Source organism: Gopherus evgoodei, unplaced genomic scaffold (genome assembly GCF_007399415.2).
Source record: "Gopherus evgoodei ecotype Sinaloan lineage unplaced genomic scaffold, rGopEvg1_v1.p scaffold_39_arrow_ctg1, whole genome shotgun sequence".
Taxonomy (NCBI): Eukaryota; Metazoa; Chordata; order Testudines; family Testudinidae; genus Gopherus; species Gopherus evgoodei.
In genome coordinates this window covers 1,063,478-1,134,012 of record NW_022060060.1, presented here as the reverse complement: position 1 = coordinate 1,134,012, position 70,535 = coordinate 1,063,478, and the positions used below count along the sequence as shown (strand labels likewise).

The window sequence follows — 70,535 nt, the reverse complement described above, 5'->3', positions numbered from 1 at the left end:
ACACATCCAACCCCCCCCGCCCCCCCCAATAACCACCTCCCGGGACCCCTGCCCCTAACTGCCCCTTGGGACCAAACTTCCTATCTAAGCCTCCCTTCTCCTTGTCCCCAACTGCTCCCTCCTGAGACCCCCCAACTTCCCTCCAGGACCCCACCACCTACCTGTCCCCTGACAAACCCCTGGGATTTCCATGCCTATCCAAACGCTGCCTGTCCCCGACTACCCCTCCAAAATCTCTGACTCATCTAACCCCTCTTCTCTCTGCCCCTGACTGCTCCCCCGAACCTCTGCCCCATTCAACCCCCTGCTTCCTGTCTCTTGACTGCCCCCCCTGCAACCCCCTACCCCTTCAACTCCCCAGCCCCCTTACCATGCACTCAGACCAGCATGTCTGGCTCCGCGCAGCTCCAGACATGCTGCTGCATACATGCTTCCGTGCTCCCCCATGAAGCCCACAGCCCCCCCCCCACCCACACAGCACCTGCCTTCCAGATTTGAACACCTCAAAATTCAGGAGTGCTCAAGCTCAGTTTGGGCAGCTGTTATTTCATTTCTCCCAAATCAAATAAACTGATCCACTGTAACTTGCTGTAAAAAAACTAGGATAAAATTGAGCAAGAAATGCTTCCCAGGGGTTATTAGGACTAGAATTGCTATTTTCAACAGTCATTGCCTTTTTGTTTGTTTGTTTGATTGATTGATTGATTGTTTGTTTGTTTAAAAGGAAGACAGTGATACTGCATTGGCAAATTCCCCATAGAAAGAAAGAGTGGAACAAAAGAATAATGAAGGCACCTCAACCTTTCCTCATTTATGGAGGACAGTCTTGTAATATGCATCCAGAGATCCTCCAATCACACCAGCTGAAAATTGTTCCACTTTACTGCAGTTCTGTAACCATATGGGACCCAATTCTGTCTGTGTTCTGTGCACATCCAAAATTCCTGCTGAATGACCCAGCCTGGGAGCGAGTTACCAGTGACCCAGGGCTGCAGCAGAAGGAGGGTGCAGGTGAGGGGGGGGGAGAGCCCAGGGCTGGGGCTGCAGCGGGGTGGGGACAGGGCACTGATGAGGGAAAAAGGGGGAAGCCCAGCGCTGGGGCAGCATGGGGTGGGGGGTAAAGCCCAGGGCTGGGGCAGCAGAGGGGTGAGGGGGGGAGCCCAGGGCTGGGACAGGGTACAGCCAAAATTTTTTTGCTTGGGGCAGCAAAAAGCCTAGAGCCAGCCCTGAGGACAGGACAGTCTGAGTCCCGCACCTGGAACCCTACGGCGAGTCACTCAGATCACTGGCAGCAGGAGTGTGAGTCTCTTATAAAGCGGGGACATGCAAATGAGGGAGACAGTTTCCTGTTTAAATCTGTGCCTCTCTCTGCCCAGGCTGCACCCAGAGACACAATCCGCAGCCCCTGGGTCTGTGCAGTGACCAGCCAGTCCCTGAGAACTTTCCCCTCCAGCACCAGGGAAAATGGGAATTTTGCTCCTTGTAATTTTCGCTGTAGCCGCTTTGGAAGGTATTTTCCTCCTCTGAATAACGGGCAGTGTCAAGAATCTTGTGTTATCGCTCTTTTTTATACCGATATTAATGACCTGTCTTTATTCCCAGGTGTCCGGTCCCAGGTCCAGCTGGTGGAGTCCGGAGGGGATGTGAAAAAGCCCGGAGACTCTCTCCGCCTCTCCTGCAAAGCCTCCGGGTTCACCTTCAGCAGCTACGCCATGCACTGGGTCCGCCAGGCTCCTGGCAAGGGACTAGAATGGGTCGCTGCTATAAGCACGGGTGGGAGTAGTACATATTACCCTGATTCAGTGAAAGGCCGATTCACCATCTCCAGGGATGATCCCAAGAGTGAGCTGTATCTGCAGATGACCGGCCTGAAGCCCGAGGACACCGCCCGCTATTACTGTGCGAGAGACACAGTGACACGAAACCGGTTTGTGATCCTACAAAAACCCAGGCTGCGGAACCGCCCTTCTCCCGGCAGCCGCGCGGGGGCAGCAGTGACACACACCCCGCTCCGGGCTCGGACACAGGAGACCCGGCACCCGGGTGAATGTAACACAAACCTCCCGGCAGTTTTAACCCTTCCGTTCCCGGGCAACGTGTCTCCCCTTCCTGCCCAGAGCCCCGCTGGGTGCAGAGATCCCCTGCTTCACCTCTGAACCCCAATCCAGAGCTGGGGCAGCAGTTCAGTGTGGGGGAGAGCCCAGGGCTGGGGTGGGGGCAGCCAAATGTCTTTTTCCTTGGGCGGCAAAAAAATCCTGGAGCCGACCCTGATTGCCTTTCTCCCCACAGTGCCACCGGGAGGTTCAGCCCCTGATTCAGAGAGGGGAGACTGAGGGTATGTCTACACTACAGGATTATTCCAATTTTACATAAACCAGTTTTGTAAAACAGATTGTATAAAGTCGAGTGCACACAGCCACAGTAAGCACAGTAATTCAGCAGTGTGCATCCATAGTCCGAGGCTAGCATCAATTTCCAGAGCGTTGCACTGTGGGTAGCTATCCCATAGCTATCCCATAGTTCCCGCAGTCTCCCCCGCCCCTTGGAATTCTGGGTTGAGATCCCAGTGCCTGATGGGGCAAAAAACATTGTCGTGGGTGGTTCTGGGTACAGCCTCATCCCTCCCTCCGTGAAAGCAGCAGACAACCATTTCACACCTTTTTTCCTGGGTGAACTGTGCAAATGCCATAGCACAGAAGCATGGACCCTGCTCAGATCAAGACCGCAATCATGGACGTTGTAAACATCTCACGCATTCTCGTGCAGTCTATGCTGAACCAGGACCTGCAAAGCCAGGTGAGGACGCGACGGCTACAGCAGAGTGGCGACGTGAGTGATGAGGACATGGACACAGAATTCTGCTTAAACACGGGCCCCTGTGCTTTGGAGATCCTGCTGGTAATGGGGCAGGTTCTAGCCACTGAATGCCGATTTTGGGCCCGGGAAACAAGCACAGACTGGTGGGACAGCATAGTTTTGCAGGTTTGGGACGATTCGCAGTGGCTGTGAAACTTTCGCATGGGTAAGGGCACTTTCATGGAACTTTGTGACTTGCTTTCCCCTGCCCTGAAACGCCATAATACCAAGATGAGAGCAGCCCTCACAGTGGAGAAGCGAGTGGCAATAGCCCTCTGGAAGCTTGCAACACCAGACAGCTACCGGTCAGTCGGGAATCAATTTGGAGTGGGAAAATCTACTGTGGGAGCTGCTGTGATGCAAGTAGCCGAAGCAATCATTAAGCTGCTGCTACAAAAGGTTGTGACTCTGAGAAACGTGCAGGTCATAGTGGATGGCTTTGCTGCAATGGGATTCCCTAACTGTGGCGGGGGGGGCGATAGAAGGAACCCATATCCCTATCTTGGCACCGGAGCACCAGGGCACCCAGTACATAAACCGCAAGGGGTACTTTTCAATGGTGCTGCAAGCACCGGTGGATCACAAGGGACGTTTCACCAACATCCACGTGGGATGGCCAGGAAGGGTTCATGACGCTCGCGTCTTCAGGAACACTACTCTGTTTAAATGGCTGCAGCAAGGGAATTACTTCCCAGACCAGAAAATAACAGTTGGGGATGTTGAAATGCCTGTAGTTATCCTGGGTGACCCAGCCTACCCCTTGATGCCATGGCTCATGAAGCCATACACAGGCAGCCTGGACAGTGGTCAGGAGCTGTTCAGCTACAGGCTGAGCAAGTGCAGAATGGTGGTAGAATGTGCATTTGGCCGTTTAAAGGCGCGCTGGCGCACATTACTCACTCGCTCAGACCTCAGCCAAACCAATGTCCCCTTTGTTATTGCTGCTTGCTGTGTGCTCCACAATCTCTGTGAGAGTAAGGGGGAGACCTTTATGGCGGGGTGGGAGGCTGAGGCAAAACACCTGGCCACTGATTACACACAGCCAGACACCAAGGTGATTAGAAGAGCTCACCACGAAGCGGTATGCATCAGAGAAGCTTTGAAAATGAGTTTCATCACAGGCCAGGGTACAGTGTGACTGTTGTGTTTGTTTCCTCTTGATGAACCCCCCCTTGATTGACTCCTTCCCTGTAAGCAACCCACTCTCCCCCTTCAATTACAGCTTGCTTAAGGAAATAAAGTCACTATCATTTAAAAATCATGTATTCTTTATTAAAAAGTCATTATAAAAAGAGGGAGAGAACTGACAAGGTATCCTGGGTGTGGTTTGGGATGAGAATAGGAGGGAAGGAAAAGGCCACTAAAAATATTTCAAAGTAATGACAGCCTTTTGGTTGGGCTGTCCACGAGGGTGAAGTGGGTGGCTGCACAAAGCCTTCCCCCACACGTTCTTACACGTCTGGGTGAGGAAGATATGGAACATGGTGAGTGGTGAGGGTGGTTACACAGGGGCTGCAGCGGCACTCTGTGACCCCGCTGCTCTTCCTGAAGATCCACCAGACGTCGGAGGATGTCAGTTTGATCATGTAGCAGCCCCAGCGTTGCATCCCGACGCCACTGATCTTCCTGCCTACACCTCAGATCTTCCTGGTGCCACCTCTCATCTCCAGCATCTCTCCTATCCTCACGTTTGTCCCTCCTATCCTCACGTTGGTCCCTCCTGTCCTCACGTTCACTGACATCTTTCCTGTAATTTGATACCACTTCCTTCCACTCATTCAGATGAGCGCTTTCACTGCGGGTCACTTCCATGATTTCAGAGAACATTTTGTCTCGCCTCTTTTTTTTCCTCCACCTAATCTGAGCTAGCCTTCATGATGGAGTATGGAGGCTTGAAAAATTTTCAGCTGCATGACGGAGGGAAAAAAGGGAGAGAAGTATTTAAAAAGATACATTTTACAGAACAATGGCTATACTCTTTCACAGTGAACAACACTATTCACCTTACATAGCACATGTGATTTCACTGCAAGGTCGCATTTTGCATCTTATATTGAGTGCCTGCGGCTCTGGTGTTAGAGATCTCACAGACGCAGGTCCAGGCAGGAGAATTCAGCTTGCATGCAGCCATGGTAAGCCATTGTCTTTCAGCTTCTGCAGCCTTCATATACACAGTGCCCTCCTTTCCCAAATACCAAGCAAAGCCCGTTGAGTGCTGCTTCTTTCCTGTTAACATGCAGCAGCAGAAACCACCCCCACAATCCAATTCTCTCGGATGATCGCTTTACCCCTCCCCCCACCGCATAACTGGTATCATGGAAGATCACTGCTAGTCACACGCGAAAAAGCTCAGCACCATTACCCCTTCTCCCCTACCCCCGCTTGGCTACCTGCAAGGAAGGATTTCTTTTAAGCAACAGGCAAACAGCCCAGTAGGAATGGCCATCTCTGTCCCCTTAATTACTTTTCTTAATTTCAACCAGGTTACCATGAATGATATCACTTTCCTGAGGATAACAGCGAGATAAAGAACGGATGTTGCTTGAATGCCAGCAATCACCGGGACTATACGCAGCTAGGCTTTGTCATGCAATGATACCAGACTACTTGCTACATGCATGGTGTGGTCAAGTGTCCTACCATGGTGGACGGAATAAGGCTGCCTTGCCCAGAAACCTTCTGCAAAGGCTTTTGGACTACCTCCAGGAGCGCTTCATGGAGATGTCCCTGGAGGATTTCCGCTCCATCCCCAGACATGTTAACAAACTTTTGCAGTAACTTTACTGGCCGCGAATGCATCCCAAGCCCTCATGGCAAATCAATCATTAAAAAACGCTTGCTTTTAAACCATGTTTGATATTTACAAAGGTACACTCACCAGAGGTCACTTCCATGGCTTCACTGTCTGGGCTAGTGGCTTGGGAGGGCTGGGAGGGTAATTCCGTCTGGGTGAGAAAAAGCTCCTGGCTGTTGGGGCTAACGGAGTGCTATGTGCTCGCTGCAAGGTCGTCCTCCTCTTCTTCATCCTCCTCATCATCTTCCCGCCTCTGCTGAATCCTCAGCCATAGTTGAGATTATAACCCTCACCTCGGAATCCATGGACAAGGGGGGGGTAGTGGTGGCGCAGCCCCCTAAAATTGCATGCAGCTCAGCGTAGAAGCGGCATGTTTTTGGCCCTGACCCGGATCTTCTGTTTGCTACTTTGGTTTTCTGGTAGGCTTGTCTGAGCGCCTTAACTTTCACTCTGCACTGCACAGAGTCCCTGCTGTGGCCTTTCTCCATCATGGCCTTGGAAATGTTTTCAAATATTTTTTCATTTCGTCTTTTGGAACGGAGTTCTGTTAGCACTGAATCCTCTCCTCATACAGCGATCAGATCCAGTACCTCCCGTGTGGTCCATGCTGGAGCTCTTGTTCTATTCTCAGGAGACTGCATTGTTACCTGTGCTGATGAGCTCTGCGTGGTCACCTGTGCAGATCAGCTCTCCACGCTGGCCAAACAGGAAATGAAATTCAAAAGTTCACGGGGCTTTTCCTGTCTACCTGGCCAGTGCCTCCGAGTCCAGATTACTGTCCAGAGCTGTCACAATGGTGCACTGCGGGATACTGCCTGGAGGCCAATACCGTCGATTTGTTGCCACACTAACCCTAGTCCAATATGGTAATACCAACGTCAGCGCTACTCCTCTCATTGGGGAGGAGTACAGAAACCGTTTTAAAGAGCCCTTTATATCGATACAAAGGGCCTCGTTGTGTGGACGGGTGCAGCGTTAAATTGGTTTAACGCTGTTAAAATTGGTATAAACACGTAGTGTAGACCAGGCCTGAGGCACAGAGAGATAGAGGCTGGATATGGAAATGGGCCATTCAGAGTCCGGGCGGGGCTGTGGGCAGTGATCACCCAGCGCCTGAAAAACCTCATTCCGCTGAGCCTGGAGATGTGGCACTGCCGGGACTTTCCCAAGCGGCTCGTGGATTGTTTTCACCCAACTGACATGTGGAAATCACCGCCCGGACTCCCCGCGGGTGTCGGGGGGTGGAGCTGAGAGATCCCGATCCACAATAAAGTTCCACAATGTCACAGAGTCACCATGGAAATAAAAGACCTGCCCCCCAGCCTTTGATGACATCACTTAATCTCAGCCCACTATTGGTACTCAGGGCATTGGGGATAGTCATGTGACTAAGGGCGCTAAGATGGGGTCACTGGACTCGCTCAGAGTCAGGCGGATGCAGAGGGAGACGCTGAGCCGGGCTGGAGAGAGGTGGGGGGCAAGAAGGACAGACAACGCGGCCCCCACTGAAATAGGCCCAGGGCTTCCCTCAGCCTTCTGTGAAAGTCCCACCCTAAATTAGGCACCACCTCAATGTTAAATTTCCATTATTTTAAAGAAGCATGTCTTAATTGTATCTGGGACTCAGACAGAGCCTGAAAACACACTGTACCAGGCCAAGGGAAGCCGTTTGCCCAGGTGTCGCGTAGGGGCTGCAGATCCATAAAAAATATCCCACAATGGAAAGTGCCACCAGGCCAGGAATAAAGTCAGGTTTTACGTCTCTAATTCCCAGATAATATTCCCGATTGCCCATTGCTCCATAGTGTCCGTGCAGCTCGGTTCATTCTCCCTTCAGCTACGCTCAGTCGCACTGTAACACATAGTGCCGGGATTTTGAGAGAAAACCAATAGATTGAGGCAGCTCTCTCATTCAAAAAACAATCCAGCCCAGACTGTGATTTGGCCCCAGTGTCGCTTTATAAGGGTGTGTGAACAGGTGCGGGAATATTAATGGCAACAGGAGTGAGTCCGAATGCTGCTAAATACTCTTCTCTCTCACAGTCTAACCCAGGGGTGGGCAAATTTGTTGGCCCAAGGGCCACACCTGGGTGGGGAAATTGCATGCAGGGCCATGAATGTAAGGCTGGGGCAGGGGGTTGGGGTTCAGGAGGGGTGCAGTGTGCAGGAAGGGGCTCAGGGCAAGAGGTTGGGGTGGAGGAGGGGTGTGGGATGTACAAGGGGGCACAGGGCAGGGGGTTGGGTGCAGGAGGGGGCTCAGAGCAGAGGGAGGGATGTGGGAGGGGACTCAAGGCAGAGAGTTGTGGTGCAGGGTGCAGGCTCCTGCCCAGTGCCACTTACCTGGAGTGGCAGCGATGTGACCGGGGCTAAGGCACGCTCCCTGCCTGCCTGCTCTGGTCTTGCACCACTCCTGGCAGCAGCTGGCACCACATCCCTGCGGCCCCAGAGGGGGAGGGGGCAGAGGGCTCCATGCACAGCCCTCACCTGTGGGTACCTCCCCCAAAGCTCCCATTGGCCAGGGTCCCCCATTCCAGGCCAATGGCAGTTGTGGGGGTTGGTGCCTGCAGGTGAGGGCAGTGCGCAGAGCCCTTTGCCCAGAGGCTTTAGGGACGTGGTGCCGGCTGCTTCTGGGAGCAGCAGGAGGCCTGTGGTGCCAGGGGGTGGCAATCCCGTGGGCCAGATCCAAAGCCTTTATGGGCCGGATCCATCCCGCGGGCTGTAGTTTGCCCACTCCTCTCTAACCCAAAGGCAAGGAGGAATAAGGGAAGCTTTTCCCTGACCCCAGAACACACTTTATCAGGCCAGGGAAGGATGTCTTGGGATTTGAGATCATTTTATTTCTTCCTTAGATAAAAGCACAAAAATGATCCCCCAGCCCAGGCGCTTCATAACACAGAATAAGGGACCCTCTGAGTCCTTTTCACTGTTGCAACCACTGTTATATATTTGCAGCAAATATTGTGCAAATGTTGTCTAATGAGATGTCTATGAAAAGGTTCTGAATTGCTGGTTATGATTATGCTATCTGTATGCATGTATCATTTTTGTACGTGAAGTTATAAGTATTGGAACATCCACTCACTTTATGGGGATTGTCTGCTCCATTCTTTGCAGTTTACTCTAATGGAGTGAGGACAACTATCCCCCACTAGAACACTGGCCACCAGGGCTGGCTCGAGGCACCAGAAAAGCAAACACGTGACGTGCTTGGGGCGGCACATTTTCAGGGGCACCATTCTGGTCATCTTTTCTTTTTTTTTTCACTTTAGGCAGCAGAAGCCCAGAGCCGGCCATGGCAGTAGCAGCACCAAGTCAAGCCCTGGCACAGCCCTGGGGCTGCTGTGGTTCGCACCAAGGGGGAGCAGCATCCACACCTTATGACTGGGCCAGGCAGGCTCTAAGCGGGGGATACTCGGGTTGGGAGCTGCCCCGTGGGGCACATGGAGCTGCCTGCAGGTGCCACAGGGCGGCCACCCCCCAGCGACGCAGCCGGGGCTGGGTGAAGCAGCCTGAGCTGCTCAGGGACTGCGGCAGAGCAGCGAGAAGCAGCAGCAGCAGCGGGGCCATAGAGGACGGGGCGCTGCCCTGCGGGCCCGTGTCCCGCTCTCCAGGACTCCGCTCCCTCTGGGGCTACCTTGCCCCAGCTCCTCCTCAGCCCCCTCCTGGAGCGGTCCCCCAGCTCTGCCCTCCTGGGTCCTGGGTGATCCTGGAAGCAGGAGCCCTGGCTGGAAGGACCCTGGGCTGAGGGTTTACCCAGACCCTGCCAGCGCCGGACCAGCTGGAGGCGAGGGGGTAGCAGGCAGAGTCTGCACTGGTAGGGGGGAGCCCAGTGCTGGGGTGGCAGGGGTGTGGATCGGGGGCGGGAAGAGAGAGCCCTGGGCTGGGGTGGCGGGGGGTGCGGGTGGAGGGGCAATAGTGGTGGGGGAGGTGAGAACCCAGGACTGGGGTTGGGGGCAGCCAAAAATCTTTTTGCTTGGGGTGGCAAAAAACCAAGAGCTGGCCCTGCTGGCCACAGCCAGGTGTGCAGTGTAAGATCTGCAAAAATGGATTCAGGGATTCTGGATGCGAAATCCTAACTCTGAACAAATCACAGTGTGGAATTTTAAAGCCACCTAGTGGATTTGGATACCCAATTTTCATTAATCTTTAATGGGAAGTTGGTGTCAAAATCCCTTAAGCATGAGGATAACCGTATTTCCCTAATTCACAGCAGGGTGGTGTGAATAAATTAATTAGAAGATCAGAAACTGTTGTGAGGACTGGGATAAACGTTGGAAGAGGAGGAAAAGAATGAAATTAACTGGGGTTTTATTGTTGTTTATTGACAGAAATCAGCTCCCAAATCCAGCTGCCCCAGTCTGTGGCAGAGATCAAGAAGCCTGGAGAGTCTGTGAAGGTGACATGTAAAACCTCTGGCTACACCTTTACAGCTGTTAGGGGATGTGGTTCAGACCTGGGTCTGGATATGGAGCAGGCTAGTGGGTCTGGCTCAAACCAGGCAAGGCACTGAAGTCCCAAGCTGCCAGGGCAGGTAAGCAGGGGTAGAATTAGTCTTGGTACATCAGTTGGGGGTTTCTGTGGTCCAACCCATCACAAACAGAACAGGGAATCAACAAGTGATCCACCCCCTGTCACTCATTCCCAGCTTCTGGCAAAACAAAGGTTAGGGACACCATCCCTGCCCATCGTGACTAACAGCCATTGATGCACTGATCCTCCATGAAAATATCTAGTTCTTTTTGGAGCCCTGTTATATTCTTGGCCTTCACAACATCCTCTGGGAAAAGGTAGAATATTTCTACATAGACTCCTGCTGTTATCACTACAGACTTCTTTCCTTGCATAACTCAGAAGATAAGACAGGAAGCTTTACCCTGAGTTAGCCTGCAATAATCAATGTTATTTTTGAACTGCCATCCGAAATCAGGAACCCTAAGAATTGCCAGCCTCCCAAGGGCCTATCTAGCTGAGTCTTCTGCCTCCCACAGGGGCCACCAGCACCAGCTCTTTTATAGGAAGCAGAGAAATGGGTGGCGATTATCAGCTCACCCACTCAAAAGGGGAAGATTTCTCATTCCCTCCTCCCCCAAGCGTTCGTGTGACTCTGAAAGCATGGGAGTTTATCTTCTTCCCAAAGTCGTCCTTTGAACCAGCGTGAAGCTCTAACTCTGTTACATTACCAGATTGAAGCTCTAACTCTAATTGTTTTAACCAGAACGACTCTTTGAGCATTACCAGAGTCTACATGGGACATTTGAAGCACAATGAGCCAGTGCATTCTACAGGTTATAGTCCATGTAGACAAGACCAGGGACTGCCAAGTGCACACCCAGAGGCAGAAACATAGGAGCCCAGGGAACTTTTACTGGCAAAAACTTAGGTGAAAAGTGATCTTAGATGTGTACAGAATTCAGGGGTATCTGAGCAGGGGGTAGGATGTGTTGAATCCCATTTGGGGCCTGATTATGGGATGTAGGTTCCGAATGTGGCAATTGAGCTCCTAAATCCATTTGTAAATCTATCCCTTAGTATTTAGGGGGCTTAGGAAGGAGAAGAAGAAGATATTGGATTTACTGTTAAAAGATTGATGTCCTAAACATCTTACAGAATCTCCTACAGCTTTACATAGAGACATATTTGGTTATGTCTCTCTACATGAAGTGAATTAATTAGGCCTGAAATTTCAAATATGCCTAAGCAAGTGAGGTGCTACTTTGCAGCTTCTTTCCACTATAGCAAGAAGGACTCTCACCACAGGACCTCTTCCATTTAAACACCCACTCCAGGTAAACAAACAAAAACCTGGAACAAACAAATCAGCCAACAGAAGGGAACAAAGGAAAAATACCCGAAGTGCAAATTTTACCTCCAAAGGGAAGAGAAACTCCAAGAACTCAACTAGTGTCAGTCTAAGGAACTTCATGGTGTATTGCTCCCTTTGAGGGTACAAGTCTTGTCAGGTGCCCAGCTGAGCTGGACTCAGTAAAGGGAGCTCATGGCCTGAAGCAGCTAGGCTGGAGGCTCTAAGTTTCGGTTCCCAAGAGGAGGTGAAGCCACGTAGTTTACCCTAGTGAAAGTGTGACCCCATAGGGGCTGATCCCTTTAAGGGATCCTCCCAGTGACTGTTGCAGAGGTGTTCAAGAGCACCAGACCTATGCATTCATGCTCCCTTTGCCAATCCTATACTATGTAAAGATTTGTTTAAAATAGGAAACAAGAGGGTTATTTACAAGATTAAAGCAAGTAAACAAATTCATAAATGAGTTTCATACTAAAGTTTCTAAAGGTAATAGAAGTTATTTTATATATATATATATAAGAAACCTCTATGTGTCCTAAAGAGCTAGCAGAGACTATGCAGCTGGGAGTCTCTGTATCTTCAGGAGCTCATAGCAGCTTGTCAGTTGCAGAAATGTAGAGAGAGTCAGACTCAACTCGGGGCTCTACTGAGAGTAATTCCCCTAGTTAATGGAAGGAGTCTGTCCCTTATAAGGAGCGGGATATGCAAATAGGGGTGTGTCACGGAGTGTGGGGGAGTCCGGCCCTGCACCCCTCTTCCTGGGACCCACAGTGACTCTCAGCCAGCCAGTAAAACAGAAGGTTTATTGGACAACAGGAACACCGGTTACAGCAGAGCTTGCAGGCACAGTCAGGACCCCTCCACCGAGTCCTTCTGGGCTTTCAGGGTGCTTGGATCCTAGCTAGGATACCCTGAATTCCGCCCACACAGCCCCAAGCCCAAACTCAAACTGCTTCCCTCCTGCCACTCCCTTCCTTTGTCCTCCTTCCCGGGCAAAGGTGTTGACCTTTCCCCTCCCTTACCTAGCTCAGGTTACAGGCCCTGCCATCGTCCATCCCCTAAAGTTCTCCCCTGCTCTCCCACTCCCCACACAGACAGTCCCTACTGCATCACATCTCTCCCCCCTTCGAGACTGAACTGAGCGGGGTCACTCTGCCCAGTGACCTGGGGAAGCTCAGGGCCCCCTCTCCAGGACAACGCATCCGCTGTCAGGTTGGTACTTCCCTTCACATGGACCACGTCCATGTCATAGTCCTGCAGGAGCAGGCTCCACCTCAGGAGCTTGGCGTTGGCTCCTTTCATCTGGTGCAGCCAGGTCAGGGGAGAGTGGTCGGTGTACACGGTGAAGTGTCGCCCAAAGAGATATGGCTCTAGTTTCTTAAGGGCCCACACCATGGCCAGGCATTCCTTCTCGATGGCCGCGTAGCTTTGTTCCCGGGGTAGCAGCTTCTTACTCAGGTACACGATGGGGTGTCTCTCCCCCTTTTCATCCTCCTGCATTAACACTGCCCCCAGTCCCGTGTCTGAGGCATCAGTGAACACCATAAAGGGTTTGTCAAAATCTGGGTTTGCCAGAACTGGGCCACTAACCAGAGCCTCCTTCAGCGCCCGGAAAGCCTCCTGGCACTGCTCAGTCCAGATCACCTTGTCTGGCTTCCCCTTTTTGCACAGTTCAGTGATAGGGCCGGCTATGGCACTAAAGTGGGGCACGAACCTTCGATAGTACCCCGCCATCCCAATAAAGGCCTGGACCTGCTTTTTGGTTTGGGGAGCAGGCCAGTCTCTGATCACCTCCACCTTGGCTGGTTCTGGCTTCAGGCAGCCGCTCCCCACCCGATGGCCCAGGTAAGATACTTCAGCCATCCCCACCTTGCACTTCTCAGCCTTTACTGTTAACCAAGCCTTTTGGAATTGGTCCAGGACATGTTTAACCTGGGACATGTGGTCCTCCCAGGTCTGGCTGAAGACTCAGATGTCGTCAATATACGCCACGGCAAAACTCTCCATCCCCCTCAGTAGCTGATCCACCAGGCGCTTCAAGGTGGCCGGTGCTCCCTTGAGGCCGAAGGGCAGGGTCAGAAACTCATAGAGCCCCAGAGGGGTGATAAAGGCCGATTTCAGCCTGGCATCTGCGTCCAGCGGCACTTGCCAGTAGCCTTTGGTAAGATCCATAGTGGTGAGGTACCGAGCACCTCCCAGCTTGTCTAGGAGCTCGCCAGGCCTGGGCATAGGGTAGGCATCAGATACGGTGATGGCATTGAGCTTTCGATAGTCCACACAGAACCGGATGGACCCATCCTTCTTGGGGACTAGCACCACTGGCGAGGCCCAAGGGCTGGAAGACGGCTGGATCACCCCCAAAGCCAGCATGTCCCTGACCTCTCTTTCAAGATCCTGGGCAGTTTTACCAGTGACCCGAAAAGGGGAGCATCTTATAGGGGGATGTGACCCGGTCTCCACCCGGTGGACAGTCAAATTAGTGCGTCCAGGCTGGTTGGAAAACAGCTGTCGGTATAGATGCAGCACCCCTCTGATCTCAGCGTGCTGGCCCGGGGTCAGTTGCTCGGAGAGGGGAATCGCCTCCAGGGGGGAACCAGCTTTTGTCTCAGGGAATAGATCCACTAAGGGGTCATCTCCCTGCCCCTCCCAATGTCCACACACGGCCAACACCACATTCCCCCTGTCATAGTATGGTTTCATCATGTTCACATGGTACACCCGACGGTGATGTGCCCGGTTTGACAGCTCCACCACATAGTTTACCTCATTCAGTTGCTTGATAACCTTGAAGGGCCCTTCCCAGGCGGCCTGGAGTTTGTTTCTCCTCACGGGGATGAGAACCACCACCTGATCTCCGGTGGCGAAGGCACGGGCTCGTGCTGTGCGGTCATACCAGACCTTCTGCCTCCTCTGGGCTCGGGCCAGATTCTCCCTGGCCAGGCCCATGAGCTCGGCCAGTCTTTCCCGGAAGGTCAGGACATACTCCACCACTGACTCTCCCTCGGGAGCAGCCTTCCCCTCCCATTCGTCCCTCATCAGGTCTAGGGGCCCCCTCACCCGCCTTCCATACAACAGTTCGAAAGGTGAAAACCCGGTAGATTACTGGGGTACCTCCCTGTACACAAACAGCAGGTGAGGTAAGTACTTGTCCCAATCTTGCGGATGCTGGTTCATAAATGTTTTTAGCATCATCTTCAGCGTCCCGTTGAACCTTTCTACCAGCCCGTTGGACTGGGGGTGATACGCTGAGGCCCAGTTGTGCTGGACCCCACATTTCTGCCATAAGGACCGGAGCAGGGCCGACATGAAGTTGGACCCCTGGTCCGTTAAGACCTCCTTGGGGAACCCCACCCGGCTGAAAATTGTCAGCAGCGCATCTGCCACTGTGTCTGCTTCGATAGAGGACAAGGCCAACGCCTCGGGGTAGCGAGTGGCAAAATCCACCACCACCAGGATGTATTTCTTCCCTGACCGGGTCGTCTTGCTGAGGGGTCCCACTATGCCCATGGCCACCTTCTGGAAAGGTTCTTCTATGATGGGTAAAGGCCTCAAAGCCGCTTTCCCCTTGTCCCGGGCCTTCCCCACCCTCTGGCAGGGGTCACAGGATTGACAGTACTGTCGGACATGGGTAAAGACCCCAGGCCAGTAAAAGTTCTGTAGCAGCCTCTGCCTGGTGCGCCGGATTCCCTGGTGCCCTGCGAGAGGGATGTCATGGGCCAGGTACAACAGCTTGTGACGGAACTTCTGGGGAACCACCAGCAGCCTCCTGATCCCCCATGACTCTACTTCCCCTGGGGGAGCCCATTCTCGGTACAGGAACCCCTTCTCCCACAGGAACCTCTCCTTGCAACCTCTCCTCATGGTCTGTACCGCACTAAGGTCAGCCCGGTCTCTGTGCTTCCGCAAGGAGGGATCTTTCTGCAACTCGGCCTGGAACTCAGCAGCTGGGACAGGGATGGGGACCGGCTCTCTCTTGCTGGCTGGGTCTGAGGCCGCAGCCTCTCTGTACCGTGCCCCTGGGCGTTCCCCGCTCCCTGAGTTAGGGTCCTGCACTTCAGGTCGAGTACCTTCCCCGTTGTCGGGGAGCAGTGCCATTTGCCGACTCTGACTACGAGTCACGACCAGGGCACTCTGGGTGTTACTAGGCCAGTCCTCAAGGTCCCCTCCCATTAACACGTCAGTGGGCAAATATTGGTGTACCCCCACATCCTTGGGGCCCTCCTTGGCCCCCCATTTCAGGTGTACCCTTCCCACGGGTACCTTGAATGGGGTCCCGCCCACGCCCATCAGGGTCAGGTAGGTGTCGGGCACCATCCGATCTGAGGCCACCACCTCGGGCCGGGCCAGCGTCACCTCTGCACCCGTGTCCCAGTACCCAGTGACCTTCCTCCCATCCACTTCCAGGGAAACAATGCACTCTTTCCGGAGGGGCAGCCCCGCGCCCACCCGGTAAACCAAAAACCCAGAACCTGGAGCATCCACAGGTGGTATGTTGCCAACCCCCCTTTCCTGGGAATGTAGCCCCTCCTCCGATTGGGTTTTTACCCAGTCCACCCTCTGCAGGTTGGATCTGCTTGGTCTGTCCCTGAGCTTGGGGCACTGGGCCCGTATGTGACCTCGTTGGCCACAGCGATAGCAGCCCATATCTCGTGGGTCCCCTTGAGTGGGTCGGAGGGACCTGCCGCTGGATGTTCCCCTTTTGGGGGGGTTCTCCATAGGCCCCCTTTGGGAGGTCCCATGATGACTCTCTCTCTGCGTTGAGGCAGGCCTGCTCCTTTGAGACTCCTCCCTGCCATCCCCTGCCCGACTGTCCACAAATTGGTCGGCCAGCTGGCCTGCAAGCTGCGGGTTCTCCGGCTTCTGGTCCATCAACCACAGCCTCAGGTCGGACGGGCACTGCTCGTACAGGTGCTCCAGTAGGAATAGGTCAAGCAGGTCCTCTTTAGTTTGGGCCCCAGCCGTCCACTTGCGGGCACACTCCTGCGCCCGGTTGACCAGTTGTAGGTATGTGACCTCACGGGTTTTACGCTGGCTCCGGAACTTTTTCCGATACATCTCAGGAGTCAGCCCAAACTCGCGGAGCAGGGCCTGTTTGAACAGTTCGTAGTCCCCTGCCTCCGCCCCTTTCAGTCGGCTGTACACCTCCACGGCTGTGGAGTCCAGTAAGGGGGTGAGAACTGCGATCCTGTCTGCAAGGTCAACCCTGTGCAGCTCGCAGGCATTCTCAAAGGCCGTCAGGAAGGTATCTATGTCCTCTGCCTCCTTACGCCGGGGAAGCAAGTGCTTATCAAAGCTCTTTGTAGGCTTGGGTCCCCCCTCACTCACCGCAGCCGGAGCCTCACTGCTCCTCAGCCGGGCCAGGTCCAGCTCATGTTTACGCTGTTTCTCCTTCTCCTCCCGCTCACGCTGGCACTGGTTCTCCTCCTGTTTATGCTGTTTCGCCTTCTCCTCCAGCTCTCGCCTCTTTAACTCGAGCTCTTCCCGTCTCAGCTCCCTTTCATATTCCAGCCGCATCCGCTCCACGGATGCCGAGCGTTGCCGGGAGGATCCCCTGCTGGTGGGTGAGCTTCGCCGGGAGGATCCCCTGCTGGGGGGTGTCATGGTGCCCTCGGTATACACTGGGCTCCTCCCCGCCCTTACCCGACACCTAGGAAGGGGGGGTCTCGGGAAGCCCTCGTCTGCCGGCTGACCACTCCCAGCGGGGACAGACACTGGTGCCTGCGCTGCATCTGCCCGGCTGCTTCCCTCAGAGACAGGCTTCCGTTCATTCATGCGGTCTCCCTGCTCCAGCTGGGCAATCAGCTGGTCCTTGGTGCGTCTCCCCAGGCGCAACCCCCTCTGCTTGCACAGCTCCAGCAGGTCACACTTGCGCCGCTTGGCATACATCTTCCTGCTGACCACTCACAGGCCGGGGTGCTCACCGCTCCCCACGGATTCCAGGGGGACCCCTAGTGCACCAGCCCTTCGTGAGGTCACCACCTCTCTGCCAGGGTCGAGCTGCAGACTCCTTCGCCCCTGGGACCGCTCGCTGCAATCCCCCGGGGGACCCTGTTACTGCAAAGTCCTTCTCACTGGGCACACACTCCCAGGGGTTAATCACCCCTTCATTTTACTGCTCCCCAGTCACTTACTGCAGGAAGCGCCGTCCACGGGGTGCAGTATATCCCACTTCTGCCACCAGTTGTCATGGAGTGTGGGGGAGTCCGGCCCTGCACCCCTCTTCCTGGGACCCACAGTGACTCTCAGCCAGCCAGTAAAACAGAAGGTTTATTGGACAACAGGAACACAGGTTACAGCCGAGCTTGCAGGCACAGTCAGGACCCCTCCACTGAGTTCTTCTGGGCTTTCAGGGTGCTTGGATCCTAGCTAGGATACCCTGAATTCCGCCCACACAGCCCCAAGCCCAAACTCAAACTGCTTCCCTCCTGCCACTCCCTTCCTTTGTCCCCTTCCCGGGCAAAGGTGTTGACCTTTCCCCTCCCTTACCTAGCTCAGGTTACAGGCTCTGGTATCATACATCCCCTAAAGTCCTCCCCTGCTCTCCCACTCCCCACACAGACAGTCCCTACTGCATCACAGGGTGACAGTTTCCTGTTTAAATCTGGCCCTTTCTCTGCCCAGCCTGAACCAAGAGAGACAATTCTCAGCCCCCTGGATCTGTGCAGTTCCTGGCTACTCCCCTAAGAGCTTTTCCTTCCTATACCAGGGAAAATGAGACTTTGGCTCCATTTAATTTTCATATTAGCAGCTTTGGAAGGTATTTTGTCCCCTGTGTAATTCGCACAGTCAAGTGAATGTGATACTATTGCCCTTTTTATTTGATTTGTGTCCTGTTTTTCTTCCAAGGTGTCCGGTCCCAGATCCAGCTGGTGGAGTCCGGAGGGGATGTGAAAAAGCCCGGAGACTCTCTCCGCCTCTCCTGCAAAGCCTCCGGCTTCACCTTCAGCAGCTACGATATGAGCTGGGTCCGGCAGGCTCCTGGGAAGGGGCTGGAGTGGGTGGCTAGGGTTAGCTCCCCAAGCGGATCGAGCCAGTGGTATGCTAAGGCTGTCGAAGGGCGAGTCACCATCTCCAGAGACAACTCCATCACCACGGTGTACTTACAGATGGGCAGCCTGAAACCCGAGGACACCGCCGTGTATTACTGCGCCAGAGACACAGCGAGGGGAAGCCGGGCTGAGCTCAGACAAAAACCTCCCCCTGCAGTCACAGGGAAAGGAATTTCCTGCGGGTGGCATTCACGCTCCGCAGCAGTGAAAACAGACACAAAATATCGCCCCGCACACAGCTGTACTAGGAGTCAGAGGCTCTGCTGATCACATCTCCCCAGGGGATGCCCAGCGTGTATTTCATAGAGCAGGAAGAAAGGACAGGTGCATCCGACCTCGCTAGACTGTGGATCTCCCCAGTGACTCTCTGATCACGTACTGTCCATTTTAGGGCTTCCTCCTTCTCCCAGTGAAGTCAGAGAAGAAGCCGAGCCATTCGTGCAACCCAGCTCAGAGGGCATGTTGAGCCCTGAGTGAGAATTGTTTGGCAGGCAGGGTGGGGTCAGTGATCCCTCAGTCATCTTCCCCCTCAGCCCATTAATCTTTGTCTGGATAAGAATCCACCCTTTTTATAGGGGCCAGCACAACATCACAACCCCGTCACAGAAGATCGGGGTAGAAAGAGACTTCAGGAGGTCATATAATCCGAGAGCCTGACAACGTGCCCAGCCCGCACACAGTAACAGGCTGGGCCTTAGTGAGATTTGAGCTGACGCCGAGCTGGTCGCGCACCGAGCCAGGAGCATGAGGAAATCAGCGGTGAGGGTGCTAAGGAGGAGGGGGTTCCAGAGACAGAGGATGGCTCGACATCCATAGATGCATGCATCCAGGAGCTATTTTGTACCCCAGAGCAGGATAGTCAGTTGCAGCAGCTGGAGCTTGGGGAAGCACAAAGATCAGAGGAGGCACCTGGTAAGCGGCTTTGATTTTGGGAAGCGAGTTGTTGGGAGCAGGCTGGTGGGGTGAGAAGGGTTCCAGAAAGCAGGCTTGGGTCTGCGGTGCCTAGAGGCGGAACAGGGCATTGATGGATTCTTTCACATTGCAGTATAATTGGCCTCAGAGATCTCACTGAAAGTCCCATGCAGATACTGGGCAATCCACTTCCGCAGGTTCTTTGGCAGAGCTGCTTTGTTCCTTGTCCCATTAAGAGTAACATTCCCATGTGACTGTGTCATCGGGGCGGGGTGGAGGGTACCATTGCTGCACACAGGCAAGACACATAAGGGCCAGGACAGAAGCCGCAGTCCTGCAGAAGACCATCACCCCAGTAAAAGAAAAAGGTTCTCTCGATCCCAAAGGACCAAGCCCCAGACCCAGGTCAATATACACATCAGATCTTACCCACAAATCATGCTGCTGCCAACCCTTTAGAATCTAAAATCTAAAGGTTTATTCATAAAGGGAAAAAGGTAGAGATGAGAGCTAGAATTGGTTAAATGGAATCAATTACATACAGTAATGGCAAAGTGTTAACAATGGTGCCTCTGTGAAATGTTGCATTTTGGCTTCACAGTTGCAACCTTGGGAGCCCAGTCATCCTTGTTATCTGCAGCTGAATGGCTGTGCAGACTCAGGAGGCGTCCTCGAAGAAGTAAAGAGGACCTGCTGCATGAAGTTATGCAGCAGCTAGCAAGCCACTGCTGAAAATCAAAAACCTCAGGAGTGGCAGGACATTGCAAGGAGGGGACGGAAGGAGAGTGTGGAGCACTGGAAAGAAGCCACGGAGCAGCTCCTAAACATTGTGGAGCACCAAGCAGAATTGATCCAGGTGCTCCTAGCACTGCATACAGACCAGCTCTGCACCCGGCCTCCCCTGCAGTCGGTGTCCCAAAACCCTTTCCCTGGTGCCTCTAGGTCACCAACAACACAGTTTGGCCATCATCCTTTCCTCTCTCGCCACCCACTGCCTCCCACACCAGGGGGCTGTGGATTGTCTCTCCGGGTGCAGCCTGGGCAGAGAGAGGCTCAGATTTAAACAGGACACTCTGGCCATCATTTGCATATCCCCCTCATTTTAAAAGAGTCACACTTCTTCCATTATTGACCTGAATCACTTGCACAAGGTCTGAGAGAGGGGGAACCAGACTGCAACTTTCCCAATGTTTGTACAGCGCTGAGCACACTCTGATGGGATGCTGATTATACTTTTCCTTCAGAGACAACTCTACACCTTCCCTGAATGATTGCAAATCTCTAGGTACCAGTCTAGAGGCACATCCAAAAATCTACCGCTGTCAGCTAATATCTGTGATCTAAAGAGAGGAGCAGCACAGGCTCTGATGTTGGGGGGTCTGTTGTGTGTAAAATTAGTTGAGGGAGAACACTAGTGGGTAGATGTGGAGAGCAGGGGAATAAGCCCTGCCATGGGAGTCTCTATGAGGTGGGAATGGCAGTGGGAGGACATGACGTTAAGGATAAAGCATCTGTGGGATGGGAGTGAACAGGTGTTGCGGTATCAGGCAGATGTCAGAAAATTTTCGCTTTCTAACAGCTGTGTTCAGTCCTATTCGCATTTATTTGTAAAGGAATAGGGGCCTGGGCACCTCCACCAGTGTGAGATGTTAGAATCTTGTGCCTCTGCTTGGACAAACTCCCAGTAATTATTTCTGTAAGTGCAAAGGGGGCAACACAGTTCCTGGGATAGGCTACTAGGCTGAGATAAAACATCTGGGACCGCTTGGGGGAGCACAGTCAGTGTGCTAGGAGGAGGTGAATGGAGGGGGAAGAGAAACTCCCTTTTATAAAAGTATCATTATCTGTCTTCAAGGATTTATAGCTAATCTCTGGGTTTCAGTATTACATGAACATAAGAATGGCCATTCTGAGTCAAACCAAAGGTCCATCTAGCCCAGTATCCTGTCTGCTGAGAATGGCCAATGCCAGGTGCCCCAGAGGGAGTGAACCTAACAGGTAATGATCAAGTGATCTCTCTCCTGCCGTCAAACAGAGGCTAGGGACACCATTCCTTACTCATCCTGGCTAATAGCCATTAATGGACCTAACCTCCATGAATTTATCCAGTTCTCTTTTGAACGCTGTTATAGTCCTAGCCTGCACACCCTCCTCAGGCAAGGAGTTCCACAGGTTGACTGTGTGCTGTATGAAGAAGAACTTCCTTTTACTTGTTTTAAACCTACTGCCCATTAATTTCATTTGGTGGCCCCTAGTTCTTTTATTGTGGGAATAAGTAAATAACTTTTCCTTATTCACTTTCTCCACATCACTCAAGATTTCATGTACCTTTATCATATCCCCCCTTAGTCTCCTCTTTTCCAAGCTGAAAAGTCCTAGCCTCTTTAATCTTTCCTCATATGGGACCCTCTCCAAACCCCTAATCATTTTAGTTGCCCTTTTCTGAACCTTTTCCAAAGCCTGTATATCTTTTTTTTGATGAGACCACCGCATCTGTATGCAGTATTCAAGATGTGGGCGTACCATGGATTTATATAAGGGCAATAATATATTCTATCTTATTCTCTATCCCCTCTTTAATGATTCCTAACTTCCTGTTTGCTTTTTTGACCACCGCTGCACACTGTGTGGACGTTTTCAGAGAACTATCCACGATGACTCCAAGATCTTTTTCCTGATTAGTTGTAGCTAAATTTAGCCCCTATCATATTGTATGTATAGTTGGGGTTATTTTTCCCAATGTGCATTATTTTACATTTATCCATGTTAAATTTCATTTGCCATTTTGTAGCCCAATCATTTTGTGAGATCTTTTTGAAGTTATTCACAGTCTGCTTTGGTCTTAATTATCTTGAGCAGTTTAGTATCATCTGCAAACTTTGCCACCTCACTGTTTATCCTTTCTCCAGATCATTTATGAATAAGTTGAATAGGATTGTTCCTAGGACTGAAAGGAATGAGATGAAATAAATCCATGTTTTCCCAGACTTGACTCTTTTCTCCCAATTAAACTTATTGTAGCTTAAATAGACCTTGAGGGACACAAAGGTTTTTGGCTGAGCTCGGACAGTCTTTAACCAGCTCAGACCATGGTCTGAGCTCAGACAGTCTTTAACCAGCTCAGACCATGATTTGAGGTCTTCAGTAGCTCAGCCAGAGGGTAGAGGTCTATTACAGGAGTGGGTAGGTGTGGTTCTGTGGTGGAAGGGGTCGTGGGGCATCCTTAGTCCTGTCCCAATGCCCCAAGACGTGTTGCTTGGCGTCCCAACAATCCCTGTGCTTCTTTCAATGGTTTGTGCACTGCGCACCCTGCTCTGCCTCTTTCTGGCTGCAGGAATGGATCCCAAACTGCTGACCAGAATGCTGCTCGCTCTGACCAACACCTCATGAGTGGCTGGGCCAATGGGGGCTGCTGAAGCGGCGCAGGCTGAGGGACGTACTGTCTACTGCTTCACAGCTCCCATTGGCCCGGAGCAGCGATCCGTGGCTAGTGGGAGCCGTGATCAGCCGGATCTGCGAAGGGGCAGGTAAACACACCGGCTTGGCCATCCAGGGGTTTTCCCTATACAATCTGCCACCTCTGTTTGAGAAACCCTGTATTAAGGGCATGTTGGTGCACTTATCAGCAGGTAAACATGTAGGGATTTCTATCTGTGTTAGTGATATGAGATAAATATTCTTTCAGGTCTTGTACAGCCATTGACACTCCTGAGAATAAAGTGAAAAGTTCAGTCAGGGACACTAAGAATTGTGCTTAAATTTTAAGTAGTGTCCTGAATAGAGATAGGTTTAAGCAAATTCTTACATGCTTTCATGAGTCAAGGCCTAAGAAATTGTACTAGGGTCTCCCTGACACCATTTGCATCCTTGAAAATCATCCACTGCCATCTCCCTTCAGCGATTTGGAATATCTCAACCCTGCACTGCGCTGGGATTTTACATAACAGTCTTTGTAACAGATTTCCCACACGTAAATATTGCTGAGCTGTGCATCTGAGCGCACTGTATCTTACCTGAGAAGGAACAGGCCCTCCACCAATTAAAGCGTGAGACTGGGATTTTCAAAGGCACCCAAAGTTGTGAAGTTTCCAGCTCCCATGGGATTTGAGTATTTACATTAAGACCCTTTAAAAACTCCACCCTGTTGCATAAACACAGTGGCGAGGTGGAGCTTTTAAGATCTATGCACTGTTAAATTTTATTATTTTATCCAGCATTTCCATAGAAACTTTAGTTTGACATTTTTCTCTGTATTATTGCCTATTTATAGTGAGTGTTGACAATAATATGAACGGTAATACTATGAGGCAGATGAGTGATGCAACACTTCTATGCAGCTGAACTGTTTGAGTCATACCATTAGCCCCACTCAAAGCAGTGCAAATACTGTACTCTCAGTTCCAGTGGCACAGGCCTACAAACCCCTGCAGGGTTATAACCCTAACCCATAGATAGATTCCTTCAGGGTGCCGACTGTCCATTTTTACTGTGTGACCTAGGAGAATTCAGTTATTCAGCTTCTGGGCTAAAACATTCAAAGCAGGCTAGGTGGGGATCCACAGCCAACCATTCATTTTCAGGTGCCAATCTAATAATAATTCTGTCTTGTAGTCCAGCATTGCAAGGAAGAATTTCAAATATAGGTACTGGACCTAGGGGTGCTGGCTTGAAGGTGATTCCTTTATATACAGAGTTTACAGTTTGGTTCAGTATTTCAGCACCCCCCACTATAAAAATTGTTCCAGCGCCCCTGGTTTCAAATGCTTGCCTCCTTCTTCTCATAGAAGAAGAAAAGGACATTTTCAGACATTAGTAATAACACTAACCCCTAGCATTTTATAAAAGCGATTTTCAACAGGAGATCTCAGAGTTCTTCACAAAGGAAGGTTAGGTGATCCTAAAAGGTTATTCCCATTTTACAGAGAGAAATGACTTATCCAAGGCAACCCAGCAGAGCAAGGAATGAATACCCCGTTTTCCACGGCACAGTCTAGTGCTCTATGCACTAGGACACACAGTAGCAAGGACTCACAAACTAAGAAGAGACAGAATTCAGCAGCAGGTGAACAATCAATGATGCATTTTGTCTATGAGAGGTCCCGAGCATTCTTGTAGAGATCATTGAAGAAGTGATCCTATAAGAGAGGCTCTAGCTCCTCTTCTCCAGCCAAGTATCTTTTTTCCTCTGAACTCGACTCCGGAAGGCCTTAGTTTAACGAGGGTTGTGGTTTCTGGTGTGGTGTTTTTTGTTTTTTTAAGAGGAGGTGATGCAAATTCATTGTCCCGAGGTCCTGCATAAATCCTGTGTTCTCCTGGACGGCAGAGTATGAGAAGGGATCAGGCCAAGGTCTTGGTGTCTTTGCAGTTACCGTCAGAAACCCCTTCCCGCGTCAGCAACATGATATCGTGGCTGAATCTTCTCTTTATTCTAGCAGCCCTTGCAGGTAATTCTCCCGCCCCTGCAACTTTAGTGGGAGACTCCGGGGAAGGTTGGACGTTCTTGCCCCAGCCCAAAGCGCAGTGAAGTGAATGGGCATCTTTCCAGCGGCTTCTATGAGCTTTGGTTGAGGTCTTGTATTAAGGTGATTCTAATGGAGCTTTTTCTTCTTCTTTTCCCCCCAGATGTCCGGTCCCAGGTTCTTCCGATGGAGTTCGGAGGTGGAATTCAAAAGCCCGGAGACTCTCTCGGCCTCTCCTGCAAAGCCTCCGGGTTCACCTTCAGCAGCTACCATGTGAGCTGGGTCTGTCAGGCGCCCGGGAAGGGCCTGGAGTGGGTCTCACTGAGGGTGTGGCTACATTTGGAATTTCAAAGCGCTGCCGCGGCAGCGTTTTGAAGTGTGAGTGTAGTCAGAGCGGCAGCGCTGGGAGAGAGCTCTCCCAGCGCTGCATGTAAACCACATCCCTTACGGGTGTAGCGTGCAGCGCTGGGAGCCGCGCTCCCAGCGCTGCTGCCCTGATTACACTGACGCTTTACAGCGCTGTATCTTGCAGGGCTCAGGGGGGTGTTTTTTCACACCCCAGTTGCAGCGCTGTAAAGTGTGAGTGTAGATATACAGCTCTGCTAATAGCCACAGCACGTTTTACAGTGATGCGGTTAAAGGGCGATTCACCATCTCCAGAGACAACTCCAACAGCCTGGTGTACCTGCAAATGAACAGCCTGAAAGCGGAAGACAGCGGCTGCTATTACTGTGCGAGAGACACAGCGATCAGAAACCACCTGCAGTGAATACAAAAACCTCCTCCTCGAAACATTCTCAGCGCCAGCAGAGAGCAGCAGGCACTGACACGGCAGAGCAGTTTAAACACAGATCGTCTTGGCTACACTCACACTTTACAGCGCTGCAACTGGGGTGTGAAAAAACACCCCCCTGAGCGCTGCAAGATACAGCGCTGTAAAGCGTCAGTGTAATCAGGGCAGCAGCCCTGGGAGCGCGGCTCCCAGCGCTGCACGCTACCCCCGTAAGGGATGGGATTTACATGCAGCGCTGGGAGAGCTCTCCCCCAGCGCTGCCGCTCTGACTACACTCACACTTCAAAGCGCTGCCGGGGCAGCGCTTTGAAATTCCAAAGAGTAGCTTGTTTAGTGGCTAGCAATGGAGAAATAGAATCCATCTAGTTGCTGTTGATCATTAGCTTTCTGCCCTTCAACATGCCTCGTCAACATGAACCAAGAGGAAGAAATGCCAGAGACATATTTAAAGAGTCTGTTTGACAGACGCTGGGAATGGGCGACAGGGGATGGATCACTGGGTGATTCACTGTTCTGTTCGTTCCCTCTGGGGCACCTGGCATTGGCCATTGCAGGCAGGCAGGACACTGGACTAGATGGGCCTTTGGTCTGACCCAGTCTGGCCCTTCTTATGTTCTTTAGAGTCATTGTGGACCCGCCCCAGAATTTTTCACACCATAATTTTGTCACTCTCTGCAGATACCTGGAGAAGGCTGAATGGTGCTCCTAGAGCGCATTGCCTCTCTTTGCTCTTTAATGCATAAGCACAAACTGGAGAAGAGTTAAAGATGAGTTTGTTTCGTTTCCTGGGTAATTTCAGGCCGTTCCTATACACCTGGTGGTTCACCCCGAATACAGCCGTTAGGACACTGTTCAAAGACAAGACCAAGCCATTTTAGTGTGGGATTTTCAAAGGCTCCCAAATGGTTCCAGCTTTCCTTTTCGAAACTCCTGTCTTGGGAAGGAGGTGCGTGTTGGAAACAGCTGTGGGGTTAGGGTAGGCCAAATTGCCAAGAACACACAGTAAGGAAGCATCGCTTTCAGATTGCCTGTAGGTCATGGCCAAAGACTAGTGTCAGGGGATACTTCTTGTTCTGTTTTGACATAGTCCCGTTCTTTGGCTGAGGGTTCTGGTCTCTGCTCTTCCCTATCAGTGAGTGCTTTAGAAAAAATCCCCTCTACAGCATCCTGCGTGGGAAGGCCAATGGAGTCACGCTAGGGATTTATTAGACCAATATCTACAGAGCTGTCTGTCTCCTTCCCTCGATTGTATCTATTTAATGTCACTGATCCTTTTAAACATTTCTTCTAACAACCCGCTTTGTTTGTCTCCAGGGGCCCGGGCACAGCTGGTTCTCACCCAGTCCAGCCCGGGGATTAAGAAACCCGGAGAATCCACCAAACTGACTTGTACCGTGAGCGGCTTTGATCTCAGCATATAACATGTTCTGGATCCGACAGGCTCCGGGAAAGGAGCTGGAGTGGCTGATTTATTATTATTCATCGTCTGACAACAGCTACTCCCCGGCAATCCAAGGGCGATTCACAGCCTCCAAGGACCGCTCCAATTTCTACCTACACATGACCGGCCTGGAAGCGGAGGACACCGCCGTGTATTACTGTGCGCAGGGCCAGCTCCAGGCACCAGCATCCCAAGCCGGTGCTTGGGGCAGCAATCTGCAAGGGGCAGTAGTCCCTGTGTTTTTGCCCCCAAGCAGCCCGCTGAATTGCGGGTGGACGGCGGGGGCAGTCCCTGTGCCCATAGGGCTGCACCGCGTTTCCGCGGGGGCGGCAATTGGGCGGCAGTTTCTATGTTCCACTGTCGTCAGGGGCGCAGCTTCTGTCTTCTGGGTGAAGACAGAAGCTGCCTCCGAATTGCCACCGCCTGGGAAACGCGGGAGCCGCATTAAGTGCACTGGTTGCGTCAATTCGGCGCGCTGCTTGCGGCTCAAAAACAGTAGAACCGGCCCTGATCAGCCCAAAGACTTCCACTGAACTGGACTGATTTCAGTAAAGCCGTAATTAACTAGAATCGTAGCTATGCCTGTACAGTACATGCAATGCCTTCCCCAGTACTATAGTTAATCTCTGCCGAGCACGGGACAGGATATCAGAGATACTGTAAAGGAATTAAACCCTCAATTTCCCAATTTCCTTGGGCCCTATTGAAATCCCAGTCAAAACCACAAGAGAGGAGGCTACATTTCCCTTTCCCAAACATCCCTCTGTTGCTAAGAAGGAGCTGTCCTGCACTTATATGTGGCTGAGAATCTCTCACACCTTTAAGAGTGTTAAACGACCAAATGCTATTTATTTACATTGAGTTGGGGCGTCCATACACCTTAGGAGGCTTCACAATTTTCTGAGCTGAACTCACTGTCTTAGGGGCACACGCATCCCAGGCAGAGATCCTCATGTGTTGACAGAGCTCACACCCTGTCATCGCTTATAGTCACCTTGTGAAACTCGCATGCAAATCCCTGCCCCGGAGGGTTCCTTTTAAATACAAACCCCTGATTGGAGGAGCCTCAGACTCCCTCCAGACACAGAACTGCCCGGGCCTGGCTGCTGGGGACAGTTTGCACCTTCACTTAGGATGAACCTGCTACGGATTTTCCTGTTCATGCTGGTGGCCCCTTTAGGTACGTGGCTATTGGGGGTCAGGAGGGTTCCTTGATGCAGTGACTGCAGAATAGGCTCTGTTCAAATGAGCCTAAGGGAATTAGGTGCACGAATCCCAATGAAATTTAGTGGCAGTTCGGTGCCTCACTCCCTTAGGTTCGGTCTCGGGGTGTTTTATTTTCACATGTTCCCCGCTCCCAAGGGGTAGGGGCCTGGCTCACTGATTCATTTCTGTGTTTCCTTCCCAGGTGTCCTCTCCCAAGTGCAGCTGCGGGAAACGGGCCCGGGAGCGGTGAAACCCGGGGAGTCCCTGACACTCACTTGTACCATCTCCGGAGACTCGGTTTCTAGCACCAGCGCCACCTGGGACTGGATCCGGCAGCCCGCGGGGAAAGGGCTGGAATGGGTGGGACGCATTTACTACAGACCGAGTCAGTGGTACACGAACTACGCCAGTGGTCTGCAGAGTCGAACGACCATCACACAAGACACTTCCAAGAGCCAGTTCTCCCTGCAGCTCCGCTCGCTGACAGCCGCAGACACCGGCATCTATTACTGTGCCAGACACACAGTGACTCAGAGCAGAGCAGGGGCTGGCACAAAAAGGGGAAGCGGATTCTGGCCACTTAATTTTCACAGTTTGAACTGTAAGAGCTGAGAGTCTCCTCTCCCCCTTCCCATAACACTCCATGCAAAGGGGAGGCGGGTGAGGAATCTGAGCGAACTTCTTATGTATATTTGCACCAAGGTGATGCCACCAACAGGAGGATCATGAGCCCAGGGACACGCATCAACATTTACAGAAGTGCTAGCAGCCCTTATCCAGCAAAATGAAATATTCTGGCTCTTCCAAGGGCTTTTCGGGGAAACACACAAACAAACCCAGTCCTTCCCCACGGGATGGGAAAGAGAAATGCGGAAAGAGATAACAGGGGACTAAATGGAAAAATGAAGTTGACCTGGAAAGTTTTCCGGAGAACCTTTTTGAATCGAGCTGCTGAGGAGGATGGAGAGGTTGATGCTGATAATAATAGTAACAAAATAATAACAGATGGTGTTCAGATCAGATGCTGTACTAACACCAAGGAAACAAAGAACAGGAAATTGCACAAGGAAAGGGAGGAAGTGGGACAGGGGTCTCTGAGTAGCTCAGAATGACAGCAGGGTACAGTAATTAACAATAACTCAGCTGGCCCCAAGGATCAGAAATCTAACGTAAGTGCCAAAAAATCCCCTTTTGCAAAGAATTGCCAAATAGAAACGTCCACCGGGCGGACAATGTCCAGAATATGAGCCTGCGGCATTTCTTCCAAGGGCTCCTGGTAGAGAATACAGTGGGTATGATACCGAAAAGAAGGGGAGCAGGGATATTCTTAGACAATTACTGTCTAATGAAGGCAGCAGATAGAACGTCACTAACTCACGTGATTCACACACATTCATATCAGCCGAAAGACTCGCATTTCACTCCGCTGACTTGAATAAAGCCCTTAGTAACTAGACACATATCTAGGACTCTGCAGTACATATGGTGATTGTGCTGGAAGACAATAAATCTCTACCGAACACAGGATAGGATGGCAGAGAAGATTAAAACGCCCAATCCTGCAGGATTGCGACATTTGGGTTCCTAACTCCCATTCGGCTCTTTTACCAACCAAAACCACAATAGGAGAGTTCTCATTTCTCTTCTTAACACATTCCTTCATTCCTAAGAAGGCGCTGTCCTGTGCTTGCAATTGGCTCATCATTTCAAACACTTTCAGAATGTTAAATGACCAAACCCTAATTATTAAAAATGAATTTCGGCATACAATTACCCTAAGCGGTTTCGAAAATTTAATACAGACACCATTGCTGACCTGAACTCACTGTCTGAGGGGGACACGTGTCCCAGGGAGAGATCCCCATGTGTAGACAGAGCTCACGCCCTGTTAGCTCTCTGACCAAATTCAAACATTTCACTTGTAGCGGCTTTGGAAGGTAGTTCTCTCTATATAAACTCATGTCAGAGGCAGAAGGCGTGTTGCTGTCCAGTTGATTTCTAAGTGTGACTTTATTCCCAGGTTCCCGGTCGCAGATCCAGCTAATGAAGTCCGGAGAGGATGTGAAAAAGCCCGGAGACTCTCTCCGCCTCTCCTGCAAAGCCTCCGGGTTCGCCTTCAGTGATTACTGGATGGACTGGGCCCGTCAGACACCTGGGAAGGGATGTAGTGGGTTTCAGAAATTAGCAAGGGTGACAGTACTACAACTACTCCGACTGAGTGAAAGGCCGATTCACCATCTCCAGGGACAATCCCAATAACCTGCTGTGTCTGCAAATGACCGGCCTGAGACTCCAGGACACGGTTCGGCATTACACTGCTAGACGCACAGTGCAACCAGATATTTGCTGCTAACACAGAAACCCAGGCTGCAGATTGTCCCTTCTCCCGTCCGCCGCACAGGGACAGCAGTTGCACAAATCAGGCCGCCTGTGGCACAGGCAGGAGAACGAACTTCGTTCAAAACAAAGTGGTGTGTGTGGGGGGGGAGGTTCCTGCTGTAGTTCCCTGACAGTGTCACCCTTTGTTGCACCCAGCCGCGCTACGGCCTGCAGGGCAGAAACCATCGGATTCCCCCATAACCCCTGTGCAGCTGGGACTCCTGTTATCAGAGCCGCCCTCTCCCATGGTAGCAGGGGAACGTTCACTCTCCTCCCGGCCATGACTATCTCAGAGTCACAGGACAGTGGCTGTCACCCCGGAGAACCGAAGTGGGTGATGATGGGGCTGATACACAGCTCTTCGGAACCAATCAAAATTTTGCCTCTGATTTCATGAAGCTTTGGTTGGTGTGGCTTTAAGAAAGACATACACGGTGCGAGTAGATCCACAGCTGGAATCAATGATCACAGATCCACTGGAATCAGTACAGCTACCCCTATTTACAGCAGCTGAAGATCTGAACCTTTTATTCAAACAGTTACACACTCTAGTGAACACAGGGCAGCTATTTGTGCAGTGGGATTAAGGGGTCTAACTCCCTTAGGTTTCTTTGAAAATCTGAGTCTTTCATAGGAAGAGGCTCCATCTATACATTTAGGAATTGATAAGTATCCCCTTTACCAGGGGTGCTGGAACAATGTGTATTGTGGGGGTGCTGAAATCCATTGAACCAAACGGTAACCCTGGATATGATGGAAACTACTTCAAGGCAGGGGTTGTGGCAGGACCCCCCACCCCCATCCCCACCCCAGACTGCTAGTTCCAACAAGTCTGCCTTTCACAGTAGTATCTGTTCCCCGGGAAAGAATGAAAGGCACTAGGCTGGGGGTTCTGAACCCCCAGAACCATTCGCATCTCATAGAGACACCTAAAGAACCAACATCTCCCCCCCTCCTATATACCGTAACACACGCTCCCCCTTCATCTCCAGGGCAATGACTCTCTTGAGCTCTCTCAGAGGGTGGCATTACAGAAGCAGGTCTCTGGAAGGAGGGTGGTGATGGGAAAGCGGGACCGGGGGGTCAGGGGACATTCCTTCCAATTAAGGTGAAAGAGAAAGACACCAGGAGCCTTTTACTGAAAGGAGGGAGCAGCCGGGAAACAAACACTGGTGGTTTTTAGACTTTAAGGAGTGAAACTCTCTGATGTCACTTCCAGTCTGCGTAGGAAGTGAAGTTCTGCGCTGAAAGAAGAGCAAATGCAAGAGAGATTCCCCTTTAACAAGACAAGTTGCCCCAATAAATCAAGTAATGAATACATGCCCCATCTTTCTATTGAATCCAAGAGATGCCCTTGGAATGAGGTTACAGAGCCATCAGCAGCCATTGCTGAGCAGAATGGAAAACAACGCAAATCAGGGGCTGTGCAAACATATACAAAAGCTAAAAGGGGGGGCAATTTTTTTGTTTTGCTTGGGGCAGCAAAAAAGCTAGAGTCGGCCCTGGGTGCAGGCTAGGGGTCACCGGGGTCAGAGCGACCAGGGCTGGGGTCTTTGGCTGATGGCTGCAGCCCTGGGCTGCTCATTTTACTTTGGAGTCCATATGGGTGACCTGCCAGAGCATCCGGCTCTAGCAAGGATGGCTAGGCCATCCTCACACTGATTCCCACTGAGTGGCAGATTTTGTTACTGGGGCCCTGTGCTCAGCTTCATTTTTGCTCCCTTCATGGGACCCAGACAAGAAAAATAACATTCTCTCTTATCTCCCCTGCCACTCATTTTTCATTCTTTTTTCCTTCATCCTCCTCCTAAATTATAAGTAATTGGAAGTAAGTGAAAGTAAAGTGAAGAACCTTGATTGTTTTTGTAGCCTTACTTTTTTCACTGATCTCTTGAAAAGTGCTGTGTGTCTCAGTGGACCATTTAATGATCTTTCCAAATATTGTTTGTACCTTTAGCTAACTATGGTAAAGTGCTTTGGATACGAGTGCTTTATAAAAAGAAAAATATATTATAATAATCTTTCCTCGGTCCACCTGAATGGAGTTCTCGGACCCCAGTTTGAGAACTTCTGGTCTAGATGAAAGCTTGTGTTTGCATTATGCTAAAGTGAAAAATGCTTAAAAATAAATAGTATAGATGCATGAATGGAAAAATAAAATTTAACTTCCTCTGGAGAAATGTAGTCAATATGGAAAAAAAACCCAGATAGCATTTTTTCTACACTTTTTCTTTACAAAATCATCAATAATGTTCTCGTAAGTAATATTTTGTGAAGAGTCACTTTCCATTGTATCTAGCTAAACGACAGCTGGTGCACTGTCTATACTGGTGCTTGACAGCACTGAAGCTTGCTGTACCAGGGAGGTGTTTTTTCACACACTCCTGAGTGAGAAAGTTGCAGAGCTGCAAAGCACCAGACAAGTCCTAAGCCCTTGGCTGCACTTAGACTCATAGACTTTAGGGTCAGAAGGGACCAATGTGATCATCTAGTCTGACCTCCTGCACAAAGCAGGCCACAGAACCCCACCCATCCACTTCTATAACAAATCTCTAACCTATGTCCGAGTTATTGAAGTCTTCAAATTGTGGTTTGAAGACCTCAAGCTGCAGAGAATCCACCAGCAAGTGACCCATGCCCCATGCTGCAGAGGAAGGCGAAAAACCTCCAGGGCCTCTGCCAATCTGCCCGAGAAGAAAATTCCTTCCCGACCCCAAATATGGCGATCAGCTAAACCCTGAGCATGTGGGCAAGACTCACCAGCCAGCACTCAGGAAAGAATTCTCTGCAGTAATTCAGATCCCACCCCATCCAACATCCCATCACCGACCACTGGGCATACTTATCCACTGATAATCAAAGATCATTTGCCAAAATTAAGCTATCCCATCATACCATCCCTTCCATAAACTTATCAAGCTTAGTCTTAAAGCCAGATATGTCTTTTGCCCCTACTACTCCCCTTGGAAGGCTGCTCCAGAACTTCACTCCTCTAATCGTTAGAAACCTTCATCTAATTTCAAATCTAAACTTCCTAGTGTCCAGCTGTTGAAATCGTGGTGGAATTTTTCATGGGATGGAGACTCTGGAATAATTCCACTATGATTTCAACAGCTTCCACCTCACAATCAACCTCAGCCTGGACCAATCTACACGGGAGGTCCACTTCCTAGACACCACGGTGCAAATAAGTGATGGTCACATTACCACCACCCTATACCAAAAACCTACTGACTACTATGCCTACCTTCATGCCTCCAGCTTCCATCCCAGGCACATCACACGATCCATTGTCTACAGTCAAGCACTGAGGTACAACCACATCTGCTCTAACCCCTCAGACAGAGACCAACACCTATAAAATCTCCACCAAGCATTCTCAAAACTACAATACCCGCATGAGGAAATAAGGAAACAGATCAACAGAGCCAGACATGTACCCAGAAGCCTACTACTGCAAGACAAACCCAAGAAAGAAAACAACAGGACTCCACTGGCCATCACATACAGTCCCCAGCTAAAACCTCTCCAACCTATCATCAGGGATCTACAATCCATCCTGGACAATGATCCCACACTTTCACAGGCCTTGGGTGGCAGGCCAGTCCTCGCTCACAGGCAACCTGCCAACCTGAAACATATTCTTACCAGTAACTGCACACCGCACCATAGGAACTCTAGCTCAGGAACCAATCCATGCAACAAACCTCGATGCCAACTCTGCCCACATATCTACACCAGCGACACCATCACAGGACCTAACCAGATCAGCCACACCATCACCGGTTCATTCAGCTGCACGTCCACCAATGTAATATACGCCATCATATGCCACCAATGCCTCTCTGATATGTATATCGGCCAAACTGGACAGTAGCTATGGAAAAGGATAAACGGACACAAATCATATATCAGGAATGCAATATACAAAAATCTGTAGGAGAACACTTCAACCTCCCTGGCCACACTATAGCAGACCTTAAGGTGGCCATCCTGCAGCAAAAAAAAATTCAGGCCCAGACTTCAAAGAGAAACTGCTGAGCTTCAGTTCATCTGCAAATTTGACACCATCAGCTCAGGATTAAACAAAGACTGTGAATGGCTTGCCAGTTACAAAAGCAATTTCTCCTCCCTTGGTTTTCACACCTCAACTACTAGAACAGGGCCTCATCCTCCCTGATTGAACTACCTCATTATCTCTAGCTTGCCTGCATATATATACCTGCCCCTGGAAATTTCCACTACATGCATCTGACGAAGTGGGTATTCACCCACGAAAGCTCATGCTCCAAAACATCTCTTAGTCTATAAGGTGCCACAGGATTCTTTGCTGCTTTTACAGATCCAGACTAACATGGCTACCCCTCTGATACTGAACATAAGAATGGCCATACTGGGTCAAACCAAACGTCCATCCAGCCCAGTATCCTGTCTACCGATTTTGGCGAACTGGGAATGTTCTTAATGTTTGCTATGAATACTGTGTTGGTGCTTCAGTGTCCCCTATGCAGTTCTTAATATGTACGTGGTGGGATAAGGGTGTGTGATTGCTGCAGAGCAAAGGGCCAGTGCCCCTAAATGCCTGACACTCTGTCTCCTAGCAACTGATGGCCTGGGCCCCTCCCCTGCAAAGATGCCAGCTGAAGGTGTTGGAGACAAAGCGATCAGGTGACCTCCTGGCCCAGGAAAGGAGCTGAGCAGAGAGGAAGAGCTGGAGGGGAGTTGTTAGTCTGGAGCTGGCTGGGGTCGAGGAGTGAAGTGCAGACGTGGGGGTCTGGCTCACTGACCCCCAGAATCGACCCAGCCAAGGGGTCCCATTCGCTGTATCTACAAGCTCTGTTTTAGACCCTGTTCCTGTCATCGAATAAACCTCTGTTTTATTGGCTGGCTGAGAGTCACGTCTGACTGAAAAATGGGGGTGCAGGACCCTGTGGCTTCCCTAGGACCCCGCTGGGGTGGGCTCACTGTGGGAAGTGCACTGAGGGGCAGAGGATGCTGAATGCTCCAAGGAGAGACCCAGGAGGTGAAGACATGTGAGCTTCTTGCCCTGAACAAGTCAGCTCCAAGGGAGAGGAGGCTCCTCAAAGTCCTGACTTGTTTTTGTGGGGAGTTGCTCCAGAGCATTGCCCAGTGACTCTGTGACACTGATAATGGCCAATGTCAAGTGCCTGAGAGGGAGTGAACCTAAAAGGTAAAGATATAATGATCTCTGTCCTGTCATCCATCTCCACTCTCTGACAAACAGAGGCTAGGGACACCATTCCTTACCCATTCTGGGTAATAGCATTTAATGCACTTAACCTCCATACATTTATCTGTTTCCTAGAGACTGGCTCCATGGGGTCCCTCACAAACTGGAAACGGTTACTGTGGGTTTGTCTTTTAGTATAGCTTACGTACATACTCCATGAACCGAGCATTTGAGCTTGTTCCAGAATCTGGGATGAGCCTATGTTGTGAAAACTGAAATGCTCAAAATAGCACATGCATGTGAATCGACACAGGGTGCTAAAATTAAATTAACCCAGAGGGTCTCAAACTGGGAGCTAGGACCCCTCAGGGGGTCACAAGGTTATTATTGGGGGCTGCAAGCTGTTAGCCTCCACCTCAAACCCCACTTTGCCTGCAGCATTTATAATAGTGTTAAATCTATTTTAAAGTGTTTTCAATTTATAAGGAGGGGGTCACACTCAGAGGTTTGCTATGTGAAAGAGGTAAACAGGACAAAAGTTTGAGAACCACTGAATTAACCCTTCTGAAACCACAGGGAATGCGAGGGGGGAGGGGTCTCCCTTGGTAGGCTCGGGAAGGCGGTAGGTGGTGTAGGATATTGCTCTTCTCACGTGATCCCTCCCCCAGTGGCTAATTTTAAATGAAGCTACCCTCCCCTGACATGAATCTCCCCATGGCACTGAAATTAAAGCTAGACTATAATTTGGCATTTGAGAAGCGAAAGGGATGGGAGCCCTAATGGAAAAGCTAACAGCTTGGCTCTTCTGCAAGCCTCAAACTGCTGAATGAGCTTTAGGGTAGGGAAGGCTGTGCCTCCCAAACAGCCTGGCCCTGCCCCCGTCTGACCCCCGCCCCTCAGCCTGAGCTCCCAGCCCCGCCCCCTGACCAGGCGACGAGCTCAGGCCCCTGGAGCCAGGGCGCAGCGCTGTTCAGGAACGATCCTGGATGCGCTGAGGCTCCCGGTGAGGTCGGAGGCGGGGTCGGGCGCGGGCTGGGGCTGGCGCAGGGCCCGTTCCCTTGGGGTCCCCTGTGGAGCTCAGGGCCTGGCCCTCCCCTCTGGGCAGCTCTGGGGAAGGCTGCCTGCCTCTGCCCCCGCTGAGAGCCCCAGGGGCGTTGGGGAGCCCAGCTCAGCCGCGGCGCAGGGAAGAAGGCGCAGCTGCGCTCTGCTCTTTGGGCGGAGAAGCTGGGTTCTGCTTGGACTGCAAGGGACTGGCCTGGGGAATGGTGTACGACCACCGACGTCTGCCTCTGCCTTCCAGAATGTCCAAACCTGGATTTTCAGACGGCGCTCTTAGGAAGCTCCTCTCTTACAAGGAGCAGGATATGCAAATAGGAGTGACAGGTTCCTGTTTAAATCTGTCCCACTCTCTGCCCAGCCTGCAGCCGGAGACAGAGTCTGCAGCCTCCTGGGTCTGTGCAGTTACCTGCCAATAATCGGAAAACTTTCCCCTCAACAACGTGGAAAATGACACTTTGGCTTAATTTGGTTTTCTTTGGAGCGGCTTTGGAGGGTAATTTATCCCCTATTAATTCCCAGGAGGGGTCGGGTAGCGGGTATTGTTGCTGCTGCTATCGATGTGGTTGGTGTGTGACACTTCTGTTGGCTCACCCCTGCTGATGTACAAAGTGCCCAGCGTGGCTGGGTCTCCCCCTGTTCCCTCGTTATTTTCTGTTGAACCCGGGCCTGATGGCCGGTTTCCTACGATGATTGAGCTTTATTTCCAGTCTGCCCCCTTCCCCTTCTCCCCCAGGGACCCGCTCCCAGGTGGCTCTGACCCAGTCGGGGCCAGCGCTGAAGAAGCCCGGAGAGTCCCACACGCTGCCATGTGCCACCAGCGGGTTTGCTCTGAGCAGCGCCTGGAGGGACTGGGTCAGACAGGAGCCGGGAAAGGGGCTGGAGAGGCGAACAAGCACTACGGCTCCTCCATCCAGGGCCGATTCACCGCCTCCAAGGACAGCACCAGCTTCTCCCTGCACATGACCGGCCTGAGAGCGGAGGACACCGCCGTGTATCACTGTGCGAGAGACACAGTGAAGGGAAGCGAGTCTGAGCTCAGACACAAACCTCCCCCCGCAGTAACATGCAACGTGTCCGCCCCTGAGGGCGCTGCCGGCTCCCGACTGCCAGGGACAGGGGATGGGAGCAGCCCCGCGGAGGTCTCCCAGGCTATAAATAGTTTCACAACGGGGTTACTTCCCTCCCCTGGAATTCCTCTGAGCGTCAACCGCTGCCACTGAAATGTCTGTTGTCACCGTTTCTTCTTTTCCTAGCACACAGGTGAGAACAGAAAGGCACCACACTCACCCGTCTAGCCACAGAGGCGGCAAGTTATATGAGCCCCTGGCACAAGGGGCATTTTCCTAGGAGCAAAAAAATCTTGGATTAACAGAAGAAATAACCCCACAATATTTATTTTCTGCTTTAAATTATAGTACAAAGGGGGGAGTCAGTGAGAGAAGGGTGGGCGCAGAGTCCCCTTCTCCATTCCCCACCAGGGCGAGCAATGAGAAAACAGCACAGCCTTGGGGAGGAGACTGAAGAGGGGCTTTGGGGGTTGGAAAACATATTTTTTTTCAGCTCTGTACCTACATACACGGCTCGTTTGTACATGGAACTTGCAGGTGCCCTTTGACTTTGCCTTTTCGAAAGTCTCCGGGTTCCACTTCAGCGCTGGGTCCATCAGGCTCCTGGGAAGCGTCTGCAGTGGGTCTCCAGGGCGCAGTACACACGAAATTGTTCCCATTACACCGATTCAGCGAAAATGCGATTCCTTGTCTCCCGAGACAATCCCGGCAACCCTCTGTATTTACAGAGGAGCAGCAGGAAAGCGGAACACGCCGCCCGGTATCACCGTGTGAGACTAGACCAGAGTGACAAAGCCCGTCACCAAAACCGACAGCAGGTTAACATCGTGTTTGGCTCTTAAAATGGCCGAATTTAAGGGGTGGGGGGAAACAGCAATCAACCGCAATAGACAACTCAAAGGCACTGATTTGTGCTCCCTTTTATTTTACCGAATCCCCGTATGAATGGGGAGTGGAGTCTGAATGGGAACAGAAGTGTGAACACGAATATGAATATCAATTGTGAATATCAATCTCCCTTCAGTGCTGCCTGAAGCCTCGCCAGACACGGGCCCCTCGGACCGGACGTTACATGGCCCCTTTGCGCATGAGACGGGGCTCCAGAGCGGAGTCTCCCCTCGCCATATCACTTTACAATAAATAGCCCCTAAGTTCCTGGGTGAGGAAACACAGTCACTGCAGGGAGCTGGTCATTCCTCCCAGGGGTCCGAAAGTGTCAGGAGAATCCCAGCGCCCTGTGCCCGGCGCTGAACAGACACAGGACGGGACAGTCTGACTCCTGCACCCGGAGCCCTAGGGCGAGTCACTCAGATCACTGGCAGCAGGAGTGTGTGTCTCTTATAAAGCGGGGACATGCAAATGAGGGAGACACTTTCCTGTTTAAATCTGTGCCTCCCTCTGCCCAGGCTGCACCCGGAGACACAATCCACAGCCCCTGGGTCTGTGCAGTGACCAGCCAGTCCCCTGGGAACTTTCCCCTCCAGCACAAGGGAAAATGGGATTTTTGCTCCTTGTGATTTTCGCTGTAGCAGCTTTGGAAGGTATTTTCCTCCTCTGAATAACTGGCAGAGTTAGAAGAATATTGTGTTACCGCTGTTTTTATACCGATATTAAGGGCCTGTCTTTATTCCCAGGTGTCCGGTCCCAGGTGCAGCTGGTGGAGTCCGGAGGGGATGTGAAAAAGCCCGGAGACTCTCTCCGCCTCTCCTGCAAAGCCTCCGGGTTCACCTTCAGCAGCTACGCTATGAGCTGGGTCCGGCAGGCTCCCGGGAAGGGACTGGAATGGGTCGCTGCTATAAACTACGATGGGAGTAGTACATATTACCCTGATTCAGTCAAAGGCCGATTCACCATCTCCAGGGATAATCCCAAGAGTGAGCTGTATCTGCAAATGACCGGCCTGAAGCCCCAGGACACCGCCCGCTATTACTGCGCGAAAGACACAGTGAGGGGAAGCCGGGCTGAGCTCAGACAAAAACCTCTCCCTGCAGTAATCAGAGAAGCAGTTTGGTGCTGGGGGCGCCCAAGGCCTGTAAGTGACAATGAGATCAGTTCTGGGAAAGGGGCGAGCAGCAACAAACCCTTTTATTGTTATTATTATCCCTCTTCTTTGCTTTTACACAAGGTGAAGGAATTTATACACGTTCCCACAAAGCACAGAACATTCTTAGTTGGGTCCCTGCCTCTTTCTTTCCTCTCCATGGGACAAATTGTGAGCCCACACCCAACCTGCCTAGGAGTCACAGATCCATAGATATAAAGGCCAGAACGGAGCAGTGTGAGAAACTAGTCTGAGCTCCTGCATAACACAGGCCATGGAGCCTCAACCTGGTTATTCCGGTTCCATCTAGGCCCCTCTTCGCTTCACCGTGCTGGGATTCTGCTCAGTGTCACCCTGTCAGTGACAAATTCCAGCAGAAGGTTTGGGATCACTCAGCTTTTCGCACTAGACCCCCTCCCCCCAAGTTTCTTTGTGTCTTTGCTTTGTTTTCTGCTTCTTTGTCTGGTTAGTTGAATTATTTTCCACCTATGGTGGGTTTTCTGGCACAAAGAGCATTTTCCTAGGAGAAAAAAAATCCCTGGTTAAATAAATAAATGAACAACTCCTCCAAAATATTCATGTTCTGGTTTTAATAATAATACAAAACCGGGGGTCAATCAGAGAAAGTGGGGGGGGGGCTGCAGAGTCGCCTTCTCCCATCCACCACCAGGGGGAAGCAATGAGCAAACAGCGCAGCACAGCCTGAGGGACAAGACTGAAAGGGGCATTGGAGGTTGGAAAACATCATTTTTCTATTAGGTACCGACACAAATCGCTCGTTTGCACATAGGACCCGCAGGTGCACTTTGACTCCGCCTCGCTTGTAAAGTCTCCGGATTCAACTTCAGATTTCAGTGTCCTCTTCAGTCTTCAGTGCTGGGTCCCTCAGGCTCCTGGGCAGCGTCTGGAGCGGGTGTCCAGGGCGGAGCACTCAGGAAAGAGTTCACACTACACCGATTCAGCGAAAGGGCGATTCATTTTCTCCCGAGACAATCCCAGGGACCGGCTGGATTTACAAACGAGCAGCTGGAGACTCGAGGACACAACCCGGCTTTTAAAATGGCCAAAGCAAAGAAAAGACAGGAATCAACCCCAATAGTCAAAGTTCAGTCAAAGGCACCGATTTCTGTTTGTTTTTATTTTACAGAACGGAGAAGATGAAATAGTTAAAATTTGATTGAACTTACCGGGGACTGTATTAGCTCGTTTAATGTTCTATATTCCGTTATTACTGGCAGGAGTCATTGGTCTGACACTACCATGGCAGGAAATATAAACAGTGATGAACCACATAAAGCTGTGTGCCAAATGCCTCTGAAGAATGTTATCATTGATGGAGGCATCTATCTATCTATCTATCTATCTATCTATCTATCTATCTATCTATCTATCTATCTATCTATCTATCTATCTATCCCCATCCACCCCCGTTATCTAATCTATCTATCTATCCATCCCCATCCACCCCCGCTATCTAATCTATCTATCTATCCCCATCCACCCCGCTACCCATCTATCTATCTATCTAGAAAAGAGACGACTTGAAAAAGTGAAGAGGAAACTAGTTATTTACCCTTTTACCAACATACAAAAACCAGGGGAGTTAATACAAGATCGCATTCTAAGTGTCACGGATAATTTCAATGTAGCTGGTCAATGCTTGGAAGGAAGGAAAAGGAATTTCCATCCCAAAACCCTCCCAGTGGGATGGGAAATCTTCCCTCTTCAGCAGCTGGGACACGACTCCTCCCAGAACTGATCCCTCTGAATGGACGTCTGATGGCTCCTCTTCCCATGGGACAGGGCTCCAGAGCTGAGTCCCCTCCCCGCACATCACCCCACAATAGCCAGACCCTCAGTTTCTGTTCATTCCTCTCAGGGGTCCAAAAGTGTCCGGAGGACCCCCAGCACCCCGTGCCCAGTGCTGCATAGACACACAGTTTCCTGTTTAAATCTGTGCCTCTCTCTGCCCAGGCTGCACCCGGAGACACAATCCGCAGCCCCTGGGTCTCTGCAGTGACCAGCCAGTCCCTGAGAACTTTCCCTTCCAGGACCAGGGAAAATGAGGCTTTGGCTACGTTAAGATTTCATTGTAGCAGCTCTGGAAGGTATGTTGTCCCCTGGGTGCCCTGCAGAATATTGAGTTATTCATTGTAATGCCAATACGTTTTTAACATGCCTTTACTCCCAGGTGCCCGGTCGCAGGTCCAGCTAGTGGAGTCCGAAGGGGATGTGAAAAAGCCAGGAGACGCTCTTCGCCTCTCCTGCAAAGCCTCCGGGTTCACCATGAGCAGTTATCCTATGTATTGGATTCGCCAGGCTGCAAGGAAGGGACAGGAGTGGCTGGCCAGAGCGGCTGTCCAGGGTAGCACCTACTACTCTAATTCCGTGAAAGGGCCTTTCATCATCTCCAGAGACACCGCCAACAATCGGTGCTTTTGCAAATGAGCAGCCTTAGAATGGAGGACACCGCCCTGTATTATTGCATCACATTCTTGACCCCTCAACTTCCTCCCTCTCCCCTAAAAAAAGCCACCCTTGGAACTAGGACAAATACCTAACACTCTGATAACCTGACATTGGAGTTCGCTGGTCTGGGCCACTCACAGTTTGCAAGGCAATACAATCAGGACCAGCTCTAGGTTTTTTGGCACCCCAAGCAAAAAAAAATTTGGCTGCCCCCCATCCCAGCCCTGGGCTCCCACACTCACCCCTCTGCTGCCCCAGCCCTGGGCTCTCCCCCTCGCACATCCTCTGTCAACCCAGCCCTGGGCACCCCCATTCCCCCTCACAGTGCCCCCCACACACCTCCTGTTGCCCCAGCCGTGAGCTCTCCCCCCACCCACCTGCACCCTCCTTCCGCTGCAGCCCTGGGTCACTGGTAAATCGCTCCCAGGCTGGGTCATTCAGCAGGAATTTTGGATGTGCACAGAACACAGACAGGATTGGGTCCCATATGATTACAGAGCTGCAGTAAAGTGGAACAATTTTCAGCTGGTGTGATTGGAGGATCTCTGGATGCATATTATAAGACTGTTCTCCATAAATGAGTAAAAATTGAGGTGCCTTTATTATTCTTTTGTTCCACTCTTTCTTTCTATGGGGAATTTGACAATGCAGTATCATTGTCTTCCTTTTAAACAAACAAAGAATGGCTGTTGAAAATAGCAATTCCAGTCCTAATAACTACTGGGGAGCATTTCTTGCTCACTTTTATCCTGGTTTTCCTACAAGAAATTACAGTGGATCAGTATATTTGATTTGGGAGAAATGAAATAACAGCAGCCCAAACTGAGTTTGAGCACGCCTGAATTTTGAGGTGTTCAAATCTGGAAGGCAGGTGCTGGGAGGGGGGCGAGCTGTGGGCTCTGTGGGGGAGCACGGAAGCATGTATGCAGCAGCGTGTCTGGAGCTGCGCGGAGCCAGACATGCTGATCTGAGTGGCACGGTAAGGGGGATGGGGGTTTGAAGGGGTAGGAGGTCGTGGGGGGACAGTCAAGAGACAGGGAGCAGGGGGCTTGGATGGGGCGGAGGTTCGAGGGGGCAGTCAGGGGCAGGGAGAAGGGGGTGTTAGATGGGTCAGAGGTTCGGGGGGGCAGTCAGGGACAGGCTGTGCTTGGATAGGCATGGGAGTCCCAGGGGTTTGTCAGGGGACAGGTAGGGGGTGGGGTCCTTCGGGGAAGTTGGGGGGGTCTCAGGAGGGGGCAGTTGGGGACAAGGAGAAGGGAGGCTTAGATAGGAGGTGGGGTCCCAAGGGGCAGTTAGGGGCAGGGGTCCCTGGAGGCGGTGATCAGGGAGGGAGGGATTGGATGGGTTGGGGTCATGGTGGGCAGTCGGAGGGAGTGGATGGTGGCAGTGTCCTATTTTTTGAATGTTACAATATGGTCTCCTGTCATCCACAGTGCAACTCTCCACTCACAGCAGCTGCCGCATGAGGTTCCCCTCCTTCCTTTCTAGTTGGTAGTGGCCAAGGGAATGCTGGGAAATGTAGTTCTTTCCCTACTCCAGGGATGGCTCTACAGGCAGGGAGCTAACCAAGGAACTACAGCTCCCAGAGCCCCCTGTTGGTTCTCAGCTCCCATGCCGCCCCTGCAAATGGGCTGCCCGAACCAGGTGCTTGCTGTGCTGGTGCCTAGAGCCACCACTGCTGCAAACCCTTCCTAGCCTGAGCAATCCTTACCCCACAAATTGTTCCACCGGAGCCAGTGGGGTCAGTTCCATTAGTAGGGATGGCAAGATCTTAAAGAGAACTAGACCCTGCAGATGTTTCTCTGGTCCAGCCCCGGGCTCTGTTCCCAGCACCTGAGCTCCTTCTACCTTTCCATGTGCCCAGCTTCTCTTTTTACCTGGCAATTGTACAGTAAACCCCGTGAATCTCAAGTAAATCCACAGGCTGGTGCTCTTTTCCTTGCAACACCCGAAAGCCTCAGCTCCTGGACAGAGGATGGCAGGAATGCTGCCCCTCGAAATGTACAACCTCAAGCACGTGCTTGTTTTGCTGATACCTAGAGCTGATCCTGGGGAAGAGGAGAGCACAGAGGGGCTAGCACAGATGTGTCAGCCAATGCAGGGTCCCTTCACTGAGATACCTTGTAACCGCGATGGTTTATAATGTCAGAAGGCAGTGAGGCACCTGAGGAGAGAGATCAAACAGCTGGTTTGTGGCTCTCCAGAGTGAAGTTCAGTATAACAGTTAGCAGGACCAGCTCTAGGCACCAGCAAACCAAGTAGGTGCTTGGAGTGGCACAGTTCCAGACGCAGCATTCCGGGAGGTTTTTGTTTGTTTGTTTGTTTTTTGCTTTGGCAGTTGCACTCTCGGAGGTTTTTGATATGTTTTGTTTTTGTTTTTTTGCTTTGGGCAGCAAAAACCCTAGAGCCGATCCTGAAAATCTGCCTCCCCCATGGCTGTGCAGTTACCAGCCAATCCCCTGAGAACTCCCCCAGCACCCGGGGTGAATAAAAGCCTGCCGTCAGTTTGTAACCCTATAATTCACAGCCAATGTCACCCATTGCTACGCCAAGACCCCATGGGCCTGTGATGCAGAGACCACTCAGTTCCTGAAGAAACCCCGCTCAGCTACTACTGGAAATATGGGGCAGGGCTGGGAGTTTCAAAGGGGCCTTATGGATAAAGGAACTCACTTCACACTTGTCAATCACAGTCCAGAATTTCTGCTGCTGTCAGGATGGGACTAAAGATCCAGCTGGCAACGTAGGTCCAGCAATTTAATATAGAGACCGTGGAGATAAAGAACTTAACAAGCAGCCCTTATTTCCAAGGAACTCCCAAGTGTTGGCACTGAGGGCAGTGGCTAGTAAGGGTACAGGGAGGAAGCCTGATAGGGCTTATTGGGATCATGCAGAGAGAAGCAACACCTCCATAAGAGAGGTGTCAACTGAAGTTATCAGGCTCAGAGAGCGCAGGGCTGGTGGCCTTCTCTGGTTGCTGCTTGCCTGGGGTCCTCATTCATCTTTGGATACATCTGCTCTCGGGCTGATGCGCCCCACCATGACAAGCGAGAACAGAACACTGTATAGGCAGTGAAACGATGAATCCCAAGCTCTCAAAAGAATATCAGAAACACAGAAAGGGATGTCTGGGGAAGGGTGGGGGGAATCAGGGAGCTGAGCGCTCTCATCTTCTTTTGCTTTGAACTGGACATCAACAAACACCTTTCAGATATCAGTTCTTGCCTGCCCCTGTAAATGTGGGGACTGGTGAGAATGCAGAAAGCCTGTCAGAGAGGGGCTCCTTCCAGGCCCCGCAGGCAAACCCTGGCAGCGATTAAAGACACTTCCCTGACTGCGAAGAGGAAAGTCATGTCTGCTTCAGGGGTGGGCCTGTAGACAGAGCATACACTATTTAGCTGCTGGGGCAACACCAAAGAGTGAGAGTCTGTTAAACCCTTGAGGAGTTCAAATATTTTTTCCTCCTATAATGGGACTCGATCCTACTCAGATCCCCAGACTAATATAGGAGACCATAAGAAAGGCTAGACTGGGTCAGACCAAGGGTCCCTCTAGCCCAGTATCCTGTCTCCTGACAGTGGCCAGTGCCAGATGCCCCAGAGGGAATGAACAGAACGGGCAGTTATCCAGTGATTCACTGGAAGGAGTTTTATCTGTTAAAAGGAGGAAGATACACAAATAAGGGTGAGAGTTTCCTGCTTAATTCTCTCTCTGCAGGGCTGCATACACAGCCCCCTGTCTGTGCAGTTACCAACCAATCCATCAGAGACCTTTTCCCTTCCACATCAGAGAAAATGAATCTTTGGCTCCCTTTAGCTTTCATTGCAGCAGCTTTGGAAGGTATTTTCTCCCTCTGTATGAGTAGGGGAGTCAGCGGAATGTTGTGTTATTGGCAATTCACATAGACATGATTTTAATACCCTCTTGTTCCCAGATGTCCTGTGACACGTCCAGCTGCTGGAGTCCGGCGGGGATGTGAAAAAGCCTGGAGACTCCCTCAGACTGACCTGTACCACCTCAGGGTTCAACATAGACAGCTACTGGATGCACTGGGTCCGCCAGGCTCCTGGGCAGGGGCTGGAGTGGGTATCAGCAATTCTGGGAGCAACCATCTATTACAGAAGTTCAGTGAAAGGATGATCCACCACTTCTACACACAATTATATACCTGCACGTGACCAGCCTGAAAGCCAAGGACACCGCCTTGTATCACTATGTCAGAGAAAGACACTGTGAGGTGAAGCTGGGCTGAGCTCAGACAAAAACCTCCCATTGTGGTCAGCAGGGGAAGTCCCAGCTGGTTTCACACTGACAGTCCGGGCGCTGGGCTCTCACAGGAGACAACAGTGTGTTCCCTTAGAAATGGTTAAAATGTACTCAGCTCTTCAGCCAAGTCTAGGGCCACACACAGCAGAGATCTCAAGGCCTGCATCTCCTCCCTGGAATAGGGGAGTGACATGCTGGGTCCCATAAACCTTTATACACTTCATAATAGATTCTATTGAGCCAAAGGAAGGGCCAAAATTTCCCCATGTGAACCCCCATTTTCTGTCTGCTGGGAAAAAACAGGATAAAGAAAAACATGGACCAGGACAACCATCAAAGAGGAGAGGCCTGCTCCCCAAAACACTATTGATCAGTGCCATAGAGCTGAGTAATTTCTGGTTAAAAGGTTATTAAATAGGTTATGGAATTATCTGACTCCCTTGCCACCCATTGTCTCATTTCTCATGGCCTGAGGCTGTTCATGAGCCATAGCACACAGGACTTAGTGACTTCCGGAGATCCCTTTCCAGTCCTACTTGTCTGTGATTTTATGATCCGTTTATTGATTGATCCATCACTGATGGATACTACTCCCCCCCCCAGAGCTCAGAACTCAAGCTGGAGACAGTGTCTCTTATATTTACAGGTGTCTAACCAAATACCCACTTTAAAAACCTGCCATGCCTCTTGTGATAAATGGGGGGGCTGAGGTAGTTCCCTTTTATGGACACTGAGCCAGTCAGTTAGCTATAAAATCCTTCCTAGCAGCTGTTCTCTACTTGCTTTACCTGTAAAGGGTTGAAAAGTCTCACTGCTATGCATAGGTAAAAGGAAGTGAATGGGCACCTGGCCAAAAGAGCCAATGGGAAGGCTGGAACTTTTTTTAATTGATTAAAAAAACCTCCCCCTTTGTCTGTCTGTCTTTTATTCTTTTGACTGGACAGGCAGAGAGGGCAGCAGCTATGCGGTAAGAAGCGTGGGGCCAGGTGTGAAAAATCATCAGTATCATACCAAGAAACTATTCATTCAAAACTCCAGATGTGTAAGTAGATCAGGAAATGTCTAGGAAGATGTGATTAGATTTGTTTCTTTTTATTTCTCTATGGCTTGTGGATTCCTCTGTGCTAACCCCAGGTGTTTTTTGTTTTGCTTGGTAACATTTAAGATGGACCCCAGGAAAGCTAATCTTGGTGTTTAATCTTTGCTGCTGCTCTTTTAAAATCTAGCAATAGCCTGAGTTTCCAGATGTGTTGTAAACAAGACAGGAGAAGTCTTTCTTCTGCTCTACTCTGCCCTGGTTAGGCCTCAACTGGAGTATTGTGTCCAGTTCTGGGCACCGCATTTCAAGAAAGATGTGGAGAAATTGGAGAGGGTCCAGAGTAGAACACCAAGAATGATTAAAGGTCTTGAGAACATGACCTATGAAGGAAGGCTGAAAGAACTGGGTTTATTTAGTTTGGAAAAGAGAAGAATGAGAGGGGACATGATAGCAGTTTTCAGGTATCTAAAAGGGTATCATCAGGAGGAGGGAGAAAACTTGTTCACCTTAGCCTCTAATGATAGAACAAGAAGCAATGGGCTTAAACTGCAGCAAAGGAGATTTAGGTTGGACATTAGGAAAAAGTTCCTAACTGTCAGGGTAGTTAAACACTGGAATCGTTTGCCTAGGGAAGTTGTGGAATCTCCATCTCTGGAGATATTTAAGAGTAGGTTAGATAAATGTCTATCAGGGATGGTCTAGACAGTATTTGGTCCTGCCATGAGGGCAGGGGGCTGGACTCGATGACCTGTCAAGGTCCCTTCCAGTCCTAGAGTCTAGGAATCTATGTATTTTCTTTCTTTCTTTTTTTAAATAAAATTTACCTTTTTTAAGAACATGATTGGATTTCTGTGTCTTAAGAGGTTTGTGCACGTTTATTAGTTAGCTAGTGGCAACATTTGATTCTTTTTTCTTTTCCTTTCTCAGCTCTTTCGGAGGGTGTGGGGGATGAAAGGGTTGAGGATACCCCAGAGGGAAGAATTCCTAAGTGTGCCTTCCTGGGCTCTCAAAGGGGTTCTGCACTTGGATGGTGGCAGCATCTACCAATCCAAGGTCAGAGAAAAGCTACAACCTTGGGAGTTTAACACAAGTCTGGAGTGGCCAGCAGGGGCGGCTCTAGCTTTTTGCTGTCCCAAGCACGGCAGGCAGGATGCCTTTGGCGGCTTGCCTGCGTGAGGTCCCTGTTCCCACGTATTGGGCAGCTTGCCTGTGGGAAGTCTGCCAGTCCCACAGCTTCGGTGTACCCGCCGCTGAATGGACCCTGAATACATGGGACTGGTGGACTTCCTGCAGGCGTGCCGCCAAAGGCTGCCTGACTGCTGCCCTCCAGGGACCAGCAGGGCGCCTGCCGCTGCTTGGTGCCCCAGGCACGTGCTTGGAGCACTGGTGCCTGGAGCTGCCGCTGATGGCCAGTATTAATTTTTATTGTCCTTGTGGGCCCCCACCTTCTGTACTGGAAGTGCCAGAGTGGGGAATCAGTCTTGATACCTATGTCCCTGAATCTCCTCCTGTACAGGGGCTCTGGCTTCTCTACAGTTTCTCATTTACTCCCCATCCTTGGACACATTCATTTCTCCACCTCCAGGAAGATGAGATTGTGGTCACGTTCTCAATTTCCCAAGGAAAACTTTAGCCTCTCTAAAGGTGGTAGGAAGTCACTTATGTTACCATAGCCTCCCAAATTATTGCTTCTTTGCTTTATTTCTTTGGGATCTTTTAACAGAAACGCCAGATAACAGTAAGCAGTTTATACAAATGTAAAACTTCTCTAAACTGCCCCACCCCTCCTTTCCCACCTGTCACAATCCCTCTGCCCCTCAAGGAGTGGTCGAATTATTTTTGATATATTTAAGTAGCCTTTTTATCATTTCATTACAGCCCTAAACTACACCCTTTGCAAAAAACACAACCAAAACAACGAAGAGGAAGCTTACAGGGAATGTGGGTAGAGAAGGTAGAGAATCTATAGCAGGCTGAAAAATACAAAAACAACTCTCCCCCCAAGAACAGCATGATACAATAATACAACTACCCATTGGATTCCAAATGAGAAGCCTGAGATCTGACCGCACTGCTCTGTGTTATTGTGCCAGATAGGGACACCTGGGTGATCCAGCCTATTATAAATATATAGAAATCGATTTCTGCTACATGTGAAAATTAACCTTTCCACCATCTTCCCACTGTTTTGGTACATTATCACTTGGGATCAGTTAAAAGAAAATAGTTGTATTTACAGGAGTGTTTTTGAAGGGAATTGGAGGAATTAGGCCTTTAATTTCCATTGATGCTGGAACGCAGGGCTAGTGCCTGATTCCCTTAGGTTCCTTTGAAATCACAGCATCAGTGAAGGGTCAGAAAGGTGCTTATACATCACATTGAAAATGCACAATGCAGCCAGAGACTGTTTGGGGGTGAAAACTGCAGACAAGCTATAAATTGTGGCTCTGATTTATAAAGGAGCCTAAGAGAGTTAGATGTCAAAATCCTTGTGATGGTCAAGGGGAGTTGGGATCCTAACTCCATTATGCTCCATTGGAATTGCAAGTCTACAGCTCTACTTCCAATCCCTTCTAAAAAGAAAGGATAAATTGTCATACATATCCGATTTCAATAATCACAGGTACTTTAATTTTCATATGTCCTGCCAGGTAGGTAGCCAAATATTCTTGTCTCTCGGGGGTGATCCAAAGCCACTCAAGCCAGAGAGTACATTTCCTTTGACCACAAAACATTTTGGTTCAACCCCTAGCCATTAATGTCTCGTAATGGGAGGTCATTGACCTCCTGTCATTATTTCTGCGCTGCAATGGCGTAGAATATCACTGGTTGGAAACATATAGCAACGGAGAAGTCTGACTCCTTCTATCTGAGCTCCAGTGCAGATAATTCAGAACATCAATGGAAGGGGTTTGTGTCTCTTATAAGAAGCGGGATATGCAAATGGAAGCGACACTTTCCTGTTTAAATTTGTCTCACTCTGTTGAGGCTGCACCCGCAGAGATAATCCAGAGCTCTGCAATTGTGCAGTTACCAACCAATTTCCTCCCCCCTCCCCCGCCCCACCTCCCGAGAACTTGCCCTTCAATCACAGGGGGATATGAGACCTTGGATTCACTTACTTTTCACTATAAAGTCTTTTAAAGGTAGTTTTGTACCATCAGTAATTTGCAGAGTCATCAAAAGAACAACTGCAAGGATTAAGTACCAAGAATAGCTTTATTGGGGTCCATCTTAAAGGTGACAATTGAATGTTCACTCTTTTTATACTAACATCTATAAAGTGTCTTTATTCCCAGGTGCCTGGTCACAGGTGCAGCTGGTGGAGTCTGGAGGGGATGTGTAAAAGCCCGGAGACTCTCTCCACCTCTCCTGTAAGGCCTCTGGGTTCAGATTAGAAGACTATGGATATGGGAAGAGTCTTCAGTGGCTGGCTAGGGTTAACTCCCCAAGTGGATGGAGCCAATGGCATTTTCAAGCTGTCCAAGGGCGAGTCCTTATATCCAGAAACAATTCTGTCAACACAGTATATTTGCAAATGACTGGCCTCAAAGCTGAGGACATCGCCCTGTATTACTGTGCCAGAAATACAGCGAGGGGAAGCTAGTCTGAGCTGAAACAAAAACCTCTTCCTGAAGAGAGGATCATTGACTGGAAGTGTCAAGCCTGATTCCCCACTCTGGGACTTCGAGTGCAGAAGGTGAGAGCCCATAAGCACTCCAAAAATTAATACTGGCCACTCCAGGCTTGTATTAAGCTCCCAAGGTTACAGATTTACCTGGCCTTGGGTTAGTAGAGCTGTCACCACCCAAGTGCAGAACCCCTTTCAGAGCCCAGGAAGGCGCACTTGGGAACTTCTTCCTGTGAGGGACTCTCAAGCCTTTTCTCACACACCCTGAAGAGCTGAGAAAGGAAAAGACAAACATAAAAAATCAGCTGTTGCCACCAGCTAACTAAAAAAACCACTTTCACAAACCTCTTAAGACACAGAAATCCAATCATGTTCTTTAAAAAGGTAATTTAAAAAAAAGAGAAAAAATAAAATAAAAGAAAAATACATCTGAGAACTCAGGCTATTGCCGGATTTTAAAAGAACAAGTGCAAGGATTAAGAACCAAGAATAGCTTTCTTGGGGTCCAGTTTAAAGGTTACAACAAGGAAACTAAAGCACCTGGGGTTAGCACAGAGGAATCCACAAACCAAAATAAAAAGTTCTCTCTCTGACTGTGTCATTCTAACATTTCCTGTCTAACATTTCTACTTCCACATCTGGGGTTCCAAATGAGTAGTTTCTAGGTACGATACTGACGATTTTTTATATCTGGGCCCAAGCTTCTTACTGCATAGCTGCTGCCCTGTCCTTCCGCAGCGAGAGAACAAAAGACCCCTACACCTGGCAGTTTTTCACAATTTGAAGGGGTACAGCTTCCCTATTGGCTCCCCTGGTCAGGTGCCAACTCATATTCAGTTTACCTCTTAACCCTTTACAGGTAAGGCAATTAGGGTACAGCCGCTAAGGAGGATTCTGTAGCTAAATGAAAGGTTGAGGAGTTACACAAGGATGCTACCCCCCCCCATTTATCGCAGGAAGCGAGGTGTGATGGAGTAGGGGCTGTCTGTGTGGGGAGTGGGAGAGCAGGGGAGGACTTTAGGGGATGGACAATGCCAGGGCCTGTAACCTGAGGTAGGTAAGGGAGGGGAAAGATCAACACCTTTGCCCGGGAAGGGGGACAAAGGAAGGGAGTGGCAGGAGGGAAGCAGTTTAAGTTTGGGCTTGGGGCTGTGTGGGCGGAATTCAGGGTATCCTAGCTAGGGTCTAAGCACCCTGAAAGCCCAAAAGGACTCGACTGAGGGGTCCTGATTGTGCCTGCAATCCTGTTGTCCAATAAACCTTCTGTTTTACTGGCTGGCTGAGAGTCACTGTGGGTCCCAGGAAGAGGAGTGCAGGGCCAGACTCCCCCACACTCCATGACAACTGGTGGCAGTGGTGGGATTCAAACCCACGCCATCGAAATGACTGGCTCTGCTCATGTTTATGCTGGTTCTTTTCATGTTAACGCTGTTTCGCCCTGTCCTCCAGCTCTTGCCTCTTTAACTCGAGCTTCTCCCATTTCAGCTCCCTTTTATATTCCAGCCGCATCCGCTGCACGGATGCCGAGCGTTGCCGGGAGGATCCCCTGCTGGGGGGTGAGCTTCGCCGGGAGGATCCCCTGCTGGCTGGGGCGGGGGGGAGGGTGGCCTCAGACCGGATGGTGCCCGACACCTACCAGAACCTGATGGGCGTGGGCAGGACCCCATACAAGGTGCCCATGGCAAGGGTACACCTGAAATGGGGGGCCAAGGAGGGCCCCAAGGATGTGGGGGTACACCGATATTTGCCCACTGACGTGTTAATGGGAGGGGACCTCGAGGACTGGCCTAGTAACCCCCAGAGTGCCCTGGTCGTGACTCGTAGTCAGAGTCGGCAAAGGGCACTGCAACCCGACAACGGGGAAGGTACTCGACCTGAGGTGCAGGACCCTAACCCAGGGAGCGGGGAACGCCCAGGGGCACGGTTCAGAGAGGCTGCGGCCTCAGACCCAGCCAGCAAGAGAGAGCCGGTCCCCATCCCTGTCCCAGCTGCGGAGTTCCAGGACGAGTTGCAGAAAGGTCCCTGCTTGTTGAAGTACAGGGACCGGGCTGACCTTAGTGTGGTACAGACCATGAGGAGAGGTTGCAAGGAGAGGTTCCTGTGGGAGAAGGGGTTCCTGTACCGAGAATGGGCTCCCCCAGGGGAAGCAGAGTCATGGGGGATCAGGAGGCAGCTGGTGGTTCCCCAGAAGTTCCGTCACAAGCTGCTGTACCTGGCCCATGACATCCCTCTCGCAGGGCACCAGGGAATCCGGCGCACCAGGCAGAGGCTGCTACAGAACTTTTACTGGCCTGGGGTCTTTACCCATGTCCGACAGTACTGCCAATCCTGTGACCCCTGCCAGAAGGTGGGGAAGGCCCGGGACAAGGGGAAAGCGGCTTTGAGGCCTTTACCCATCATAGAAGAACCTTTCCAGAAGGTGGCCATGGACATAGTGGGACCCCTCAGCAAGACGACCCGGTCAGGGAAGAAATACATCCTGGTGGTGGTGGATTTTGCCACTCGCTACCCCGAGGCGGTGGCCTTGTCCTCTATCGAAGCAGACACAGTGGCAGATGCGCTGCTGACAATTTTCAGCCGGGTGGAGCTCCCCAAGGAGGTCTTAATGAATCAGGGGTCCAACTTCATGTCGGCCCTCCTCCGGTCCTTATGGCAGAAATGTGGGGTCCAGCACAACTGGGCCTCAGAGTATCACCCCCAGTCCAACGGGCTGGTAGAAAGGTTCAACAGGATGCTGAAGATGATGCTAAAAACATTTATGAACCAGCACCCGCAGGACTGGGACAAGTACTTACCTCACCTCCTGTTCGCGTACAGGGAGGTACCCCAGGAATTTACCGGGTTTTCACCTTTCGAACTGTTGTATGGAAAACGGGTAAGGGGGCCCCTAGACCTGATGAGGGATGAATGGGAGGGGAAGGCCGCTCCCGAGGGAGAGTCAGTGGTGGAGTATGTCCTGACTTTCCGGGAAAGACTGGCCGAGCTCATGGGCCTGGCCAGGGAGAATCTGGCCCAAGCCCAGAGGAGGCAGAAGGTCTGGTATGACCGCACGGCACGGGCCCGTGCCTTCGCCACCGGGGATCAGGTGATGGTTCTCATCCCAGTGAGGAGAAACAAACTCCAGGCCGCCTGGAAAGGGCCCTTCAAGGTTATCAAGCAACAGAATGAGGTAAACTATGTGGTGGAGCTGTCAAACCGGGCACATCACCGTCGGGTGTACCATGTGAACATGATAAAACCATACTATAACAGGGGGAATGTGGTGTTGACCATGTGTGGACATTGGGAGGGGCAGGGAGATGACCCCTTAGTAGATCTATTCCCTGGGACAAAAGCTGGTTCCCCCCTGGAGGCGATTCCCCTCTCTGATCAACTGACCCCGGGCCAGCACGCTGAGATCAGAGGGGTGCTCCATCTATACCGACAGCTGTTTTCCAACCAGCCTGGATGCACTAATTTGACTGTCCACCGGGTGTTGACCGGGTCACATCCCCCTATAAGATGCTCCCCTTTTTGGGTCACTGGTAAAACTGCCCAGGATCTTGAAAGAGAGGTCAGGGACATGCTGGCTTTGGGGGTGATCCAGCCATCTTCCAGCCCTTGGGCCTCGCCAGTGGTGCTGGTCCCCAAGAAGGATGGGTCAATCCGGTTCTGTGTGGACTATCGAAAGCTCAATGCCATCACTGTATCTGATGCCTACCCTATGCCCAGGCCTGACAAGCTCCTAGACAAGCTGGGAGGTGCTCGGTACCTCACCACTATGAATCTTACCAAAGGCTACTGGCAAGTGCCGCTGGACGCAGATGCCAGGCTGAAATCGCCCTTTATCACCCCTCTGGGGCTCTATGAGTTTCTGACCCTGCCCTTCGGCCTCAAGGGAGCACCGGCCACCTTCCAGCGCCTGGTGGATCAGCTACTGCGGGGGATGGAGAGTCTTGCCGTGGCGTATATTGACGACATCTGCGTCTTCAGCCAGACCTGGGAGGACCACATGTCCCAGGTTAAACAAGTCCTGGACCGACTCTGAAAGGCTGGGTTAACAGTCAAGGCTGAGAAGTGCAAGGTGGGGATGGCTGAAGTATCTTACCTGGGCCATCGGGTGGGGAGCGGCTGCCTGAAGCCGGAAACAGCCAAGGTGGAGGTAATCAGAGACTGGCCTGCCCCCCAAACCAAAAAGCAGGTCCAGGCCTTTATTGGGATGGCGGGGTACTATCGAAGGTTCATGCCCCACTTTAGTGCCATAGCCGGCCCCATCACTGAACTGTGCAAAAAGGGGAAGCCAGACAAGGTGATCTGGACTGAGCAGTGCCAGGAGGCTTTCCAGGAGCTGAAGGAGGCTCTGGTTAGTGGCCCAGTTCTGGCAAACCCAGATTTTGACAAACCCTTTATGGTGTTCACCGATGCCTCAGACACGGGACTGGGGGCGGTGTTAATGCAGGAGGATGAAAAGGGGGAGAGACACGCCATTGTGTACCTAAGTAAGAAGCTGCTACCGCGGGAACAAAGCTACGCGGCCATCGAGAAGGAATGCCTGGCCATGGTGTGGGCCCTTAAGAAGCTAGAGCCATATCTCTTTGGGCGACACTTCACCGTGTACACCGACCACTCTCCCCTGACCTGGCTGCACCAGATGAAAGGAGCCAAAGCCAAGCTCCTGAGGTGGAGCCTGCTCCTGCAGGACTATGACATGGACGTGGTCCATGTGAAGGGAAGTGCCAACCTGACAGCGGATGCATTGTCCCGGAGAGGGGGCCCTGAACTTCCCCAGGTCACTGGGCAGAGTGACCCCGCTCAGTTCAGTCTCGAAGGGGGGAGAGATGTGATGCAGTAGGGACTGTCTGTGTGGGGAGTGGGAGAGCAGGGGAGGACTTTAGGGGATGGATGATGCCAGGGCCTGTAACCTGAGCTAGGTAAGGGAGGGGAAAGGTCAACACCTTTGCTGGGGAAGGGGACAAAGAAAGGGAGTGGCAAGAGGGAAGCAGTTTGAGTTTGGGTTTGGGGCTGGATGGGCGGAATTCAGGGTATCCTAGCTAGGATCCAAGCACCCTGAAAGCCCAAAAGGACTCGATGGAGGGATCCTGACTGTGCCTGCAAGCTCTGTTGTAACCTGCATTCCTGTTGTCCAATAAACCTTCTGTTTTACTGGCTGGCTGAGAGTCACTGTGGGTCCCAGGAAGAGGGGTGCAGGGCCGGACTCCCCCACACTCTGTGACACGAGGAGTCTGTGATAAAGGGCTTTCTTTGTAAAGGAGCCAGCACAAAGGCCTTTGCCCCTACTGAACCCCACCTAAGCCACCTGTGGCTACGTGACTTTTATTCTTTGTCTGTGGCACTAAGCAACTTGACTCCAATATCCTTTTGATCATTTTAACCTGAGGCATAAGTTTCATGAAGCATCTTTGTAAACTCTTTCCATTCTCGTTCTCCAAATCATCCTGCAAAAGAATGGCTCGGTGATATAAATAATTGCTAGTATGTAACATTGGCCACAACACTGAAGGGAATAAAGACAGAGATTAGGTAGATAGATTAATAGATAGATAGAGGGGGTGGATGGGGATGGATAGATAGAGGGTGTGTGTGAGGATAGATAGATAGATCACTCAACTGCTTTCATTTAGTGGTTATATATTTTCAAATTAAAAGGTGTAAAAGAAATGCAGTTAGTAGACTCTGTGACCCACCTGCCATTACATTTAACAGCACGATTCAGCGCCACTCGTCCGGGATCCTATTTTATATTGTCTCCACGCCCCACGCCCCCTTCCCCCGCCCATGCAAATGAGCTCCCCAGGGCCTTGTTCATAGCCCAGTCCAGGCCGCTCACCCTGCTCAGAGCCAGCGCCAGGCCTCAGCTTCCCATCCCGCCTGGGGACCGAGCCGCCAGCCGCAGACATGACCCCCAGCCTGGCCATCGCCTTCCTCCTGCTGCTCCCAACGGGTACGGGCGGGATCTGCCCTGCCGCTGGGCGCACGGTACCGCGTGTTCCCTAATAACTGCTCCTCTGGGAATCGCTGCAGCATTTCCCCTTTATTTCTCCTCTGCAGGTGTCTATTCCCAGGTCAGCCTGGTGGAGTCCGGAGGGGGAGTCAAGAAGCCCGGGGAGACCCTCAGACTGACCTGCACAGTCTCTGGGTTCTCTCTCACTAGCTACGGGGTGCACTGGGTCCGCCAGCCAGCGGGGAAAGGGCTGGACTGGCTGGGAGTTATCTGGGGTGATGGAAGCAATAACTACAATGATGCTCTCAAAAGTCGCCTCACCATCAGCAGAGACTCCTCCAAGAGCCAAGTGTTCCTGCAACTGAGCGGCCTGCAGCCCGGAGACACCTCCGTTTATTACTGTGCCAGACACACAGTGAGAGGGAACCTGTCAGAGCCGGCACTAAAACTAACCGTGCAGAGAACCAGCCTTCCTGTGTGAGTGACAGAGAGCAGCAGCTGCCAGCACCGCGGTCTCTCTGCTTCCTTAGTTTTTTGCTTCATGCAGATTCCTCAGAAAGATACAAGCGCTTATGAGTTAAACTCCATATGGCCCAAAATCACACAGTGAATCAGCGACACCGAGCCTGGGAATGGAACCCAGGAGTCCTGACTCGCAGGGCCCTGCTCTGCCAGTTTGTCTATTATTGTGTTGACAAAGGGAAGGAAAGACTCCAGGGATATTCAGACCTAGACTCACGCTATAGCAACTAGATTATTCTTCCCTCTCACCATGGCTGGAGAAATAAACACGGAGTCTTTACGCTGGTGCCCGCTGCAGACACTAGAGCCCGATTATCATTTGAGAGCCAGGAACAGACCCCAGGCTTTCTGTTTCATGGAGGACAAAGTCTGAGTGGTTGGCCCAAGGGCCTGTGGACAGAAAGAAAAAAGCCACCAACACCTCACTCTGGAGTCTGGCTCTATGCCTGCAAGGTTGTGAGCGGGCTAAATCTCTCCCCTCTCAGCCCATTGATAAATCTCTGCCAGGGCTGCCTCTAGGTTTTTTGCCACCCCGAGAAAAAATCCCTCCCAGAGAGCAACTACTGAAGCAAAAAAATAAAAAAACTCTCCTGGAATGCCACCCCTGGAATTCCGGGTCCCTCCATCCCTCTCTTCCCTTGCTGCCGCCGAAGAGGAGGAGAGGGAGTGCTGGGAACAGAGCCCGGGGCTGGACCAGCCGAACGTCTGCAGGGTCTCTTTCTCTTTAAGATCTTGCCATCCTTACTAATGGGACTGACCCCACTGGCTCCGGTGGAACAATTTGTGGGGTAAGGATTACTCAGGCTAGGAAGGGTTTGAAGGGCCACTCTCAAAATCCCAATGGAGCTGAAATCAAGAACCTCTCCGAGCAAAGACCTCACTGTTTCCAATCAGGTTTGCCTTTCTGGGCTCGAATCTATGTCGGGTTTAAATGGAAATCGGTACCGTTTCCAAGCTAATCAGTTTGCATCAAACTCTGAAGCCCTCATTCCCAAATTTCAGGGATGTGCAAGGGGCCAGCACATCTGGGAAGAGGAGAGCACATAGGGGCTAGCATGGACGTGTCAGCCAATGCAGGGTCCCTTCACTGGGATACCTTGTAACTGCGATGGTTTATAACAGGGATAGGCAACCTTTGGCTGAGCCGGTTTGTTTACCTACTGCTTCTGCAGGTTCAGCCGATTGCGGCTCCCACTGACTGTGGTTTGCCGCTCATGGCCAATGGGGGCAGCGGGAAGCAGCATGGGCCAAAGGATGTGCTGGCCGCGGCTTCCCACCGCCCCCAATGGCCTTAGCAGCACGATCTGCGGAACCTGCCGACGCAGCCCGGCCAACCAGGATGCTTACCCCAGGACCCGGTGCCAAATGTTGCCAATCCCTCTAAAGTTTATAATGTAAGAACGCAGTAAGGCACCTGAGAGGTGCAGGGCCACCCCAGGGCAAGTGGGACAATCTGCCCCAGGCTCCCACGAGAATACAGTGTTCTATAATATTGCAACTCTGCTTTTTATGGAAGGAGCCCCCAAAATTGCTTTGCCCCAGGCCCCCTGAATCCTCTGGGCAGCCCTGGGTAAAAAACCCCAATACCTCCCCCCACCTTCGGCTCCGGGACCCACTGTCAAAGTGCCCTGAAGACCCACGGCAGGGGTCCCCTGCCACAGAATTACCGAAGACCCAGAGCAGAAGAGGCTCTGGGGGCCCCAGCCTCGTTAGAGTTTTCTGGTGTTAACAGAGCGAGTGAAGGACCCCGCTCCAGCGGCCCAGAAAACCTCTCGGAGCCCCTTCGGGGCCTGGGCAAATTGCCCCACTTTCCACCCCCCTCCAGGTGGCCCTGGACCCTTCTCTGAGCACTACCAGCTCTCTTCAAACCAGAAGCCTCACTGAGATGAATGGGAAACTCCCAGAGAGGAAAGAAAGCAGCACTTGGCCCCTGACCCACATCTGAACTCAGGGCCCGCTTTAGCCCAATTCCACCAATTCCCTCAAATCGGCTCCAAGCCTAAGAGTGCCCCATGTTCAGTGAGAATCCCTTCCTTGGCTAGAGGTGCCCTTTTAATTTTTACTCACTTAGTGGAGCTCCCGGTCTTTGGTGGTGGGTCCTTCGCTTGCTCTGGGTCTTAGGCAGCACTTTGGCAGTAGGTCCTTCAGTGCCCCAGGAAGATCTGGAGTGAGTGAAGGACCTCCAGGGAAGACCCAGAGCCCCGCCTGGTGAGTACAAGCCCCATGTGTTTCTTTTACATTTTTTTTTATAGTCATCCTTGCTGGCCCATGGAAACTGTTCGAATTTGGCCCTGCACTTCCTAAAGTCGGCCCTGTCTGAACTTCCCACTACACATTTCCCTCTGCTCCCTCCCTGCACTTTTCAGCAGAGCAGGACATTGCTGGGAAGGCGGATGGGCAGGGAAATCAGTCCCAGCCCCCGCTCAGGACACCAAGGAATTTTCACCTGCTAGAGAGAGTCTCAGCACAGTTGGATCCTGTGACCTGACCCCACTCGAGTCACTGACCCCCAATGACCGGCCATTCCACAGCCTCATGGCCCAGGAGTCTCCCACTACCAGGTAACTTCATTATAAGCAGGCCCTGAATACACGTTATGGGGAGCAGTGTCTTTAAAGACATTCATGTCTTCCTTATGCAAAGGAAAAATGAGGAACTCGCCGCTCCCTGTGAGAGCCAGACTGGTCTCTGAACCCGAGTGCAGTAATTCGTATCAGTAAGGGAAGGAGTTTGAGTCTCTTATAAGGAGGAGGATATGCAAATAGGGGTGACAGGTTCCTGTTTAAATCTCTCTCTCTCTCTCCATGCCCAGGCTGCAGGCCTAGAGACAAGGAATTACCAGCCAATACCCAACACCCCCATGAGAACTTTCCCCTCCCACACCACGCAAATGAGACTTTGACTGCAATTCCTTTTCATTGTAGCAGCTTGAAAGTTAATTTCTCCCAGTGGTTGTCCCAGGTACCCGTTCCCAGCTTCTGATGGAGTGCGCAGGGGATGTGAAAAAAGCCCGGAGACTCTCTCCATCTCCCTGAAAGCCTCTGGGTTCATCTTCAGCAGCTTCTGGATGCATTGGGTCTGACAGGGCCCCGGGAAGGGGCTGGATTGGGTCTTCCTCCTGTATCCGAGTGTGGAACTACACACTACTCCCACTCTGTCAAAGGGCGATTCGTCACCTCCAGGGATAATCCCAACAACCTGCTGTATTTGCAAATGACCAGCCCGAGACCAGAGGACACTGCCCGGTATCGCCGTGCCAGAGACACAGCGACATGAGTCCTAATAGTGTTAATACAAAAAATTCAACCTGCAGAATTGCTTTCTCCAGTGCGCCGCGTAGGGGCAGCAGATTCATACACAATACAGCTATAAAAGCAGCAAAGAATCCTGTGGCACCTTATAGACTAACAGACGTTTTGGAGCATGAGCTTTCGTGGGTGAATATCCACTTCTTCAGATGCATGTGGTGGAAATATCCAGGGGCAGGTATATATATGCTAGCAAGCTAGAGATAACGAGGTCAGTTCAATCAGGGAGGATGAGGCCCTGTTCTAGCAGTTGAGGTGTGAAAACCAAGAGAAGAGAAACTGGTTCTGTAGTTGGCAAGCCATTCAATTGGCTTTAACCCTATAATTCCCTGGCTATGTCACCCATTGCGCCACAGAGCTCCTATGGGCCTGTGGGAGAGAAAGCACTCACTTTCTGTGTGCACCCACACTCAGCTACTCCTGGATATGAGTCAAGGCTGGGATTTTCAAAGGAGTCTTGTGGATTTAGTTACCCACCTCACATCCCAAGCTCACAATCCAATACCTCAGGTTGCGTAAAGGGGTGGAGCTAAGGGGGAACTCACATGACATTTCCATAACTCCATACTGTCTGCTGACGGGGAACACTGCAGGTCAAAGCTGTAGGAGTCAGCACAGTCCTGCCACCGAGCCCTTTCTAGTGAAGAAAGAAAGAAAGATTTTATACAAACCTATTTACTAAATGATACTTAATGGATGGGGTGTATGGGATAGATAGATAGACAGATAGATGGGGGGTGTATGGGAATAGATAGATAGATGGGGGTGTATGGGAATAGATAGATCATCACGCAACTGCGTTCATTTAGTGATTCTTGTGTGATGAACTGGAAATGTTCTTGATGTTTCCTCTGAATACTGTGTTGGTGCCTCAGTGTCCCCTATGCAGTTCTTAAGTATCTAGGTGGAGGGATAAGGGCATGTGATTGCTGAAGAGCAAAGGGCCAGTGCACTTAAATGCCTGGCACTCTGTCTCCTAGCAACTGATGGCCTGGGCCCCTCCTCTCCAAAGGTGCCAGCTGAAGGTGTTGGAGACAAAGGGATCAGGTGACCTCCTGGCCCGGGAAAGGCACTAAGCAGAAAGAAGGGGCTGGAAGGGGTGGTTAGTCTAGAGCTGGCTGGGGTCGAGGAGTGAAGTGCAGACCTGGGGGTCTGGCTCACTGCCCCCCAGAATGGACCCGACAGAGGGGTCCGGTTCGCTGTACCTACAAGCTCTGTTTTAGACCCTGTTCCTGTCATCGAATAAACCTCTGTGTTACTGGCTGGCTAAGAGTCATGTCTGACTGCAAAGTGGGGGTGCAGGACCCGGAAGCTTCCCCAGGACCCCACTGAGGCGGGCTCACTGTGGGAAGTGCACGGAGGGGCAGAGGATGCTGAATGCTCCAAGGAGAGACCCAGGAGGTGAAGACGTGTGAGCTTCTTGCCCTAAACAAGTCTGTTCCAAGGGAGAGGAGGCTCCCCAAAGTCCTGCCTGGCTTGGTGGGGAGCAGTTCCAGAGCATCGCCCAGGGACTACGTGACATCTTGTCACGGAGTGTCGGGAGTCCGGCCTTGCACCCCTCTTCCTGGGACCCAAAGTGACTCTCGGTCAGCCAGTAAAACAGAAGGTTTTTGGACAACAGGAACACCGGTTACAGCAGGGCTTGCAGGCACAAGTCAGGACCCCTCCATCGAGTCCTTCTCGGCTTTCAGGGTGCTTGGATCCTAGCTAGGATACCCTGAATTCCGCCCACACAGCCCCAAGCCCAAACTCAACCTGCTTCCCTCCTGCCACTCTCTTCCTTTGTCCCCTTCCCGGGCAAAGGTGTTGACCTTTCCCCTCCCTTACCTAGCTCAGGTTACAGGCTCTGGTGTGGTCCATCCCCTAAAGTCCTCCCCTGCTCTCCCATTCCCTACACAGACAGCCCCTACCCCATCATATCTCTCCCCCCTTCGAGACTGAACTGAGCGGGGTCACTCTGCCCAGTGACCTGGGGAAGTTCAGGGCCCCCTCTCCGGGACAACACGTCCGCTATCAGGTTGGCACTTCACTTCACATAGACCATGTCCATGTCATAGTCCTGCAGGAGCAGGCTCCACCTCAGGGGCTTGGCGTTGGCTTCTTTCATCTGGTGCAGCCAGGTTAGGGGAGAGTGGTCGGTGTACACGGTGAAGTGTCGCCCAAAGAGATATGGCTCTAGCTTCTTAAGGGCCCACACCATGGCCAGGCATTCCTTCCCGATGGCTGCGTAGCTTTGTTCCCGGGGTAGCAGCTTCTTACTCAGGTACACGATGGGGTGTCTCTCCCCCTTTTCATCCTCCTGCATTAACACCACCGCTAGTCCCGTGTCTGAGGCGTCGGTGAACACCATAAAAGATTTGTTAAAATCTTGGTTTGCCAGAACTGCGCCACAAACCAGAGCCTCCTTCAGCACCCGGAAAGCCTCCTGGCACTGCTCAGTCCAGATCACCTTGTCAGGCTTCCACTTTTTTCACAGTTCGGTGATGGGGCCGGCTATGGCACTAAAGTGGGGCACGAACCTTCGATAGTACCCCGCCATCCCAATAAAGGCTTGGACCTGCTTTTTGGTTTGGGGAGCAGGCCAGTCTCTGATCACCTCCACCTTGGCTGGTTCCGGCTTCAGGCAGCCGCTCCCCACTCGATGGCCCAGGTAAGATACTTCAGCCATCCCCACCTTGCACTTCTCAGCCTTTACTGTTAACCCAGCCTTTCAGAGTCGGTCCAGGACTTGTTAAACCTGGGACATGTGGTCCTCCCAGGTCTGGCTGAAGACGCAGATGTCATCAATATATGCCACGGCAAAATTCTCTATCCCCCTCAGTAGCTGATCTACCAGGCGCTGGAAGGTGGCTGGTGCTCCGTTGAGGCCGAAGGGCAGGGTCAGAAACTCGTAGAGCCCCAGACGGGTGATAAAGGCCGATTTCAGCCTGGCATCTGCGTCCAGCGGCACTTGCCAGTAGCCCTTTGTAAGATTCATAGTGGTGAGGTACCGAGCACCTCCCAGCTTGTCTAGGAGCTTGTCAGGCCTGGGCATGGGGTAGGCATCAGATACGGTAATGGCACTGAGCTTTCGATAGTCCACACAGAACCGGATTGACCCATCCTTCTTGGGGACCAGCACCATGGGCAAGGCCTAAGGGCTGGAAGACGGCTGGATCAACCCCAAAGCCAGCATGTCCCTGACCTCTCTTTCAAGATCCTGGGCAGTTTTACCAGTGACCCGAAAAGGGGAGCATCTTATAGGGGGATGTGACCCGGTCTCCTCCCGGTGAACAGTCAAATTAGTGCGTCCAGGCTGGTTGGAAAACAGCTGTCGGTATAGATGCAGCACCCCTCTGATCTCAGCGTGCTGGCCCGGGGTCAGTTGATCAGAGAGGGGAATCGCCTCCAGGGGGGAACCCGCTTTGGTCCCAGGAATAGATCTACTAAGGGGTCACCTCCCTGCCCCTCCCAATGTCCACACACAGCCAACACCACATTCCCCCTGTCATAGTATGGTTTAATCATGTTCACATGGTACACCCGACGGTGATGTGCCCGGTTTGACAGCTCCACCACATAGTTTACCTCATTCAGTTGCTTGATAACCTTGAAGGGCCCTTCCCAGGTGGCCTGGAGTTTGTTTCTCCTCACGGGGATGAGAACTATCACCCGATCCCCGGTGGCGAAGGCACGGGCCCGTGCCGTGTGGTCATACCAGACCTTCTGCCTCCTCTGGATTCCCTGGTGCCCTGCGAGAGGGATGTCATGGGCCAGGTACAGCAGCTTGTGGCGAAACTTCTGGGGAACCACCAGCTGCCTCCTGATCCCCCATGACTCTACTTCCCCTGGGGAGCCCATTCTCGGTACAGGAACCCCTTCTCCCACAGGAACCTCTCCTTGCAACCTCTCCTCATGGTCTGTACCGTACTAAGGTCAGCCCGGTCCCTGTGCTTCCGCAAGGAGGGATCTTTCTGCAACTCGGCCTGGAACTCAGCAGCTGGGACAGGGATGGGGACCGGCTCTCTCTTGCTAGCTGGATCTGAAGCCGCAGCCTCTCTGAACCGTTCCCCTGGGCATTCACCGCTCCCTGGGTTAGGGTCCTGCACCTCGGGTCGAGTACCTTCCCCGTTGTCGGGGTGCAGTGCCCTTTGCCGACTCTGACTACGAGTCACGACCAGGGCACTCTGGGTGTTACTAGGCCAGTACTCGAGGTCCCCTCCCATCAACACGTCCGTGGGCAAATATCGGTGTACCCCCACATCCTTGGGGCCCTCCTTGGCCCCCCACTTGAGGTGTACCCTTGCCATGGGCACCTTGAATGGGGTCCCACCCACGCCCATCAGGGTCAGGTAGGTGTCGGGCATCATCTGATGTGAGGCCACCACCTCGGGCCAGGCTGGCATCACCTCTGCGCCCGTGTCCCAGTCCCCAGTGACCTTCCTCCCATCTACCTCCAGGGAAACAATGCACTCTTTCCGGAGGGGCGGACCCCGCCCACCCGGTAAACCAAAAACCCAGAGCCTGGAGCATCCACAGGTGGTATGTTGCCAGCCCCCCTTTCCTGGGAATGTAGCCCCTCCTCCGATTGGGTTTTTACCCAGTCCACCCTCTGCAGGTTGGGTCTGCTTGGTCTGTCCCTGAGCTTGGGGCACTGGGCCCGTATGTGGCCTCATTGGCCACAGCGATAGCAGCCCATGTCTCGTGGGTCCCCTTGAGTGGGTTGGAGGGACCTGACGCTGGACGTTCCCCTTTTGGGTGGGTTCTCCATAGGGCTCCTTTGGGAGGTCCCATGATGACTCTCTCTCTGCGTTGAGGCAGGCCTGCTCCTTTGAGACTCTTCCCTGCCATCCCCTGCCTGACTGTCCACAAATTGGTTGGCCAGCTGGCCTGCATGCTGTGGGTTCTCCGGCTTCTGGTCCATCAACCACAGCCTCAAGTCGGACGGGCACTGCTCGTACAGGTGCTCCAGTAGGAATAGGTCAAGCAGGTCCTCTTTAGTTTGGACCCCAGCTGTCCACTTGCGGGCATACCCCTGCGCCCGGTTGACCAGTTGTAGGTATGTGACCTCACGGGTTTTACGCTGGCTCCGGAACTTTTTCCGGTACATCTCAGGAGTCAGCCCAAACTCGCGGAGCAGGGCCTGTTTGAACAGTTCGTAGTCCACTGCCTCCGCCCCTTTCAGTCGGCTGTACACCTCCACGGCTATGGAGTCCAGTAAGGGGGTGAGAACTGCAATCCTGTCTGCAGGGTCAACCCTGTGCAGCTCGCAGGCATTCTCAAAGGCCGCCAGGAAGGTATCTATGTCCTCCCCCTCCTTACGCCGGGGCAGCAAGTGCTTATCAAAGCTCTTTGTAGGCTTGGATCCCCCCTCACTCACCGCAGCCGGAGCCTCACTGCTCCTCAGCTGGGCCAGGTCAAGCTCATGTTTACGCTGTTTCTCCTTCTCCTCCCGCTCATGTTTACGCTGTTTCTCCTTCTCCTCCCAATCACGCTGGCGCTGGTTCTCCTCATGTTTTCGCTGCTTCACCTTCTCCTCCAGCTCTCGCCTCTTTAAATTGAGCTCCTCCCGTCTCAGCTCCCTTTCATATTCCAGCCGCATCCACTCCACGGATGCCGAGCGTTGCCTGGCGGATCCCCTGCTGGGGGATGAGCTTCGCCGGGAGGCTCCTCTGCTGGCCCAGGGGTGTCACAGTGCCCTCGATATTCACTTGCCTCCTCCTCGCCCTTCCCCTAGGCCTAGGAAGGGGGGGTCTCGGGAAGCCCTCGTCCACCGGCTGACCACTCCCAGTGGGGACAGACACTGGTGCCTGCGCTGCATCTGCTCGGCTGCTTCCCTCAGAGACAGGGCTCCGTTCATTGATGCAGTCTCCCTGCTCCAGCTGGGCAATCAGCTGGTCCTTGGTGATCCTCCCTGGGCGCAGCCCCCTCTGCTTGCACAGCTCCAGCAGGGCACACTTGCGCCGCTTGGCATACATCTTCCTGCTGGCCACTCACAGGCCGGGGTGCTCGCTGCTCCCCATGGTTTCCAGGGGGACCCCTAGTGCACCAGCCCTTCGTGAGGTCACCACCTCTCTGCCAGGGTCGAGCTGCAGACTCCTTCGCCCCTGGGACCGCTCGCTGCAATCCCCCGGGGGACCCTGTTACTGCAAAGTCCTTCTCACTGGGCACACACTCCCAGGGGTTAATCACCCCTTCGTTTTACTGCTCCCCAGTCACTTACTGCAGGAAGCGCCGTCCACGGGGTGCAGTATCTCCCGCCGCTGCCACCAGTTGTCACGGAATGTGGGGGAGTCCAGTCCTGCACCCCTCTTCCTGGGACCCACTGTGACTCTCGGCCAGCCAGTAAAACAGAAGGTTTATTGGACAACAGGAACACAGGTTACAGCAGAGCTTGCAGGCACAGTCAGGACCCCTCCCTCGAGTCCTTCTGGGCTTTCAGGGTGCTTGGATCCTAGCTAGGATCCCCTGAATTCCGCCCACACAGCCCCAAACCCAAACTCAAACTGCTTCCCTCCAGCCACTCCCTTCCTTTGTCCCCTTCCCGGGCAAAGGTGTTGACCTTTCCCCTCCCTTACCTAGCTCAGGTTACAGGCCCTGGCATCGTCCATCCCCTAAAGTCCTCCCCTGCTCTCCCACTCCCCACACAGACAGTACCTACTGCATCACAATTCTATATTTTCAAATTGAATGGAGGTTTAAAGAGTTGGACTCTCTAACCCACCTGCCACTAGAATTAAGTGTGATGCACCATCACATATCTCCTAGGGCCCCCGCCCCCATATATTGTCCCCACCCCCGGCCCATGCAGATTTGCTCCCGGGGCCCTATTCATAGCCCAGTCCCTGCCGCTCACCCTGCTCAGAGCCAGCGCCGGGCCTCAGCTTCCCATCCCGCCTGGGGACCGAGCCGCCAGCTGCAGACATGACCCCCAGCCTGGCCATCGCCTTCCTCCTGCTGCTCCCCGCGGGTAAGGGCGGGATCTGCGCTGCGGCTCTGCACCCAGTACCGTGTTTTCCCTAATAACTGCACCTCTGAGAATCGCTGCAATATTCCCCCTTTATTTCCCCTCTACAGGTGTCTATTCCCAGGTCAGCCTGGTGGAGTCCGGAGGGGGAGTCAAGAAGCCCGGGGAGACACTCAGACTGACCTGCACCGTGTCCGGGTTCTCTCTCACCACCTACGAGGTGCACTGGATCTGCCAGCCAGCGGCGAACGGGCTGGACTGGCTGGGAGTTATCTGGACGGGTGGGGGCACTGCTTATAGCAATACTCTAAAAAATCATCTCAGCATCATCAAAGACAAACCCAAAAGCCAAGTGTTCCTGCAGCTGAGGGGCCTGCAACCCAGAGACACAACCGTATATTACTGTGCCAGAGAAACACAGTGAGAGGAAACCTATCGGAGCCAGCGCTAAAACTAACCGTGCAGAGAACCAGCCGTCCCATGCGAAGGACAGACAACGCAGCGGCTGCCAACACAGCGTTCTTTCCGCTTCCTTAGTTATTCGCTTTCTCCAGATACCATGGCAAGTTGAAATAATTGTGAATTAAATTAAACCCCATATCACCAAAGTCACACAGCGGATCAGGACTCCCAAGGCTGGGACTCAAGCCCAGGATTCTTTCACGCGGCTCCCTGCTCTCTCAGATTGTCTATCATTCTGCCAAGAAATGAGGGGAAAGACCACAGTAATTTCCATTCCTAAAATCTTGCTATTGCAGCTAGAGTCACGAGATTGCTCTTTCCTCCTCTAGCTGGGAAGATGAACCAGGAGTCTTTAAACCCGGTGCCTGCTGTACAATCTAGAGCCCCGCTATCATTCTAGAGCTGGGAATTCAGTTCTCTGCAGGACGGAGTCTGAGGCATTACCTGACCAGATCATGTATTCAGATCAAACACTCACAAAGGGATGATCTGTCTACGTGTGCAAGGGGCTTGAGTGAGTTTCAAACCCCTGGGATTTTCACACGAGAGCTTAGTATCTGAGACGCTCAGATTCCTGCTTGTTTGGATCGTATCTATACCAGCCTCCATGTTTAAGTTCCCTTCCCCACATAATTACCCCCAGTTACCCAGCAACAATCGCTGTTCTCTCTGACCAGCCCTTAGGAACATGGGATTCTAACAACTGCCAGCCTTGAGAATCTCCCAGGGCCCATTTAGCCCAGTCCCATGTCTCAACAGTCGCCTCAACCAGCTGCCTCGTAGGAAGCAGCAATAAAGACAGATATTGTCAAGTAAGCTGCCTGGGGCGGGATGGTTCCTCATAATCCCGGATCAGTGAGAGGTCGGTTTACTCACTGTCGCAGAGCGTGGGGAGTCTAGTCCTGCCCCTCTTCCTGGAACCCACAGTGACTCTCAACCAGCCAGTAAAACAGAATGTTTATTGGACAATAGGATTGCAGGTTACAGCAGAGCTTGCAGGCACAGTCAGGACCCCTCCACCGAGTCCTTCTGGGCTTTCAGGGTGCTTGGATCCTAGCTAGGATACCCTGAATTCCGCCCACACAGCCCCAAGCCCAAACTCAAATTGCTTCCCTCCTGCCACTCCCTTCCTTTGTTCCCTTCCCGGGCAAAGGTGTTGACCTTTCCCCTCCCTTACCTAGCTCAGGTTACAGGCCCTGGCATCGTCCATCCCCTAAAGTCCTCCCCTGCTCTCCCACTCCCCACACAGACAGCCCCTACTCCATCACACTCACCTAGCAAGAGTTCATCTCCTTACCCAAATTCAGGGGAGGAGAGTTTTCAAATCACTTCATGTATTGCGACATACCTTTCCCATTAACATTAGTTTGAAATGGCCAACGTAATTCCCTTCTCAATTAAAAAAAAAATCTTTTCAGGATCGAATTCTCTGATTCATATTTGCGAGGTTTAAGGAGGAAAAGGAAAGGATATCGAATTAAGTGTGTCAGGCCTCGTCCACACTACAGCGTTAAATCGATTTAAACAACGTTAAATCGATTTAACACTGTACCCGTCCACACTACAAGGCACTTAAAATCGATTTTAAGGGGTCTTAAAATCGATTTCTGTACTCCTGCTCAACGAGAGGAGTAACCCTAAAATGATATTACTGTATCAATTTAGGGTTAGTGTGGACGGAAATCGAAGTTATTGGTCCCATTCTTTTACTGAGCTACCCAGAGTGCACCGCTCCGGAAATCGATGGTAGCCTGGGACCATGGACGCACACCACTGAAGTAATGTGCCCTAGTGTGGATGTCTAAAATCGATTTTATAAAACCTGTTTTATAAAATCGATTTTATTAATTTTGATTTTACTCTGTACTGTGGACGTGGCCCCAGCCACAGATATTCTACATAAC

At 51.7% G+C, this 70,535-nt stretch overlaps 7 gene segments (V, D, J or C); all 7 read left to right on the top strand.

Moving 5' to 3' along the window:
- The first annotated feature begins 1,388 nt into the window (after positions 1-1,388).
- Positions 1,389-6,992, top strand: LOC115642230. The segment is given in 4 exon segments: positions 1,389-1,510; positions 1,603-1,913; positions 5,782-5,791; positions 6,973-6,992. Coding segments are annotated over 4 exon segments (387 nt in total).
- Positions 6,993-18,107: 11,115 nt separating this feature from the next.
- On the top strand, positions 18,108-18,965 carry LOC115642229. The segment is given in 3 exon segments: positions 18,108-18,207; positions 18,297-18,655; positions 18,891-18,965. Coding segments are annotated over 3 exon segments (480 nt in total).
- A 5,844-nt stretch (positions 18,966-24,809) lies between these two features.
- On the top strand, positions 24,810-25,639 carry LOC115642228. The segment is given in 3 exon segments: positions 24,810-24,855; positions 25,034-25,197; positions 25,460-25,639. Coding segments are annotated over 3 exon segments (390 nt in total).
- A 2,541-nt stretch (positions 25,640-28,180) lies between these two features.
- Positions 28,181-30,890, top strand: LOC115642227. The segment is given in 4 exon segments: positions 28,181-28,284; positions 28,513-28,911; positions 30,331-30,449; positions 30,846-30,890. Coding segments are annotated over 4 exon segments (609 nt in total).
- An 8,474-nt stretch (positions 30,891-39,364) lies between these two features.
- Positions 39,365-42,495, top strand: LOC115642226. The segment is given in 3 exon segments: positions 39,365-39,547; positions 39,641-39,996; positions 42,253-42,495. Coding segments are annotated over 3 exon segments (645 nt in total).
- Positions 42,496-57,292: 14,797 nt separating this feature from the next.
- On the top strand, positions 57,293-57,891 carry LOC115642346. The segment is given in 2 exon segments: positions 57,293-57,393; positions 57,501-57,891. Coding segments are annotated over 2 exon segments (420 nt in total).
- Positions 57,892-68,081: 10,190 nt separating this feature from the next.
- On the top strand, positions 68,082-68,593 carry LOC115642225. The segment is given in 2 exon segments: positions 68,082-68,172; positions 68,280-68,593. Coding segments are annotated over 2 exon segments (360 nt in total).
- The last annotated feature ends 1,942 nt before the right edge of the window (positions 68,594-70,535 follow it).